At 40.2% G+C, this 72,089-nt stretch overlaps 1 pseudogene; it reads left to right on the top strand.

Moving 5' to 3' along the window:
* Window positions 1-14,616: 14,616 nt before the first annotated feature.
* Window positions 14,617-51,137, top strand: LOC148011555 (putative glycosyltransferase STELLO1 pseudogene; annotated as a pseudogene).
* The last annotated feature ends 20,952 nt before the right edge of the window (window positions 51,138-72,089 follow it).

Genomic DNA, 72,089 nt, shown 5'->3' with positions numbered 1-72,089 from the left:
TTGTACTTTTCTAAGCTACCATCAGCTTTATACTTTACTTTCTAGACCCACTTAGTGCCAATAACCTTTCTCTTTTTTGGCTGATCCACTAACTCCCAAGTATCATTCTTCATTATGCTATCATACTCAGCTTGCATAGCTGCTCTCCATGATGGATTGGCAAGTGCTTCTTCTATGTCAAATGGCTCCTTTACTTCTCTCATAATCTTAGCCATCAAGGCCATATTGACTATGTGAGCAAGCCTTTCTTTGCTCATCTATTTTCAGTGACCTCCTTGGTCCATTTGCATTTTCCTTAGTTGTGGAAGGCATAGGATTGTTGTGATCATAGAGTTGCTTCACCCATTCTGGCAATGGCTTTTCTAATGGCATGATTGCAGGTTGGTGAATTTTTTTCTCATCATCCAAAGATGATGCTTCCTCCTCCTTGAGAGTAGAGATAGCTAGACTTGGGATAGGTTCATAGTGGACTACTTTTTCACTTGATGATAAGTGGAAGATCTTCTATTCTCCACCTCCATTGTATGTGACTACTCCTTGAACACCACATCATAGCTCAGTATGATCTTCTTTGCCTCTTGGTAATATAATTTGTAAGCCTTTTTCTCATCATTATAACCCAAGAAGATATATTTTGTGCTTTTTGGATTTAACTTGTTTCTATTATCCTTTGGAACATGTACATAACATTCACATCCAAAATTTCTAAAATGTGAGACAAATGGTTTCTTACTAGAATAGGCCTCATGAGGAGTTTTTCCATTAAGAGCCTCTGTATAACTCCAATTTAGAATGTAGACTATAGTATTAATAGCTTTTTTCCAAAATTGATTATGCAATCCCTTCCTCTTAAGCATGCACCTTGCCATTTCCACAATGGTGGGATTTTGGCATTCAACAATGCCATTTTGTTGAGGTGTATGAGGCATTGTCAATTGATGCTTAATTCCTTTGCTCTTGCAAAAGTCTACAAACTCCTTTGAGTTGAACTCACCACCACCATCTGTTCTAAACTTCTTCATACTTTGCCCTGTTTCATTCTCAACAAGTTTTAGCCATTATTTAAACTTACCAAAAACTTGAGACTTATCGCAAATGAAGTACATCCACATCTTCCTATTGTAGTTGTTGACGATCAACATAAAATAAGTAGATACTTCAAAGGCTTTTGTAGGCATTTTACCGCACAAGTTAGAATGCATCAACTATAAAGGAGCCTTCACTCTATTCTTTCTTTCTTGTGGAAATTCCTTTCTTTGTTGCTTGCCCATCATATAATCTTCACATGGTTCCTTCATTTCAGCTACCCCAGGTAGGTGAGCAACCATACCTTGCTTATGCATCTCCCTTAACACTACAAAACCAATGTGACAAAATCTTTCATACCAAAGTTTACTTGTGCCCACATGAGTGATGGGTGTAAGAGCACTTACCTCACATAGGTTGTTCTTGTTTTCTCTTTGTCGACAACTTTGCCAGCATTGTCGATAATTTTTGTACCTATCTTAGTGAACCTCACCTCATGGCCTAGATCAGTTATAGAAGCAACGGATAGCAGATTTCTCTTAATCTCTGAAACATACATCACATTTGAAAGATTTTTAAGTTCACCATTTGTAATACTAGAGGAAATAGTACATGTGTGCTTAGCAGGGCATTTTGCATCATTCCCAACCGTCACGGAGATTCTTGCAGACGCTTCATAGAACTATATAGACATTTCTTGTTGGTCATGTGACGGTGGGAGGCACTAATACCCATGAGCTAGTGTTAGATATTTCTTGCATTGAGGAACATACTTCCTCGATGGTTGCCATGAATAAATCCAACTTTGCTTTAGCCATATATTAGTTATTTCCTTCCCTTTAGTCTTCATAGTTCCATTATTTTCATCTACCTTCTTAACACGATAATCTGCAATTGCATATCCTTTCTTCTTGCAGTAGAAGCACTCTCATTGAAACTTTTTCTTACCATGAGAGCACATTTTAAAGTCAGGATTTAAGTGCAAAAAGACCTCAAGAGGTATAAAAGAAGCATTTTTGGTGCAAAATGAAATGGTTGCAGATCAAGGAGCTGGAGTTTTCTTAGGTGCATTTCGATGCTAGAAATCCAATGCAAGTATTCGTTTGTCAACAACTGGAATCCATTCGACCCCCCATTTAATGGCTATAAGGTTTGGCATAATGAGGCAACTATACTCGATTCAAAAGCTGAAAAGCATGTGATGGAGGCCAGGGTGATAGATTTTGATGCCAGAAAGTTTCCCTTTTAGTAGGATTGCAATTCCCAGATCGTTTGCCCCTCAATCGGGTCGAAACCACTTCAAGTCAAGTGTAAAAAGGCCAAAATGAGCTAGATAAGTTGTAGCTTTGTGTTAACCTTGATTAAGAAGAGGCTAAAAGCCAAAAAATGAAATGACATGGGGAGGGGCACATTTTTTTAAATGCCTCCTCCATCCCCCCAAAAATGGAAATATTCAGCCTGCCATTGTTCTCTTTCTACTCTCCTAGGCCTTGAATGCTTCAATTTTTCGCTATCAATCACTCTGATCTATGCAAAAAATGATAGTATTTAGCAATATAAAAAATCAATATTTCTCTCTCCTCCTTATTCCTTGTTCATATGGCTATTTATGAGAGGGAGGGAGGGTTGATTTGATGCATTGATGATGGATGATGGTTTGGAAGCATAATGGGATATAGATCAAGTGATTTGGAAGCATCATTGGATTGGATAATTGCATCAACGGCTCCAATTCCTTGAATTATGAGACATTAAGTAAGTGATTGTTATCTAATTTTAATGATGAATCATTTGTGCATATGATGAGAAAATGGTTATGAATGATTAAAACATGTTTGCTAATGTCTGCAATGTTAGAAAATCATTCATTTTCCTTTCTATATATTGAAAAACAATAAAGTCACAAAATCCAAAACACGAGATTTAATGAAAAATTGGATTGCTATTGGGTTTTGGGGATTAAATTATGTTTATATGGCATGGAATTGAACATGCTGATAGATCATACTTCTCTTAAGATATAAAAATAAAAGAACTCAAAAAGAGAAAAATGGAAAATTAAAAAAAAAGTCAAAAGAAGGGAGAAATTTAGTTCTATGAAAAATTAGGATAATATTTATGAATGTATAATGAAGGTGAAGCATGAGTTTTACCTTAGTTTGCCTTAGATTATGTGTTAAAGTGTGTGTTTTAGAGCTCCTTTCTATGAAAAATTATCACGAAATTTCCCTACATTTACGCAATCAATCTAAATGTGAACGATTAGGGGATGTCAGACTGAAATGGAAAGATGTTTAATTAAGTTGTTGATTTCTTACATATCTTAACATGTAAGCCATGATTCGTATAAGTTTTAAGAGGTTTAGTATTACAGGTTAGCTTGCTGGTGTTCTTAGCAACGCCACATGACTTATAGTAGAAAGAAATCATCAAAAAATTGTTTTTTGTGTACTTCACCTTAGCTGGTTTTTAGTTAAGTCATTTGAGCATGAAAAACCATACACTTTGCATGTGCAATTTAAACATGATATTAGAAGATAAATTCATGGATGTATTGCAATTGTATGTTTACCTTGAGAGTGTAAGATTTCCCTTTGTTGTAGGTTAGTTCGATATCTTGGGAGAAATCAATCAAGCGAGGAATATATATGGTCTCATGGATCATTACATTTATATTATGAGAGGACTCTATTATATTTGTGTTTTATGTGTAAGACGATGCATCCTAGGGCCAATCCCTAGGGTGTAGGAGAGCCGTAGGGGCCACATCATTCTGTTGGGGGGGAGCTCTTTATGTGTGTCAGTTGAGGTGCTAGCCACTTGTATGTTTGGATACTCAAAACCATTGGATTGCAATCAATACAATGTGTTATTTATTTAGAAGTGTCAGGCACGTTTTAGGTCCCGATAGGTGGTGCATTTTTGGGAGTTGTTAATAAGTGGTGGTTTTCAAATCTTAATTAGGGACCAGTCAGTTAGTGTATGCCAAAGAGCATTGAGATAGATACATTATTTCCTCTTAAGCGTAGCAGTCCAATATTGCTAAGAAAGAGAGGTCTTGTTGATCATTCCAATCATTTCATTAAGAGGAGAAGGAAGCTCTAATGTTCCTCTTGCCCCGAAAAGTCCATCTACCTTGAGTGGGAGTGTAACCCCATTGATACAAACCCCTAGAGCAAAGAAAATTGTCATGATGGCACAACCGCAATACCTATAGGAACGTTGGATTTTCTAGCCTTACGTTTCCCTCTACCCATCTTTAATGGGTTAGCAGAGGAAGATGTAGAACTACACATCAATGAGTTCCACAAATTAATGTTTAATTGCTAAATTCAAGACGATGAATTCAGGACGAAGGACATCTCATGATGTTTTTCAATATGACTCTAAAAGGAAAGATGCAATGTGGTATCATGGCTTGGAAGCCAGAACCATAACCATGATTGATTTATTCTTTGCAGCCTTTCAATTAGAGTTTTCCCTTGAGAGAGTGATCAGTATTGGCTACGTGTTTTGAATGTGACACGTCAAGAGCCCCATGAGAATGCTCGATAAGAAACTAAAAGAGGTGTTTCGCAAATTGCAAACCTCTATTCCTATTCCACATGCTGCCCAATTGTAGTACATTTTACACAGATTAGATTTTAATATCCAAGTGCAGTTGAATAGTGTTGCTCTTTGCTGATATAGATACTACTATTACATGAGCATAGTTGGTAGAGTCTGCTTACAAGGGGCCTATGCATCTAGGCCTTGAGTCTAGGTCTTGGAAATAATTTGGCATTGACCAATGGAAGTCAAGGTTCAACTAGTGCACCTACTATGACCAGTCTGAAATGGAAGAGAAGCATAATGCAAAATGTGCCTATGCTTCTAGCTCCTCTTAATGTTGCTATGCCAATGGGTAGCCAAATGGTTCCACTAAATAATGGAAGCCAAATGATGAAACCTAATGTCATGTCCATTAACCTTCTTGGCAAAGTCACGAAGCATTATACTAATATGATAACATAACAATATAGACAAATAGTCGTAGATGTTAATTTCTTAAAGAAGCAACAAAAGTTGATAGAAAGTTGACATCTTGAAGAGGATGGTCAAGATTTAGTTGTAAGTGGTGTGGTGGTCAATACTTTTCGAGAAACTACCCTAATGTCAAATGTGACATGTGGGAAGTTTGGCCATCTAGCTAGTACTTGTTGGAGTAAGATTACTTCTCTTTAGTAAGGGAGTAAGAAGAAGCTAGGTCCAATTAATCATTGAGCACAAGGGAATAACCTTCAACAAGATGAGGGACCAAAGAAAATACTGTAGAGAGGGAAAGCTATGGTAGAAGAGCTCCCCATTGGTAGTGGTGTTAACCTCATCAAAGTTATGCATGCCAACACCAATGAGGCCTCCAATTTAGAGCCATTACAAGAGGGTAGAAGGTTAAGGAAGGCATTAGAGATAACATAAAACTTGTTGAGGAAAACCCTAAACAAGATGATAAGGGGATGCAAGTCCTTAATCCTAATGTGGAAGCCGGTCCTCTAAAAGCTACTGGTGGCAAAGTTGAGTCTAACAAGGAGCTACCAAAGAAGAAGGCAAAAGCCAAGAAAGAGACATCTAAGCCTATTCAGTGACCTAGAGAAAGAATCGTCTGTCAAGAGAAGAGAACCATCGCTAATTATCATGAATTTGATTTAGCCAATTCTCTTTGCGAGGTAAAGCTTAATGTGAACCTCTTGTAGTGCTAATCAAGTTATCTCTAAGAGTGCATAAAGATTTTAAGAAGATCCTTTGCATTGGGTATATCATCACCCTTGGGAATAGTCTGAGCGGGAGATGACTAGTTTGATCATGCTAAAAAGCATTGTCTAAGGATGACAACATATGTTGATGGCATATTAGTGGATCATGCCATTGTAGATATGAGCTCCTTTGTCAACATTATGAGTTTAAAATTGATGGAAAGACTAGGACTGGAAATCCAAAAGGATGTCTCCACAATTCTTTGAATGGCCGATGACAGTTTTAAGGCAACTGAAAGGTTGCATTATCAAAGTCTACGTGACTATTGCTAATGTGGAATGCATTTTGGACTTTAACATTATTAGGTTTGCAGGGCAGCCAAGTTATCAAGTACTACTAGGAAGACCATGGATCTTGTTATTCGATTGTCAAGTTGATATACCTGCTAGTTGTTTGATTTTTGGTAGAGTTGCCAAATGTGTAATAATGGATGCATACCCTGAATCTCCTCAAAGCGAGAGAGTGCCTTTATCATTGACAGAATTTGAGGCATTAGAGAATCCTTCTAATAGTGAGACTTCATCTAAGCAATGAATCAAGAGAGGGGTTCACTACAAAATATGTCTACCAGGTAACTCTGAATGAGCTAATAGAAGCTCAATATAGAATCTGATACATGGATGTGATTGAATTGGATCTCAGCATGTTGGATGAGCCACAACCAATTAAATTAGGATCTATGCTTAGTCTAGAAAAGAGGAAGGACTACATGTCCTTGATCTAAGAATTTCATGATATTTTTGCCTAAAGCTATGATAAATTGAGGCATATTCTCCGTAGTTTGGATGTATATACTATTCCTATGAAGAATGGTAGCCATTTGGTTTGGTAGAAAGTGAGGCATATGCCTTTTGAGCAGAGGGACGGACTATTTGAGAAGCTACAAAAATTACATAAGGTTGGCTTGATATTTCCTCTACAACACAAAGTGATGTTTGCCGGTAGTTATCATGGAAAAGAAGAATATTCAAACTTGGCGATGCGTAGATTTTAGAGAGTTCAATAAGCAAATGGTTAAAGATTACTATATGTTGCCATTCATTGATCAGATTTTAGATCAGTTACAAGTAGGGATATCTATTTGTTTACGGATTGCTTTGTCAATTATAATCAAATGGCTATCGCTAAGGACAATTTGAAAACAAAATTTATCACTATATTTGGTACCTTTGCATATCATGTTATGGCTTTTGGCCTATACAATGCACCAAGGTCTTGGTAACATATGGCTGATACAACTTTTAGTGATATTTTTCTAGAGGAGCTAAAGGTCTTTATTGATGACCTGGGGGCAACCACTACAAGGGAGAGACAACTAATTATATTATGTAAATGTTTTGAGCGGTGTAGGGAGTTTTGCATTGCTCTCAACCAAAGGAAATGAGTCTTTGGAGTGCCCTATGGATTGATATTGGGCCATGTGGTCAGCTTGACTGGTATGGTAACTGATCCTAAAAAGATAAAGGTCATCGTCTTATGAGTCTATCATATACTCCTAACGATATGCATAGCTTTCTGTTTGTCAGTTAGTTATTATCAACTATTTATTAATGCACTGGCTGAGAGGACATTGCTATTGACAAATCTATTATTTGGAGTGATCCATGTCAAGTATCATTCGAGGATATGAAGCAGGAATTGGCAAAAGTGCCAGTCCTAAAAGCACCTAAAAGGGGTGAGATATTTTATATATTTTCAGCCACTACGATGTATAGTATGAGCTGTTGTTTGGCCAAGATTTAGGAAGAGAAGTGGTACCATCCAATCATGTTTACTAGTCACAAATTGGGGTTATCCAAGATTAATTATACTTGCATGGAGAAACTATGCCTTGGGATGGTCTTTACAACTAAGAAATTCAAGCACTACATCTTGTATGAAAGTGTAGTATTCCATATGAAGGTAGAGGGACCAAGGCTATTATTGAATAACATACAATCTCCTAACCACGTAGCAAACTGGTTGATCACTTTGCAAGAGTTTGATTATGAAATCAAGAGTAAGCCGTTGAAGTTGTAGAGCATTGTTGAATGTCTTATGGAATTTGGGGAGCCAAAGGAGTCTTGGCTAAAGATAGTGACCTTGAGGGTCAGTTCAAAATCGATACGGCCTCCATTCCATCCTAGTATGCCGCTATAACACATTATCTATCCACAAGAGAGGCTGCAATTGCTTTGTAATCGAAGGCTAAAAAGAGGAAAATAAGCCAGCAAGCCTTGAAATTTGCCTTGATTGGAGGAACACTAGAGTCAACAATTCGATGATGTTTATCACCAATGTGTTATGCTTGATAAGGTTCCATTTATCTTGGAAGAGTGTCATGACTGTGCTTGTGGAGGGTACTTTGTTGAACGGTTGATCGCACAAAAAGCTTTGAGAGCTAGATATTGGTGGCTACCCATTTTCCAAGTTGCATTTGTGTATGTCAAGAGATGTGATACATATCAAAGACATGACAATAGGGAGAATAGGAAGTATCCACTGACTCCTATTATGGATATACTATCATTTGAGAAGTGGGACATTGATTTTATTGGACTTATACATCCTTCGTCAACTGCACAAAAGCATTATATCATTGTGACAACAGACTATTTCATGGAGTGGGTCTGAAGCCTATGCTACAATAAAGGATAATGCCAAGGAAATGACTAGTTTTATTTTGGAGCTGATTATTTGCTATTTTGGTCCACCTAAGGAGCTTGTGTCTGATCATCAAATTTTTTTTTTGAATAAAGTGATTGAGAGTTTGATGGAAGCACTGAAGATTAAACATAATAAGACCATGCCTTATTACCCCCAAGCTAGTGGGAAAATAGAGAGTACCAATAAGTAGCTTGTTGGGATTTTATCAAAGACTGTATCTGAAAGTAAGCGTGATTGGGATAAGAAGTTGTATGTGGTTGTTTGGGCTTATAACATGACATTCAAGAGATCTACATGCCACACCCCTTTTAATTAGCATATGTGGAAGAGTGTGTTTTACCTCTCGAGATTGAGTTGCCTACAATAAGGTTTGCTCTAAATCATTGCTTGGGAGAAGATGAGACATTACACAAAAGGTTCATTTTTCTTTCACATCTTGACAAGATTAGATTACAAGCCTTATTACATCACAAAGTTGGGAAGAAGCAGATAAAAATGCTTCATGATCTTTGGGCTAAGAAGTATAAGTTTGCTAAGGGTCAACTAGTTTTATATTATGATGTCCATCGTGAGCTATTTCTAGGCAAGTTGGAATTCAAACGGGATGGTCCTTATAAAATTATTTGTATATGAAAGTATGGCTCTACAAGCCTTTTAGCGGATTTTCAAGGGGTAGAGTTAAAAACTAAAGTAAATTTCAATAAATTAAAGCCTTATTATGTATAGAGATTGACGTCAGACTTGGTGGCTTTCTAGAGATTCAACTTAAACTTGTAGGGGATACCAAGACTATTGGATGGGAAAAGTATTCCTTATCTTGAGCATCCATATTTAGAGTAGTGTTACCACCAAGGCAGAGTGATTTGGTAGAGTAAGGGTTATCACATTACTGAGTGGCAAGATGGATCTTTTACATGGGATATTAAGGTCTATTGTCACCACTATCATAGGGTTCTTACTAGCATCCCTATTGAGTTTAGCAAGGAAGGAGAGATTGTACATATCTTACATACTCTTTCTCAATTAGACTTTGATTATCATAAGTACGAGTAGGTTGATTGCCATGGCATGTTATGTCAATGAAACATGGGTTTACACATTATATTTTGATGGAGCTTCTTGAGGACTTGATAAGCATGAGAGTATTGGGGTTGTTATTAAAGATCCCCGTTATCTAGTAGTTTAAAATTGTAAGTATATTTAGGCATTGTTTTTACGAATAACATGGTGAAATATAATGCCTTGATTATGGGGTTAAATCTAGCTGGATGTGGTGGTATTCGTCAGTTTGGTGAAAGGTGACTCGTAGTTAGTGATCAACCAAATGAATGGGACCTATAGTGTGAGAGATTCCATTCTAAGAATGTACCATTATGCAACCTTGGATGTCCTAGAGATATTTGAGGTAGTGACTTGCCAACTAATTCCCTAACAGTGGAATTGCTTTGCAGATTCCTTGGCTAAGTATGCCTTTGTTGAAGACATCTTTCTTAACTGTGGCCATGGGGGGCTTTTATAATTAAAGGCTACTATGGGGATTGCTTGCTAACATGTCCTATTTCGGTCACTGATGGTTAGTATGGGTTATGAGCTAGGTAGCAATTGACTATCTTCCTATTCTATCATGGATTCATCAAATCGTTCAACGACATATTGATTGGACATCCCTTGCTATTTATATAGGGGTTAGCTAATAATTTGATGCTTTTAGTTCAGGATGTGAGCAGCCTATCCCTTGGTCTAGTTTTGTGCTTCAATATCATTTTTGTGGGGCCAAGGGTTTATTTTCAGCATGAAGATATTGAATAGTGTGCTTTATTGGTTTGTAACGTGTCCACATATCCACTTGTAGGACACGTCTTAGCAGCCTATCGAGAAGAGAGTCCAGAAAGCGCTGCCCGACACTCCCACGGAATATCACGGGGTTTACGATCTAGGTCTTCCCAAGTCTGCCACGAAGCGGAAGCATTCCGGCCGTTCCCACTTAGGATCAACCTGAATCAGGGTTTCCCTAATGGTCAAGTTCCTCAGAGGTAACTAGCGTCGAGCCCCAGATGAACTACTTTACACAGAAACATCAGGGACGAAGCGGATTCATGCTGCACTTGGTTCAAGGAGAATGGGAAACGAGAGGGATGCGAAGCTCAACCTCTCTGCCTGTAAGGCATAGTCCCATTCCATTCCCCTAAAACAGCATAAATCGGGACTCTAGCTTCTATTGATTCTGAGTCATTGTTGCCTCGCTGTCAAATCCTTTGAGAAAAGTTCCCGGCCAGCCGGGACCACCCTTCCGTAGGACGAACCAATGGTCACACCCATCGCACTTTCCTCAGGTTGCTTTAGTTATCTAATTACCTCTACCACATTTAGTTTGACAAGCAAAAACAATTTCTTAATTAGCCAATTATTCACCGGTTCCTTCACATAACTTAAGCACTGACATAGAAAAACAATGTCAAACAAGTTCCTTTTTAACATTTGATCTTTATTTATCAGTCTTTGGAATACATAATATAATCCAGCCTGAAGGCTATTCCATAATCCACCCGAAGGCTAATCCACAATCCAGCCCGAAGGGCATTCCATAATCTGCCCGAAGGCAATTCCAACAATCCTCAGGGATTGCTATTCCAAGTTTCCACCCGTAGACTAGTATGCGGGTCTCGAGATCCAATCTCGAGTCACTTCCGCCTCTTATGCAGGGTCCAGAATCAAGGGATTTATGGCCAGAGCCCCCCTAGCACCCAAGCGTCCTCCTGCTCCAAGTAGCACCCATGGAGAGACCTCTCGTGGCGGGTTTGGTCCACGTACCCGGCGCAAATAACAACCCCCTTGGATAGGGTTAGGCAGACAGTCGGGGGTAACTGATGCTGCCTCTCCCTCCAGGCCTTCAACCTGAAGCATTAATTATTTTTCGAGCATTAGTTCCTTGAGCAAAGAAGTACAAATAGTGCTCCTAACTGTACAAACACAATCAATCCGGTGGTCATTTGTTCGGCCAACTGCTAAGGTGTGAATCCTTCTCTCCGAATACATCCAGCATTCAATCTGGGGTCAGTTGTGACTTGGCAAGATCCCAAGGGTTTCATAAGCTGTGTTGCTTGTTTACCCTTTATCCTTGGGTTAGGGTTTATACCATGTTGACCCACATTGTTTTCACCTTAGGTTTCCTTAAATTATAAATAATAAATCATGGACAACCCCGTTTTCCTCACTTGATTTGGTCAATTTCTGCTAGGTAATTCATAGTTTTCCCTAACTTGGCAAATCAGCCTCAAAGAAGGGTGATGTAGCAGGATGTCTACTCATCCTCTAGAAATTTAGACTTGTACTTAGAACTCACCAACCTTGTCCTAAGGAGTGGCAATACTATTTTGTGAAATAGACACAAAACCATGCGACGTTGCAACTTGTTGCACGAGACAAGTGTCGCGTCTAACTTGTGGGATTATTTCTCCCATCACACGGTATTCCCAGGTCAAGAATACTTTGGTCAAGATGTAGGGTTTGGGAATCCTCTTGACCCAACCCAACCCTTAACCCTGCTAGGCCGATAACGCTTTGGCCCTAGGGTTCCTAATTTTCCTTGCGGAAGTCTAGTATTTGGCCAATTGATCCTTAGGGTACGAAACCCTAGATCATCTTGCATAGGCGTTTAGCTAGCCCTAACATTAAGTGGGTTTCCTGAGTGCAATACTAGGCAGAATTTTATCATGGCTTAGCTCTACTTAGTGCATTGAGGTGATCATCATTTGAGTTACACCATTACAAGCGATTTACCTAATTGATCCAATTGCCTTGCGACAAGAGGTGATCTTTCCTTAGAGATGCGAATACTTTTCCTAGAAGATGTAAATAATCGCAAGACATAACATTCCATGCAAATATGCGATTCATAGACTTTTTCCTTCTATGCAGCTATAAGTCTTACAATTATCGTTACTTTTCCTTGCCTAAACTATATTAATTGATAATTCAGAGCTAACTCATATAAACCCTACGTTGATTAACATCAAGAACTATGCCTATAAACCCTTCGTTTAATGCATTGAATTCAAGGTTTAATATGAAAATGCATCCTTTCCTAAATGCAAACTTCAATAAAAGAACTCCGTGCATGAGCGAATGCCACGAGACCATTAATGTAATTATCATCGCATGCAATTTGCATGGTACATAAATCCCTTTCATGCATTGCAACTACTCGGACAACATTTAATGGATGTCAACGATTATCTCCTACGAATCACAACTAGGAAATTATTACCTAAGTGCATTACGCGCTGTTCTTTTTCGCAAGGAAATCAAGGATGCATTTTGAGAAATCCACCTTTTAACTTATGCAATATGCGTTCAGGATTGCAACTTGGAAGTGCAAGCAATTTCAAATGTATGACATGCAACTAAATCTTGTAAATCGGGCAAGCAATTAAAATTTCCAAATGTAATTAAAATTGCCTATGAGAATTGGACATGCCTAGTGCATTCTTTTCATGCAGAATCAATTTTTAAGAACCTGGGCATTGAGGTTCGGGGTGTTGTCCACACGTGAACTCGGAGTGGAAGCTCCCGCTGTCAAAGAGTTTTCTGTTCATGATATAAATAATAGAGTTCTTATGTTTGTAGAAGAACTTCATTAGGATTCACATGAGAAACTTTCATACATAATTCAGTCATTGTTACCCAACATCCGACTTATATATCACTTAATTTCATAAGTTCTTTTGTAACTGTCATGCGATTTTCAATTGTACCATGTATATTGACAAAAATTAAGTCTATGGGAACCCACAACTTGATCAACTGGAGGTAATTGATATTCTGCAGGCTAAGTCACATTGGTTCAAGAGGAATATTTGCCTGGAAATCAAGAGAAGTGCCAAAAGTCCACTAGGTTTGTATGGGACCTGGAATAATGGACTTATATGACTTATAAGTGACCTAAATGATCAAACTGTAGTGTAGGAGTTGAAGGGAGTGTAGCCTGCATTTTTCAGTGCAAATTTTGGGCCTGTATACTTGTGGCAGATGGAGGGTGAGCTGAAGGCTATGGTGCATGCTCCAAAGCATGTAAACTCAAGGCAAATTGAAGCTAAAGAAGGAGATACAAACAAAGAAGGTTAGAGCTCTTCCGACCCGTCCATTTGGTATGACGAAAATGAGTGGTATGACAGTCCATAAAAGGGGAAAACTGAGAAAAAATATTCAGCCTGCTCTTATGTACGTCTTTTTCCATTCTCTTACCATATTCATGATCCAATGAAGCCCGTCTTGTACCCAAGTACTTGAGTGACTTTGGGGCAAGCAAAGGGGAGGATTTTGGAGGTGTATGGGCTGATTTGGACTGAAAAAACCAATCATAAACAGGGCAGCCCATTGTTTTTGTCCATTTTGAAGAGAAATCAAGTGATCTATGTGGTTGTAAGAGAAGAAATTGACCTCTTAACATCAGGACTTCATTTGAGAATGATTAGAGAGGCTTATTCTTGAGATTATGTGCATTTTTGGAGCTTGTTTATGGGCTGGAAATTACTATTTTAAAACAGGGCTGAAGTAAATTTTATGCTTTGGCAATGCATTTCATGAGATTTTGATCTATGTCTTGGATGTAGTAGAGTCACCAAAATACTTGTATCTTGGAGTTGTTGTCCATTAATATTCATGAAATAGAAACCATTTGAGCTTGCATTTGAAGTATGCATTTGGATTAAATCTGAGATAATCCCTAAATGTATTGGCTTATTATCCGCATATGCATTTGTTGTAATCAAGACAAAGTCTTTCATTCCATTCATGTATGCTAAGTAAAAGAAAAAGCTTGAGGTCTTCTTCTTCAACTGAGTCATCTCTAAAACCCAAGTCTTCATAAACCCCAATCTTTTCTCCCTCTCCTAACCTTGAATCCCACACTCCTCTTCTACTCTAAACCCCGGTGGAAGACCTTCAACCCCCAACACGATGACACTGCGTGTGCGCCTTGTTTCTTTTGCTTAGGAGCCATTATGCAGTGAATTTCATCGCAGCAACTCCCCCTTGGATTACTGGCATGTTCCAAAGTCTCCCAGTCCACGATCTCCCTCTCTCGCGCAGGACACGACCTTGCGGTTGCGGGTTTAAAGCACCTTGGGAAGGCACAGGTGAATAGCGGCTATGGGAAGCTTTTATAGAAGCTTCCAAGCTCCTGTCACAGGAAATGTGACGTGGAGAGAGAAAGTGGATGATGGAGAGGGTGATCGGGAGGATGATGACGATGATGATGAGGATGGTGATGAGGTGGCAGCAAGCCAGTGTGGTGACGTGGAGGCGGATGGCGGTAGCTTGGTTCCATAGGCGGGCAGCACGGCGACTTTTCTCCCTTTCCCTCCCCTCAAGCTTGGGGAGGGGGTGGTCTTATAGGACTAAGGTGTCAAGATTGTGGGAGAGAAGGAAGGAGTCTCGCTTGAAGCTTTCTTGCTTGCACAATGGGGGAAGACACACAAGGGTGGAGGCTGAAAACAGTTTTCCTCTTCTTAGCAAGGTACTTGACGAAGGAAATTCTGTATGACAGCCTCTATACTATGCCAAACTCCCTTCTTGTGAAAAAGTGAATGAGGTAAGGGCACCACCTAGTCATGAAAGGGCGGACTAGGATGCTATGTAAGATGGAGAGGAGCTTGTGAGGGAGAAGAGAGGAAATTTGAGAGAGAGAGAGAGAGAGAGAGAGAGAGAGAGAGAGAGAGAGAGAGAGAGAGAGAGAGAGAGAGAGAGAGAGAGAGAAAGAACTATAAAAAATAGATGAATCAATAAAACTTAAGAGGGCACAAGAGATGGAGAACCCTCAAGACATAACAAATATACACAATATGGACACCAATAGCATGGGCTTATTACACTGTAGAGCGTGCATAAGCTATAGTAAGGGAATGAACTGCATAAGCTCATGAGAGAGAATGGGGAAGGCTCAATAGGACTGAAGAAGGCCTCTTGGCTCTCTCTTGCAAATTACAAAGGATAAGGCCTCTTTATATAGGCCTTGAGGGTGTTTAGGGAGGAGGTTAAGATAGAAAAGGAATTAAAACCACCAAAGCTACATTAAGGGGGTTCCACCAATGTGGAAGCTCCATCTAGATGTTTTGTTGACCAATTTTGTACTTAATCAAGTTCCATCATAGGTGAGTTGTCTGCATTCTCCTGCCCATAGCTTGAGTCTAAGAGCACTCCTATAAAAAAATATAGAGAATCTTCATAAAATAAGATCATATCTAGCAATAATGGAGAGAGAGTAGTGAGAATTCATACATTACTACTACAATTAAGGATGATTTGAGGGTGATTTAGGAGGGGAATTCTAATGGTTTATTAGCTTGAGAGAGAGGAGAAGAGAGGGCAAAGGGTTAGGAGGCTAATGAATGATGTTTTATAGAAGTGTTGAGTGTGGGGAAGAAAGTGTGGGTGTGTATAAAATTGGGAGGTGGTCTCCACTCCAGTTGGAAAAAGTTTGCGTCCACCATTTAAGCCATATCTCCCGACTCGTAGCTCTAAAAAATTATAAAAAAATACCAGCTAAAACTTCACATCACGCACTACAACTTTCATGTTGAAAAGTTTTTTTGATCAGAGTAGAAGGATTTTGAAAAAATCTTACAAAATCATGTGCTTGATTTTTCTTATACTAATGCTTCTAAGAAGGGTCCCATTTGTTTGAATTATCATAAGGCTCCAAAGCCATGACATTATGAGCCTCACATGCCCTTTGGATGGCTCCAAATCCATTTCATATATTTTCTTTTCACATTACACATTTTACCTTCACCTTCCTCCATTGATCTTTACTCTTCACTCCCCCTTGGTAAACCGGTCCATGAAATATTTCCATCTATTGATTTCTTGGATTTCCCAAGAGGTTGTTTCCTTCTTTATTTCAAACCTCCAAATATACAAAAAATCAATTAAGTGTTAGACAAATATTTTTTTTGTGATTTTCTCCGATCATATAGCCCCCCCCCAACCTGGCTAGAGGTATTTATACCTCTAGACACACTTTCTATCTTGAGCTGACCCCACCCTGATGTGATAGGGTTTTAAGCGCCATCCATTTACCCTAGTCTTGTGCGCTTTTCCCTCAATGTCTTGAAGTTTGTAGGAGCCATTGTTGAATTTTTTTGTGACCCAAAACGGTCCCTCCCACCGATAGAGAAACTTGCCATCCTTTCTTTTATCAAAGCGTTTGTCATATCGAAGCACTAAATATCCCTCCTTGATGTTTTTATCTGTTAGCTTCTTGTTGAACTTTTCTCTACGCTTCTCAGCTTCCTGGGAGTAGTGGTTGATGGCTTCGTGATGATCCAATTGTAGCCTCTCTAGGTCCAGTAATCTTTGATGTAACTTTTCCTTTTGAGAGCCTACTATGCCACCTAATACCCGAAGGCTAGCTAATTTGACCTCAATAAGCAAAAGAGCCTATTGTCCATAAACTAGATGAAAATGTGTGAACCCTAACATGGTTTTGAAGGAGGTTCTGTAAGCCCATATAGCTCCACTAAGGTGCTTGTCCCGATCCCAGGGCCTTGAATGTACCTGTTTGCTGATGATTTTACAAATCATTCCATTTACCTTCTCCACCAATCCATTGCATTGAGGGTAGTAAGAGTCGTCATTGAATAATTAGCTTTTGCATGAGTTCACCCACCACATTAGCTCTAAACCTTGGTCCTCTATCTGATAGTATTTCAAGAGGGATACCAAACCTACAACAAATGTGGTCAAAGATGAATTTACTCACTTCCTTAGCAGTGATTCTTCTAGTTGGTATAACCTCGGCCCATTTAGTCATTTAATCTACCCCCATGATAATATACTCTTTTCCTCATGGAGTGCATGGTAGAGGCCCTATGGCATCAATTCCCCACTTCTCAAAGGGTCCATAGACCTTGATTGGGGTTTGAGGGTTCTGCTATGAGCCGTCGTGGTCTTGATTTTTTACATTCTTCACATGTTTGACACCAATATTTTACATCTCGGTGTAGACTGGGGGCCAAGTAAAGTCGGCTTATAGAACCTTTCTACTTGTGATGTCATGTGCAAAGTGGACTCCACACACATCATCATGGCAAGCTTTTAAGATTTCTTCAATTTCCCATTTTGAAGGCACTTTCCTAAGCACACCATCCTTACCAAGACAATACAAACTTTCATTTACCATGCAATATCTTGTAGCCTTACAAGCTAGCCACTGTCTTTCTCCCTTAGTCAAGTGTTTGGGAGCTTCTCCTTGCTCTAAGAGGTGTAGAATATCTTCTAAGTCTTCCTTGCCTTGCTGAAGTGGGGGTTTGATAGCCACTGCTCCCACCATTGACTCATTCAACCTTGATGATGCTAGATGGTCGGCATTCTTGTTTTGGTCTCTTGGCACATGATGTACTTATGTCTCCCTAAATCTTCTCATAAGAGATTTGGCTTCTCTCATTTTACTAGAGAGATTTGTATTTTTGCATGCCCATGTACCTTGCATCTGCCTTACCAATAGCATGGAGTCTCCAAAAGCATTCAACCTCTCGATTGAATTACTAAGACACCAACAAAGACCATGAATTAAAGCTTGATATTCTGCCCCATTGTTAGAGTGGACACCTTCCAAGATGATTCCTTCACCATAGACTTTCTCTCCTAAAGGAGAGAAAACAACAATGCCTGCGGCTGCCTTATCCTTAGTTCTCTTGTATGCACCATCAAAGTAGAGGCTATAAGCATCTACAAGAGTCTTTATGGATGGGGGTGGTGGAAGGTCCTTTCTTTTCACCCTGAGATTTTTCTCATAGCACCTATTTGTCAAAATATCAACCAGGTATGCTCGAGTTGTTTTCTCAACCTGCACTGTATAATCAAACTCTTGAAGTCGGACCATCCACATTGCTATTTTGTCAGAGATTTCCATATGTTGTAGTGCATAGGGAAACATATCCTCCACAGTGATGATCACAAATCTTTTTGGAAGCAAATATGGCCGAAATTTGGTTACTGCAAACATGAGGGCCAACACTAGTTGTTCCATGGAGGTGTAAGCCTTCTCTGAGGCTTTCATGAGGCGGCTGGCAAAATACACATGCCTCATGAAGGATGTTTTTGGATCTTTTTGTAGGAGAGCAGCACCAATGGCCTCTTCTCCCAAGCTAGGGTTTACAAAGAATGTTTCTTCCCAACAAGGCTGGAGGATTATAGGAAGTGACACCAACATTTTATTTATCTTCTTAAAATGTCCTTCAGTTTGTTCACTCCATACAAGTGTTTCTTGGCGTGTCAGCTGCTGCAGGGGATATATGGCCTGAGAGAGCAAGTGTATAAATCTACCCAAATATCTTAGCTTTTGGAAGAAGGAGACTAATTGTTTGATGGAGGTTGGGGAAGGTAGAGCTAGCAATGTTTCTACCTTTTTTGGATCTACCTCAATTCCTTCAATGGACACTACATACCCTAGTAGTGTAACCTTGCTTTCCCCAATGTGACATTTATCCTTATTTAGTTTTCCACCCAATCTAGCTAAGCGAGTAAATCCTTCATTAGCTTTGCGTAAATGTATGTTCCTCGAGCTGTAAATACAGAAGTCATCTATGAAAACCCTAATGGGCTTACCAAAGTAAGGTTGGAAGACCATATTCATTAAATGTTGAAAGATTGCTGGGACATTTCTGAGACCAGAGGGCATGACTTGAAAGGCAAAATAGCGCCATGGTGTGATGAAAGTGGTCTTCTTTTGACCTCCTGTGCAATGGAAATCTGGAAAAAGTAGCCAGAGTAGCCATCACACACTGTATACCGCTCATGTCCCGCTACTTCATTCAAGATTTCATCCTGAAATGGGAGAGGGAAGTGGTCCCTCTTTGTTGCAGCATTGAGTGGCTTGTAATCCATGCATACTCACCACCTACCATTTTTCTTCGGCCTCACTACTACTAGGGGGACCCATTCTGAATCTCCCACTAGGTATAGGAATCCTACATTCAAGAGTCTCTTCACCTTTGTCAACAGTGCATCCTGTCTCACAACTCCCAGTCTTCTCAATCTTTGTACTATAGGTTTGCTTCCTTCTTTGAGTTGGATGTGATGCTTCACTGTAGTGACACCTGTAATGTGAGTATAATCAGAAATAAACAATGATGCATGCTTCTTGAGAACATTCACATAACCCTCCCTTTGTTCATCCTTTATATCCTTGGATATCATCTTCTCTAGGCTAGCATCCCACACATATTCTCCTTGGATTATTGGGTTGTCTTCTGACGAGGTAGGTTCCTTTAAGGTGATGCCCATAACTTCGAGATTGCTATCACTCTCTCCACTTGAACTCTCTTCCTCTTCTAATGATGAGGAACATTCACTTGAGCTCCACTCATCGGCAGACGTTTCTAGTTCAAGGTTCTCTTGACACCCACTCTTCAAGTTGTAAACCACCTTTTGATCGTGGCCACCCACCTTATGTGGCCTCAACTCTAGATCCCATGTTGCCCAATCTTGCCTAGCTTCGATGCCCATAAGCCAAGGTCTCCCTAGGATGAGGGGATATCCTTCTCCCTTTACTGGCACCACATAAACATCCACTGCTGCAGTGATTCCAAAAATAGAAACTCTCAAAGCTTTCACTACACCCACACATGTGACTGCATCATTGTTGGACATCTTTGCCCTAAAGGTTGAGAATTCCATTACTTCTAAGCCTAATTGATGCATAAGCTTTTCTGTCATGACACAAACCTCTGCTCCACTATCAATGTATGTTTTTTTGAATCCGTTGACCTTTGATTTGAGCCTCCACTAAAGGCACTATATCTTTGAGGCCATATGCTTGATTGCACTAACCATTTTACCTTGCCTTGCCCTTGTGCTTACCATTTTTTACCATTGTCATCGTAGCTTTGGAGAGGCATGATGCAGTTGTGACCAAGTAATTTTTGGCCGTTGAGAGCTCACATTTACTATCAGATTATAAGGTTGTGTCCGAGAACCCAAAGGGAAGTCTGAGATATCAATTTTAGACCTAGTTCGAGTCTTTCTCTTCTTCCTTTCATCTCTAGGTGCCCGTGATGTACTTGCCTCATTGATTACTTCCTTGCTTGCCTCAGTTTGGACACATACCCGCTTGATAGGCATGGTCTCTACTACATCTACCTTCATCTTACCTCTCGCTATTTCTTCTTGGAGCCTTCTATCCCTGACCACCTCCTCTATTTTTATGACATTAACATTTGATTGAACAATAGGGGTTTCAGCTTGAACATAAGGTGGTTGTAAAATTGCAGGTCCTGACTGCTCTTGCTCTTGAGTCCTAGTATAAGGAGAGCTTACTTATTGCCGAGCACCTCTGGCAAGGCGATCATATCTTCTAGGGTGAGGACAATTGTACATGCCGTATCCATTTTCTCCACAATTGTAACACGACATCTCCCTTGCTTGTCGCCGCATTTGTGGTCGATTCCCACCATTCTCCTTGATAGGTCTTCTTGCACCTTGCACAAGATTCACTCTCAAACCCTCTAGTTGATTAGTAAGATTGTTTATCTGTTGGATCATGTCTTCTTGACCTCTAACAAGGCTTGGTGCATTAGATACATTTGGGAGAACTTGAGAGGCCTCCATAGTTGTGATGTTGGTTCCCAAAACTGCTTGGCTAGCTTGGGCTTGGTAGAGAATCTTTCGATTCTTTTCCCTAGTGATTCTCAAAGCATCTTCAAAAGTGTTTGGAAATTTCACATTTACCTTCTCCCTGAGCAAGGGGTACAAACCTGAAATAAATCGATCATTTTGAAGGCAGTTTGGAGCTCTCTCACCAAGATTCAGTGAGTCTGACCACTGCCCTCAAAGCTTCAAAAACCCTTCCTCATAAGTTGCATAACCATATGGATCACTTTGATGGAGGGCCAAAAGCCGTTGCCATAACTCTTCAGTTGAGTTAATTTGTTGAAATCTCTGCAAGAAAGCTACCTCCAATCCCTCCCATTCAGTTCTTTGGACTGGATTTAGAGTTTGGAACCACATTCTAGCTTCTTCCTTGAGTACCAAAGGAAAAGCCCTCAACTTTAATGCTTCATCATCCCTCCCGACAAGGAAGGCCATCTCAAGGTTGTCTGAAAAATCCACTGCATTTTTTCCATTGCAGCCAAAGAAGCTTGGAAATGCCATGTTGCCTTAGTAGAGTACAAAGATGAACACATATAGACTTAACTTGTATTTTATGAGGGGAAGGATAAATGCATTCACAGATGCATTGATTTCAGTAAGATATCTAGGCCCCAATATGCTTCTAATAATGCCTTGGAATCTAAGCTTTGTGCTGGCTACAATATGCACAGTTTGCATAGCAAGAGGTTGGATTGATCCATACAACTCGCGGTGATTTATGAGAAACTATTATAATAAAATAAAGACATGTACATTGAAGGATGCATTGTAGTCTAGCATTGGGAAGATTATAGGTTTTGGTGATACAAGAATCTCCCTTAATCTTTCAACCCCAAAGTACATAACAAGACGCTGTTGGAAGAAAATCTTCCTACGATGCATACATTAACTCGGATGTTTTGTACAGAGTAGAAGGTGTAGAAATTCGGGCCATTATTATTATTCATAAGTGGAGACTACTTAAGGGAGTAGAGGGAATGCATTTTATTGAATTATAAAGGATTTTCCCCAGAGTGTTTCTTTCTGGAACCCACCAACTTTGCTATATAGAGAATTTGCTCACCAGTGATTGTTCTTGCCTTAGTGTGTCCATCCTCGGTGACATATATTTCATAAGGTGTGATGGCCACCTTTTCGACCACACCCAATATTTGAGCTAGCAACAGTTAAAGGTAGTCTACATACTTTGCAGCTCTATAAAACTCCACACCATTCATGCATAGTTGTCATCCTTTGATGTGGATAAGGCCAGAGAGAGAGAGGGATTTGATGATTTGGAGACAAGGACCTCTCGAAAGGGCCTTCACTTTGTTTGCACAATACTCACCACAATTATGAGAATCTAGTCATTGATGGCAACATGATTTTCTTTGTTGTGAGAGAATGGAATTTCTAAGGTAAACACCTTTTACCCGCATATATGCTGACATCCGATAGACATACTTTCTTTCTTGGGCTTCCTTGCAAGACCATTGTGGGAGTCATGGACTTCGACCAGCTTCAAAAAGAGTTGGTGAAGGTGTTGGAGAAGAGCCACTTGGAGCACTTGTTATAGAAGATGCACCACTATGTGTCGTATTGTCCCGCATAAGGAGGTAGGGAATTGTGGATGAGAATGTCCTCAGTGGGGGCACCAATTTATGACGAAGGAAATTCGGTATTGCAGCCTCTATACTATGCCAAACTCCCTTTTGCCACAAAGTGAATGAGGTAAGGGCACCATCTAGTCATGGAAGAGCGGACTAGGATGCTATGCAAGAGGGAAAGGAGCTTGTGAGGGAGAAGAGAGGAAAATTAAGAGAGAGAGAGAGAGAGAGAGAGAGAGAGAGAGAGAGAGAGAGAGAGAGAGAGAGAGAGAGAACTACAAAAAATAGATGAATCAATAGAACTTAAGAGGGCACAAGAGATGGAGAACCCTCAAGACACAACCAATATACACAAATGGACACCAATAGCATGGGCTTATTACACTGTAGAGCAAGCATAAGCTATAGTAAGGGAATGAATTGCATAAGCTCATGGGAGAAAATGGGGAAGGCTCAATAAGGCTGAAGAATGACTCTTGGCTCTCTCTTGCAAATTACAAAGGAGAATGCCTCTTTATATAGGCCTTGAGGGTGTTTAGGGAGGAGGTTAAGATAGAATAGGAATTAACACTACCAAAGCTGCATTAAGGCAGTTCCACCAATGTGAAAGCTCCATCTAGATGTTTTATTGACCAATTTTGTACTTAATAAAGTTCCATCATCATAGGTGAGTTGTCTCCATTTACTCCCCCATAGCTTGAGTCCAAGAGCTCTCCTATAAAAAATATATAGAGAATCTTCATAAAATAAGATTATATCTAGCAATAATGGAGAGAGAGTAATGAGAATTCATAGATTACTACTACAATTAAGGATGATTTGAGGGTGATTTAGGAGGGAAATTCTAATGGTTTATTAGCTTGAGAGAGAGGAGAAGAGAGGGGAAAGGGTTGGGAGTCTAATGAATGATGTTTTATGAAAGTGTTAAGTGTGGGGAAGAAAGTGTGGGTGTGTATAAAATTGGGAGGTGGTCTCCACTGCATTTGGAAAAAGTTGGCATCCACCACTTTGGCCATATCTCTTGACTCGTAGCTCAAAAAAATTATTGAAAAATATCAACCAAAACTTCAGCTCATGGATATAACTTTTATGTTGAAAATTGTTTTTGGATCAGAGTGGAAGGATTTTTAAAAAATCTTACAAGATCATGTGCATGATTTTTCTTCCACTAATACTTCTAAGAAGGGTCCCATTTGTTTGAATTATCATAAGGCTCCAAAGCCATGACATTATGAGCCTCACAAGCCCTTTGGATGGCTCCAAATCCATTTCATGTCTTTTCTTTTCACATTACACATTTTCCCTTCACCTTCCTCCATTGATCTTTACTCTTCACCCCCCTTGGTAAACCGGTCCATGAAATATTTTCATCCAGTGATTTCTTGGATTTTCTAAGAGGTTGTTCCCACCCTCTTCTTTATTTCAAACCTCCAAATGTACAAAAAATCAAGAAAGTGTTAGAAAAAGTTTTTTTTTGTGATTTTCTTGGATCATAGAGCCCCCCCCAACCTGGTTAGAGGTATTTATGCCTCTAGACACTCTTTGGTATCTTGAGCTGACCCCACCCTAATGTGATAGGGTTTTAAGCGCCATCCATTTACCCTAGTCTTGTGCACTTTTCCCTCAATGTCTTGAAGTTTGTAGGAGCCATTGTTGAATTTTTTTTGTGACCCAAAATGGTCCCTCCCACCGGTAGAGAAACTTGCAATCCTTTCTTTTATCAAAGAGATTTTCATATCAAAGCACTAAAGATCCCTCCTTGATGTTTTTATATGTTAGCTTCTTGTTGAACTTTTCTCTACGCTTCTCAGCTTCCTGGGAGTAGTGGTTGATGGCTTCTTGACAATCAAATTGTAGCCTCTCTAGGTCCAACAATCTTTGATGTAACTTCTCCTTTTGAGAGCCTACTATGCCACCTAATACCCGAAGGCTAGCTAATTTCACCTCAATAGGCAAAGAGCCTATTGTCCATAAACTAGATGAAAAGGTGTGAACCCTAACATGGTTTTGAAGGAGGTTCCGTAAGCCCATAGAGCTCCACTAAGGTGCTTGTCCCAATCTCGGGGCCTTGAATGTACCTGTTTGCTGATGATTTTACAAATCATACCATTTACCTTCTCCACCAATCCATTGCATTGAGGGTAGTAAGGGGTAGAGTGTCATGGTTGAATATTTAGCTTTTACATGAGTTCACCCACCACATTAGCTCCAAACCTTGGTCCTCTATCTGATAGTATTTCAAGAAAGGTACCAAACATACAACAAATGTGGTCAAAGATGAATTTACTCACTTCCTTAGAAATGATTCTTCTAGTTGGCATAGCCTCGGTCCATCTAGTCATGTAATCTACCCCCATGATAATATACTCTTTTCCTCATGGAGTGCGTGGTAGAGGCCCTATGGCATCAATTCTCCACTTCTCAAAGGGTCCATAGACCTTGATTGGGGTTTGGGGTTTGCTATGAGCCGTCGTGGTCCTAATTTTTGACATTCTTCACATGTTTGACACCAATATTTGGCATATCGGTGTAGACTGGGCCAAGTAAAGCCAGCTTGTAGAACCTTTCTACTTGTGATGTCGTATGCAAAGCGGCCTCCACACACATCATCATAACAATATTTTAAGATTTCTTCAATTTCCCATTTTGAAGGCACTTTCCTAAGCACACCATCCTTACCAAGACAATACAAACTATCATTTACCATGCAATATCTTGTAGCCTTACGAGCTAGCTACTGTCTTTTATCCCTTAGTCATGTGTTTGGGAGCTTCTCCTTGCTCTAAGAGGTGTAGAATATCTTCTAAGTCTTCCTTGCCTTGCTGAAGTGGGGGTTTGATAGCCACTGCTCCCACCATTGACTCATTCAACCTTGATGATGCTAGATGGTCGGCATCCTTGTTTTGGTCTCTTGGCACATGATGTACTTATGCCTCCCTAAATCTTCTCATAAGAGATTTGGCTTCTCTTATTTTACTAGAGAGGTTTGTATTTTTGCATGCCCATGTACCTTGCATCTGCCTGACCAATAGCATGGAGTCTCCAAAAGCATTCAACCTCTCGATTGAATTACTAAGACACCAACAAAGACCATGAATTAAAGCTTGATATTCTGCCTCATTGTTAGAGTGGACACCTTCCAAGATGATTTCTTCACCATAGATTTTCTCTCCTAAAGGAGAGAAAACAACAATGCCTGCGGCTGCCTTATCCTTAGTTCTCTTGTATGCACCATCAAAGTAGAGGCTATAAGCATCTACAAGAGTCTTTATGGATGGGGGTGTTGGAAAGTCCTTTCTTTTCACCCTGAGATTTTTCTCATAGCACCTATTTGTCAAAATATCAACCAGGTATGCTCGAGTTGTTTTCTCAACCTGCACTGTATAATCAAACGCTTGAAGTCGGACCATCCACATTGCTATTTTGTCAGAGATTTCCATATGTTGTAGTGCATAGGGAAACATATCCTCCACAGTGATGATCACAAACCTTTTTGGAAGCAAATATGGCCGAAATTTGGTTACTGCAAACATGAGGGCCAACACTAGTTGTTCCATGGAGGTGTAAGCCTTCTCTGAGGCTTTCATGAGGCGGCTGGAAAAATACACATGCCTCATGAAGGATGTTTTCGGATCTTTTTGTAGGAGAGCAGCACCAATGGTCTCTTCTCCCAAGCTAGGGTTTACAAAGAATGTTTCTTCCCAACAAGGCTGGAGGATTATAGGAAGTGACCCAACATTATCTTTATCTCCTTAAAATGTCCTTCACTTTGTTCACTCCATACAAGTGTTTCTTGGCATGTCAGTTGCTGCAGGGGATTTATGGCCTGAGAGATTAAGTGTATAAATCTACCTAAATATCTTAGCTTTTGTAAGAAGGAGACTAATTGTTTGATGGAGGTTGGGGAAGTAGAGCTAGTAATGTTTCTAACTTTTTTGGATCTACCTCAATTCCTTCAATGGACACTATATACCCTAGTTGTGTAACCTTGCTTTCCCCAATGTGACATTTATCCTTATTTAGTTGTCCACCCAACCTAGCTAAGCGAGTAAATCCTTCATCAACCTTGCATAGATGTATGTTCCTTGAGTTGTAAATACAAATGTCATCTATGAAAACCCTTATGGACATACCAAAGTAAGGTTGGAAGACCATATTCACGAATCGTTGAAAGGTTTGCTGGGGCATTTGCAAGACCAAAGGGCATGACTCGAAAGAAAAAACAACCCCATGGTGTGATGAAAGTGGTCTTCTTTTGATCCTCCTCTACAATGAGAATCTAGAAGTAGCCAGAGTAGCCATCACACACCCACTCATGTCCCGCTACTTCATTCAAGATTTCATCCTGAAATGGGAGAGGGAAGTGGTCCCTCTTTGTTGCAACATTTAGTGGCTTGTAATCTATGCATGCTCGCCACTTACCATTTTTTTGGCCTCACTACTACTAAGGGGACCCATTCTGAATCTCGCACTGGGTATATGAATCCTACATTCAAGAGTCTCTTCACCTCTGTCTCAACAGTGCATCCTATCGCACAACTCCCGGTCTTCTCAATCTTTGTACTACAGGTTTGCTTCCTTCTTTGAGTTGGATGTGATGCTTCACTGTAGTGACACCTGTAATGTGAGTATAATCAGAAATAAACAATGATGCATGCTTCTTGAGAACATTCACATAACCCTCCCTTTGTTCATCCTTTATATACTTGGATATCATCTTCTCTAGGCTAGCATCCCACACATCTTCTCCTTGGATTCTTGGGTTGTCTTCTAACGAGGTAGGTTCCTTTAAGGTGACGCCAATAACTTCGAGCGTGCTATCACTCTCTCCACTTGAACTCTCTTCCTCTTCTACCGATAAGGAACATCCACTTGAGCTCCACTCATCGGCAGACATTTCTAGTTCCAGGTTCTCTTGACGGCCACTCTTCAAGTTGTAAACCACCTTTTGATCGTGGCCACCCACCTTATGTGGCCTCAACTCCAGATCCCTTGTTACCCAATCTTGCTTAGCTCTAATGCCCATAAGCCAAGGTCTCCCTAGGATGAGGGGATATCCTTCTCCCTTTACTGGCATCACATAAACATCCACTGCTGCAGTGATTCCAAAAACAAAAACTCTCAAAGCTTTCACTACACCCACACATGTGACCGCATCATTGTTGGACATCTTTGCCCTAAAGGTTGAGGATTCCATTACTTCTAATCCTCATTGATGCATAAGCTTTTCTGTCATGACACAAACCTCTGCTCCACTATCAATGTATGTTTTTTTGAATCCATTGACCTTTGATTTGAGCCTCCACTAAAGGCACTATGTCTTTGAGGCCATATGTCTTGATTGCACTAACCATTTTACCTTGCCTTGCCCTTGTGCTTACCATTTTTGACCATTGTCATCGTAGCTTTGGAGAGGCATTATGCAGTTGTGACCAAGTAATTTTTGGCCGTTGAGAGCTCACATCTACTATCAGATTATAAGGTTGTGTCCGAGAACCCAAAGGAGATATCAATTTTAGACCTAGTTCGAGTCTTTCTCTTCTTCCCTTCATCTCTAGTTGGCCGTGATGTACTTGCCTCATTGATTGCTTCCTTGCTTGCCTCAGTTTGGACACGTACCCGCTTGATAGGCATGGTCTCTACTACATCTACCTTCATCTTACCTCTCGCTATTTCTTCTTGGAGCCTTCTATCCCTGACCACCTCCTCTATTTTTATGACATTAACATTTGGTTTAACAACAGGGGTTTCAGCTTGAACATAAGGTGGTTGTAAAATTGCAGGTCGTGAATGCTCTTGCTCTTGAGTCCTAGCAAGAGGAGGGCTTAGTTGTTGTCGAGGATCTCTAGCAGGGTGATCATATCTTCTAGGGTGAGGACAATTGTATATGCTGTGTCCATTTTCTCCATAGTTGTAACACAACATCTCCCTTGCTTGCCACCATATTTGTGGTCGATTCCCACCATTCCTCTCAATAGGTCTTCTTGCACCTTGCACAAGATTCACTCTCAAACCCTCGAGTTGATTAGTAAGATTGTTTATTTGTTGGATCATGTCTTTTTGTACTCTAACAAGGCCTGGTGCATTAAATACATTTGGGAGAACTTGAGAGGCCTTCTTAGTTGTGATGTTGTTTCCCAAAACTGCTTGGCTAGCTTGGGCTTGGTAGAGAATCTTTCGATTCTTTTCCCTAGTGATTCTCAAAGCATCTTCAAAAGTGTTTGGAAATTTCACCTTTACCTTCTCCCTGAGCAAGGGGTACAAACCTGAAATAAATCGATCCTTTTGAAGGTAGTTTGGAGGTCTCTTACCAGGATTCAGTGAGTATGTCACTGCCTCCAAAGCTTCAAAAACCCTTCCTCATAAGTTGCATAACCATAAGGATCACTTTGATGGGGGCCAAAAGTCATTGCCATAACTCTTCAGCTGAGTTAGTTTGTTGAAATCTCTGCAAGAAAGATGCTTTCAATCCCTTCCATTCAATTCTTTGGGCCGGATTTAGAGTTTGGAACCACATTCTAGCTTCTTCCTTGAGCACCAAAGGAAAAGCCCTCAACTTTAATGCTTCATCATCCCTCCCAGAGACAATGAAGGCCATCTCAAGGTTGTCCAAAAAACCCACTGCATTTTTCCCATTGCGGCCAAAGAAGCTTGGAAATGCCATGTTGCCTTAATAGAGTACAAATATGAACACGTCTAGAATTAAGTTGTATTTTATGAGGGAAAGGATGAATGCGTTCATAGATGCATTGATTTCAAGAAGATGTCTAGGCCCTAGTATGCTTCTAATAATACCTTGGAATCTAAGCTTTGTGCTAGCTACAATATGCACAGTTTGCATAGCAAGAGGTTGGATTGGTCCATACAACTCGCGATGATTCATGAGAAACTATTATAATAAAATAAAGACATGTACATTGAAGGATACATTGTAGTCTAGCATTGGGAAGATTATAGGTTCTGGTGATACAAGAATCTCCCTTAATCTTTCAGCCCCAAAGTACATGACAAGATGCTGCTGGAAGAAAATCTTCCTACTAATGCATATCTTAACTCGGATGTTTTGTACAGAGTGGAAGGTGTAGAAATTCGGGCCATTATTATTATTCATAAGTGGAGACTACTTAAGGGAGTAGAGGGAATGCACTTTATTGAATTATAAAGGATTTTCCCCAGAGTGTTTCTTTCTGGAACCCACCAACTTTGCTATATAGAGAATTTGCTCACTAGTGATTGTTCTTGCCTTAGTGTGTCCATCCTCAGCGACATATATTTCATAAGGTGTGATGGCCACCTTTTCGACCACACCCAACCTTCGAGCTAGCAACAATTGAAGGTAGTCTCCGTACTTTGCACCTCTATAAAACTCCACACCGTTCATGCATAGTTGTTCTCCTTTGATGTGGATTAGGCCAAAGAGAGAGAGGGATTTGATGATTTGGAGAAGAGGACCTCTCAAAAGGGCCTTCACTTTGTTTGCAAAACAATCACCACAATTATGAGAATCTAGCAATTGATGGAAACATGATTTTTTCCATTGTGAGAGAATGGAATTTCTAAGGTGAATACCTTTTACCCGCATGCGTGCCGTCATCCAATAGGCATACTTCCTTTCTTGGGATTCCTTGGGAGACCATTGTGGGAGGCGTGGACTTCGACCAGCTTCAAAAAGAGTTGGTGAAGGTGCTAGAGAAGAGTCACTTGGAGCACTTATTATAGAGGATGCACCACTATGTGTCGTATCGTCCTGCATAAGGAAGTAGAGAACTGTGGATGAGAATGTCCTCAGTGGGGACACCAATTTATGATGAAGGAAATTTAGTATAGCAGCCTCTATACTATGTCAGACTCCCTTCTGCCACAAAGTGAATGAGGTAAGGGTACCAGCTAGTCATGGAAGAGCGGACTAGGATACTAGGGAGAAGAGAGAAAAATTGAGAGAGAGAGAGAGAGAGAGAGAGAGAGAGAGAGAGAGAGAGAGATAACTACAAAAAATAGACGAATCAATAAAACTTAAGAAGGCACAAGAAATGGAGAACCCTCAAGACATAACCAATATACAGAATATGGACACCAATAGCATGGGCTTATTACACTATAGAGCATGCATAAGCTATAGTAAGGAAATGAACTGCATAAGCTCATGAGAGAGGATGGGGAAGGCTAAATAGGGCTGAAGAAGGCCTCTTGGCTCTCTCTTGCAAATTGCAAAGGAGAAGGCCTCTTTATATAGGACTTGAGGGTGTTTAGGGAGGATGTTAAGATAGAATAGGAATTAACACCACCAAAGTTGCATTAAGGCGGATCCACCAATGTGGAAGCTCCATCTAGATGTTTTGTTGACTAATTTTGTACTTAATCAAGTTCCATCATCGATGAGTTGTCTCCATTCACCCCCCCATAGCTTGAGTCCAAGAGCTCGCTTATTAAAAAAATATAGAGAATCTTGATAAAATAAGATCATATCTAGCAATAATGGAGAGAGAGTAGTGAGAATTCATACATTACTACTACAATTAAGGATGATTTGAGGGTGATTTAGGAGGGAAATTCTAATGGTTTATTAGCTTGAGAGAGAGAAGAAGAGAGGGGAAATGGTTGGGAGTCTAATGAATGATGTTTTATAGAAGTGTTAAGAGTGGGGAAGAAAGTTTGGGTGTGTATAAAATTGGGAGGTGGCCTCCACTGCAGTTGGAAAAAGTTTACGCCCACCATTTTGGCCATATCTCCCGACTCGTAGCTCCAAGAAGTTATAAAAAAATACCAGCCAAAACTTCAACTCACTCGCTACAACTTTTATGTTGAAATTTTTTTTTGGATCGGAGTGAAAGTATTTTGAAAAAATCTTACAAAATCATGTGCTTGATTTTTCTTCCACTAATGCTTCCAAGAAGGGTCCCATTTGTTTGAATTATCATAAGGCTCCAAAGCCATGACATTATGAGCCTCACATGGCCTTTGGATGGCTCCAAATCCATTTCATGTCTTTTCTTTTCACATTACACATTTTCCCTTCACCTTCCTCCATTGATCTTTACTCTTCACCTCCCCTTGGTAAATCGGTCCATGAAATATTTCCATCCAGTGATTTCTTGGATTTCCCAAGAGGTTGTTCCCACCCTCTTCTTTATTTCAAACCTCCAAATGTACAATAAACCAACAAAGTGTTAGACAAATATTTTTTTGTGATTTTCTCAGATCAGTACTCTAATTAATAATCCCAAACTTTCCTTTAAATGATTTAATAATTTATTATGCCCAATCCTTGCATTATTATATCGACGAGCACTATTTATCTTTGTTTCTACCTTTCCCTAGGTCACAAAAATTCTCTATAGCGTGACCAACTTAGATACTACGAGCAATATGAGTTGCTACTTTACAAGGCAATTCTATGCACACTCTTTACACTTCAACTTTTTGAACACTCTTCAACTCTATGAATATCAAGAGGTCGATACTAAAATATATGATGTATGAGATTAGACTAGGACCATATGATGATCCTAATTCTCAACTTAGTTTTATAAACAAAAGCAAGCAATATAGGGGGGCACCTAAAGTATTTTGCATGTTGAGGACTTGATGTGCTCTGGTATGTGTAGGAATAGTAGGATCTCAAGGGACCACCCTCCAGCTTGGTATCACCCAATTTAGTTGTGATGCTTCTTATAAAAGTCTAGTAGTTGGTCCAAGTAATGCACAAGGATTGATGGAAGAACCGGAAATGGTGAAACTTGCTATTGAACCCTCGATCATAAGGTCTCTCCTCCTCTTATTCTTTCTGTATTTTCCTTCTCTTATTTTCTTTTTCTCTCCTTGACTCTATCTCGCACTTTCTCTTCCTCCTCTTCTCTTATCCTTTCTCTCCCCCTCTATCTCTACTCCTTCCCCTCCTTATCTTCCCTTCTCTTGCTCTCCTTCTACCTTCTTCTCCTCTTCTTTCCCTCTTCTCCTTCTCTTCTCCTCCTCCTCCTCTTTTCTTCTTCTCTCCTTCTTCTCTTTCCTTCCTTCTACTCATTTTCTCTCTTCTTCTTCTCTATCCTTCTTCTACTTCTCTTTGTCTCTTCCTTTTCTACGTGTGTGTGTGTGTGTGTGTGTGTGTGTGTGTGTGTGTGTGTGTGTGTGTGTGTGTGTGTGTGTGTGTGTGTGTGTGTGTTAGCAGCCAACTGGCATGCTAACAGAATGAAACAAGTAACTATGGCCTATGGTTGTCATGTTGGTCTCATTCTTCTAAACAACCTCAACGTGTGGTGCATGGAAACTTTGATGCTATCGAGAAGAGTAGGTGTGACTCTCTTTTTATACTTGGATTCATAGATTTAGAACCCCAGACGCGAGCCTCTGGCCAAGGCTGCTCTAGGGGCCTGATCCCAACAAAAATTTACCCCAAGGGTCCCGATGCCCTAGAGGCCCTATAGGTGAATTTGCGTGCAAATCCAAGTATATATCTTTAGCTCACTCCATGCATAATGAGTCTGACACAGTGAGTTTGACATTGAACTTGTCTGATGTAGAACATTGTCTATATAAACGAGTTTTCATCTAGGCAACGTGGTTGATCTGGTAGCCAAGGAAAAGGGTGCATGACTTGGCATTGAAGAAGTACATCGGCTAGCTTGTAAGTGACATTATTGTATTTCATAAGACAAGCTCTCTGTCTTTTGCTGAGGACTTCCTGAAATTGAGAGCACTAACAAGGGCTGGGCTCTTCAAGACCATCCCAATGAACTCCAGTTTGGAGAAAATAGTGTTGCTTCGATGTTTGAAGCTTCTCTACTTATTCTCTAGTACTAGGTCTAGGCCACTTTTTTCCATGGTGGCCCATGGCATGGTTGTTGGTGTTCAAGACCCCAATGTCATTAGGTAGAAACTACTAGGGTGAAATGTGTTGCTACCTATGATCAAGAATAGCTCTGACCATGGGGAGTGTAGCTCGAAGAAGCCTAAGAGAGAGTAGATGTACTTACTGCCAAATGATATCTCATCACCAATGTAATGCACTTTATAATCTTCTCTTAAAGTAATAAAAACTAATGTTTGTTGAATTTACGTGTAATGTAGTTTGTCATACGTGTCACTTATTATTGTTTTTTACTTGAATGTTACGTTTATTTATTGGATTTATATGCAACATGATTCGTACCCTAAATTTAATACCCAGTGCTTTATCGAGTTTGTTTGAAATATGTATTCATTCAAACTCATGTAATGATAACTCAAAGACATAAATTAAAAAAATAACAAGCGAATAAACAAAAATAAGACACGCCAAAAAATTTGTATTCATATTGATAACATTTTACATGGGATCCATTACAACCAGGGTTTTACAAAATCTCTTTGGAAGCTACATTCCTTATATTTTTTAGTAGTACACCCCTATTGTTATTGGTCTCTACGAGGACTATCCTTCCATCACCGAAGAACCTCACTATGTGTATATCCCTGTCGGTGATGGTGACTCTCCTTGTATACACTACTGCATAGACCAAGTCTCTGAACAAGTCGATGAGGTAAGATTTGGCAGCTTCTTGTAGCAGTGCAAGAGGGCCTGGGCAGTCTAGTGATCAGGTTGTTGCAAGTATGATCCATCTGGGAAGTGGCTCCTGCTATTCTTAATCAATATGCCATCCATAATCTCCAGCACTAACTTCTGGAATGCAGCCTTTGGTATTAGGAGGTGAGTGGTCTTCTGGTAATGATGGATCTTGTGATGAGCTAATGTGCTTGGTCTCCATCGATGCTTGCGATGCTGGCGTGGTGGTGGTGGTGGTGGTGGAGGAGTTGGGGGAGGTGTCTTGTGCATGGGATTTCTAGGGGGTGTCTCTAGGCTGTTTGCTTGGTGCGCACCATGTCTTCTAGGAGAGAAAACTCAAAACTCAAAAGTGAAATGTGTAAAATGAGGTGAAACTTTAAACTTATAGGCAAACTTTTTAAAAACCCTTAAACTTGAATTAATGTATCCAAGCTTTGGAAAAATATGACTAGTGATTCAATTGACGTGAAACTTTACACGTGGAATCCTTTAGGACACATCAACTACCCAAAAAAAAAAGGTCCCATTAGAAGCCTCTAGGACACCCGTCTAGCGAATCACATCTGAGGCTCTGAATCCCCATTTTGATGGAGCCAATGTTTTAATATCCATGAGTTTTTATGATGCCCAACATGTGGGTGAAGTTTCACCAGATTTTGATTCATAAAATTGACGATTTAATTATTTTTTGAAAATGAATTAATTGGATTATACTTCACTGATAATAGAAAAACTCACCACCGAGTGTGCACAACTGTATATTAAATGTGTTGTCAACCAAACTATGTGAAACATTGGAAACTTAAAAATTCACAAAAAATAAGTCATGGGTCAAATAGAATATCTCATATTGGATATAGTGTTGCCAAACTACTAAATACAATAAAGATATAGTGCATCAGCCCATGTACAACTAATCACTAACATGTGCATGATTGCACATTGAATTTATCCTCAATGAAACTACTTTTAAAATTGGAAACTTGAAAATACGCACAATGCAAATCATGGTCAAAATAGAATATCACATATCAGATTTGGCATTACGAAACCATGAAATACACGGTAGATAGTGGATTGCACCAAGTACAACTAGAGCTATGCCAAATTTAGCTCCATTTTGCAAGCCACTGTTATCAAATACCTGAAGGTCTATTGGAAAGATAACCCAAAACTAAGCTCCTTTACAATCTACAACCAAACTTGAGCTAAAAAAATAAATCCAATTACAATGTAGCTTCTCAAAGCATATTGTTGACATTAAGATTAAATGCATCCTTTTTATTGTGGATCCTATAAACAAGAATCATATCTATGGGTTTAATAGTGATATGTTGGACATGAATGACTAAAAATTGACAATCCCTCATTAGATCAATCAAGTAACTTTCAGCTACTTCTTGGAGGAGCAAGCAAGGCTTGGCTTGACCATCGCCCCACATTCCTTGCCTAGTTCCTTGAAATGAACTTGTGATGATGCCCTAACTACAGATCTTGCAGTATTTCTCGCACCAACCTAGAGAATGGTGCCTTAGGAATAATTAAGTTGGTACTATTTTTGAATTTCCTTATCTCACATAGCGTAGTTGTGCATGGTCTCCATCTTTGCTTCTTATGTGTTGGAGGATGCGTATTACCAGCTAGAGCAGTAGTGGGAGGTGAAGCAACTGGAGCATGTGGACCACGGTTTCTGGACAATTGTGAACCATCATTATTGACCACACTAGGGCCACCATTGTTAGCCACAGTAGTGCCACCATTATTAGTTATAGTAGGGCCACTATTGTTGGTCACCAGGGTACCTTTGTCACTCACAATACACTCACTGATTCAGAAGAGTGTTGAGTTCTTGCTCTTGCAAGTGCCTTCTTGATAGGAAGCTTGGAACGTGCCATGGTTGTGATGATGAAGGATAGAAAGGTGGAGGGTAGAGTGAATAGTAATGGGAAAAAATGAAAGGACAGACTTGACTTAAATATAAAATTTTTAAACTTAATGGGGTGTAAATGAAAATGAAAATTATCATTTCATTTCATTTCTCCAACCCACCCCTACATCTCTCTATCTCCTACCACCCCCCTTATGCCCCTCTCCTAGGCTAGTGAATGTTCCAAGGTTTGGAATTTTCATATCTTTGTCTTTGGATTTTGAAATCAAATTTTCATAATTAAAAAACATAGTTCAAAATAGACTTTGAAAAACATAGTGAAAATCCTTCAAAATTTTAAACAAAACTTGCAAGACATCTCATGTTAAAGATAGGAGTATTGATGTGTCAAATCCTTAGTACATGCGCTCTCTTGTGGACTCTAAATGCATCAAAATTATTATCTTTATCTAGGTATCCATTTCTTGCCATCTCTCTCTTGGGTTGCCAACCATTCTGCGTGGTGTTGTCTAGCTATACTATTTTCATATCTTACTTTTCTCACTTCATATATTGCCCTACTTATAAATTCTACTTGAGAGGTTTTGGACTTCTTTTCTTTTTCCTTGTATCGTATCTCTAATCTCCTATACCACCATTGTAATAATTGCCTCATAGAATCGGAATCATTGATGCCACCTCCATGATTAGTTGCCTTTTGAAAAGCACAACGAGCTTGCAAATGAGATTGTTCCATGCCTTGAGTTGACCATACTGCCAAACTTCCTTGATTTGCAAAGTATGGACCATGTGCTTCAAGTATATGATGTACAAGAAGAGAGATTAGAAACACAAACTAATTCAAAATGATGATATTTTTTTGTAGTGGTGACAATACTGACCATGTAGTGTGTTATGTTGTTTGTAGTCCATGCGTCCACCATGGACTTATGAAATTTAGCAACTGTCTTTAAATGTATTGGCATCACCATCCCTAAACCTCAACTTTTTTAAGAGAGATGCTAATCTATCTAGGTGTATCCACACTTCTACCTTCGCAATCCCCATTCGTCCCCAATTACTCTAATCCAGAGTAGTAAGGTTCAACTTTTTCCATGCTTCATACTTCTCTAGTTGTTTTACAAGTATATTTCCTTCCTCATCTCGAGGTGGAGATATAAAACTTTCTAGCCCTAGGTCTGCCAAAGCATGGTTTACAAGGGATATTTCCACTCTTGCCCTATTTGTTCTCATCCTTTTTTATTTCTACTTGGCCCCTGTGCAATCCAACTTTAGAGAGGACTTGTTCTACCTTCTTGCATGTAGTATCAACTTCTAACACGGGCTACATCTTGTATGCAAAGCATATACATTCATATACTAGCTTCTCAATTATTCTAACCAAACAATGCAATGTGCAAAAGTGAACCCTTGTTAGTGGTATTTCCAAAATAGGGCACTATTTTGGATCCACTGGAACTAGCATTCCATTTCTCATGACTTTTTTGATCACGTGTTGGAGCACCTTATTCTCTTGGCTTGGCAAGCCACGAAAAGATTTTCTTCCTAGTTTTCATACACGAAAATTTTGCATTCACTGCATTTGATAAACCAAACATGCACTTCAATGTTTTTAAATCACTTGCAAGATGCCATTCAACTTAATAGTCCCCAAACCCCTCGATGTGTAAAATTGCTCCATTATTTTGATGTTGAATAACACTGGGTATATTAGTGAGGTTAAAAAAACTTTAAGTACTTCATGGTCCTCCTTTGGTACTTCAAATACTACAAGCCACCATATTTTATACATTGATTGTACACTAAAGTATAAAGGATGGTTTTCATTGATGTTGGGATATCCAATGCTTGATTCATAAGTGTTATACTCACATGCTCAAGTTTTTGCCCCTTAATAATCTCACTCTCATCAAGTTTGAGGACCTCTACATTCTTCCATAGACATATTGTAGAAATTGACCATTCCAATCTGAACCCTACATTTATCCAATACAAAGTTGTTGGATGCATTAAATACAAATGCAACTTCTTTGGAACCATACTTCAATATGTGTGTGTTTTCCAGATGCGTTGGCTCACCAATTGGTTCTAAAACTTTCTCATTTATTAGTTGTTTTCGATCCTTCTTCATGTGAAATGGTTTTGGCAAAGGCATTACTTGCTTAGTTTTGAAGACTTGCTTGAAACTTGTATTCAATTGTTGATGGAGCATATTGTATGACTCAGAACTCATTCCCACCTTATCACATAATCCCTGAGCATCTGTAGCAATAAACAAGTTACTCACATCCCTAAGATGTTCACTCGCGACACCATCTACAATGTCCCTAAATTTACGATTTTCCAATACATTTTTGACCATATCCTTGCTTAGGACTTTGGCAATAGTATCATTCTCTGCATGAAGGAACACATTTCTCATTGTAGCAGATTGAGCATGTATCCATCCATGATATTATCCACTTCCTTTGGTTAATTGGTGAATTGGTTTAACTAATTGGATGCGTCGATGTGCTTCTTTGGCTTTTAAAGTGGACCTAATCTCCAAAGTTCTTGTGACCTTCCTCTTTATGTTTCGATTCTCCTTCTCCAAGTCCATAACTTTAGATTGTAACTCCATATTCTACAAGTATGTAGCATGCATAACATCTTCAATTATAGATATTACTTGTTGTAGGCTTTGGTTCTCCCTATCTTTCTCAGCCAATAATCTATCCTTTTCTATCAAAGATTGTATATTCCCTTGTAATCTTGTATGCATATTTGCAAAGGCTTGATGAACCCCTTCTAATCCTTGTTATTATGGGGTTAAATCTAGCTCGATGTGGTGGTATTCACCAGTTTGGTGAAAGGTGACTCGTTGTTAGTGATCAACCAAATGAATGGGACATATAGTGTTAGAGATTCCATTCTAAGAATGTACCATCGTGCAACCTTGGATATCTTAGTGATATTTGAGGTAGTGACTTACGAATTGAGTCCATGACAGTGGAATTGCTTTGTAGATTCCTTGGCTAAGTAGGCCTTTGTTGAAGACATCTTTCTTAACTGTGGCCATGGGGGGATTTTATAATTGTCTTATGATGTTAATCCAAGGCTACTATGGGGATTGCTTGCTGACATGTCCTATTTTGGCCGTTGATGGTTAGTATGGGTTATGAGCTAGGTTGCGATTGACTATCTTCCTATTCTATCATGGATGCATCAGATCATTGAATGGCATATTCGTAGGACATCCCTTGCTATTTATACAGGGGATTTAGCTAATAATTTGATGCTTTTAGTTCAAGATGTGAGCAGCTATCCCTTTGATCTAGTTTTGTGCTTCAATATCACTTCTATGGGGCCCACGCTTTATTTTCAACATAAAGATACTGAATAGTGTGCTTTATTGGTTAATTTTGTTAGGCCAAGAGGGCCATTTATTTTGCAATAAAATGGTTTATTCCATTAGGTCAAGAGGGCCATTTGTTTGTTTGGTGCATGTACGATTAATGGATTTTTGTTTTAATGCTACACTAAATAGATTCGACAAAATACCTGGAGAGAGACACTTGTGATGTGCAAAAGCTTCTTGTGTATATGTATACGGAAAATTTTTCTTTTGTGGGGGACTAGCATTCAAGGCATGAAGTCCTAGGGTTAGATTATATGTGTTTGGGAAGGTTTGAGCAGTTGTCTGCCTCCTGTAAAAGACATTGTCTGGCACTCAAAGAGCTATTTTTGAGAGTAGTCCTAGTGATCCTATTTTGATACCTTGCTAGGTACTTGTTTCTAAGAATCCTTGTTAGTTGTGAGGTAGCTAGAGAAGCTCGCCAAATAAAAGAAAGAAAGCAAATAATGAACATTTCTGAAAAACCTATATACAAGATACATAGGTGTGTAAAAAGGGGTACTAACCCCCTGAACTAAGAAAATAAAAAAAATTTCCAAGAGTGGATAATCATTGCCTTGCGACGGGCTAGTAGGTTCATGGGGACAAGTTAGACCGAGGACTGTAGACCCTGGACCAATGCCTTGTCTTCCTAGGGGTGATATTTAGTCGAAAAAATAAATAAGGATGCTTGGAGTAAAAATAAAAGAGAGCAAAAGAAGAAAAGGATTTAGTCTTCCCTTTTTGTGAGAGCTTGGTAGGTTCTTGGGTATTGAGATAGGACCTAAGGCCAATACCCTATTCTCCTTGGGTCACAACATACTTAGCTCCCTTCATAAAATGTGGCCCCAAATTGAAAAATATATAGACCAAGCTATAGGATTCCTCGCCTAATAAGAGTTCCTAGTCTAGTTGTCTTAGGTTAGGTTGATAGGTCCACTGCTTAGGATGACTCCTTTGATAGTTCTCTTTAGCAAGTTTGTGTTGGAATAGTTGGTTAGGGACTAGCTCTGGATCTTTGTCAGATTAGGCTTAGCCTATCTCTTGTGGACTTCATGCTTTGATTTTGTCAAGGGGGTAGGGTGAGAGCTATGTTTGTGTTTTGTTGTGTATTTTGTTTGTAGCAATTTGATGCTCTTTATAGTTTCCATTTGTGTAGAACAATTCATGGATTCGATGGGTTGAGTCTCCCTATCCCATGGTCACCCATGAGAGCGGATTTTAAAGCCAAGATTTAAGTGCAAAAAGACCCGAGAGATATAAAATACGAAATTTTGGTGCAAAATGAAATGGTTCCAAATCAAGGAGCTAAAGTTTTTCTAGATGCATTTCGATACCAGGAATCCAAAGCAAGTATCCATTTGTCAATTGGAGTCTATTTGACCCCCATTTAATGGCCGCAATGTTTGGTGTTTATGAAGCAGCTACTAAATTTGAAAGCTAAAAATAATGTGGCAAAGGCTAGGGAGATAGGTTTTGACACCAGAAAGATGCAATCTAGTCAGATCGTAATTCTAAGATCGTTTGCCCCCCCTTATCTTGCCTCTCTCCCTCTATCTCTACTCCTTCCCCTCTGTAGAGATGAGCACAAGCTCAACCGCCAAGACCCATGGACCGCTTATTATTCAAGCGTTCCAAGCCAAGCACTAATGTCTACCTCTCATATAATCGACGTGCTATCTCTCTTTATCAGTTTAGTGAGCTTATCTCTATGCTTGATCGAGTTTCCTCCTCTCCCTAGCACTCCAGTAGCTCCACGATCCAAGTGCAAGCTTCAAGTGAGCTCGATCCTCAAGCTCCATGCTTCAGAATCCATTGTCGCGAGCAAGAGAAGAGAAGAGAAGAGAAGAAGATGAGAGAAGATGGAGAGCTTCTCCACCATGGTCCCTCATCCTCACACGCTCACTCCCTCACACTCTCACACTCCCTCTCTGTAATATTTCCATGTAATAAAAGTTAGTTGGCTAGTTCAAAAGTTAGTTAGTTAGTTAATAAGTTAGTAAGATCACTAGCTAAAGATTAACTAAGGTAAAAACTAACTAACGTTAAAAGCTACTAATTTTTATTTAATTAAAAATATATTTTTTAAAAACTGAGAGTTGTAAATCTGATATTTTTCTCGAATTGACAAGGACTATATGGAAGATACAATGTGAACAAGACTTTTGAGCTATATTAATCACTAGTATTAATGTGTATAGTTTGGATGGCCAAAAAAATATTAGATTTTGGAAAAAACTAGCATATTCTAGATACTTCAAATAATATCCTAAAAAGATAGAATTGAAAGTCATTTAAAAGAAAAGACAAGTGATGTTTTAGTTAGTTTTGGAGATTTCACAAAAATAACAATAAAAAAAAGTGATTGGAAAAATCGCGCGCACCGTGATTGCAATCTACAGGCAATAGATAGCACTTCGAACAGAGAAAAGGAGTGAACTGAGAGCTTTCTAACTAAGTGTCTTGGATTTTTACCCCTTGTTTGGAGCTAATGCAACCGTCAAATTTATGATCTGAGCATCAGATCACCGAGTCTTCCAAGAGCCCCTCCACTCTTGTTCTCAGCCTTATCCCCTCCTCTCTAATTCATTATAAATATGAGGCATGGGGAGGCACAGGAGAGCATAAGAAGACCTCGAAAGGCTGCGAGAGAGAGGTAGAGAGGAGGATACCCCCTCCAAGAGATTGAGATTGAGAGAGAGAGAGAGAGAGAGAGAGAGAGAGAGAGAGAGAGAGAGAGAGAGAGAGAGAGAGAGAGAGAGAGAGAGAGAGAGAGAGAGGAGTTACCCTGAGAGGCTGCACAAATTCCCTCTATTTCGATCCTCGACTTAACCATCTTCTCTTACCCTCTCCCATCTCGAATCTATTCTGCCTTCTTAATCTCTTAAGTATACTTGCGAATGATGGACTCCAAGCGAAGAATGTCGTGTACGGATGACAATCCTACAACCAGTAATGAAGCTTCAGGCAAAGGCATCACTATCAATCCAACTGCGATTCATATCATAAGTAATGTATTTTTAAATTGATAGATGCTTGTTTTGATGCTTGCATGAGATACCTTAGGTGCCATGCTATGACATACGAAAATAGGTCATGGGAAGGGATAAACCTCTTCTCACATATTCGGAAGAGGGAGTTTGCAAAGTGCATGTATCAAGGGAAGTTAATTGCACCTAGTTGCATATGGCTTTTTTATTGATAGAGCAATTATAAGGAGGAATCGGTCAAGGGTTATGAATGGCATAATCATGACATTAGTTTTGTGGGTTGATTGAACAACACCCTAAATGTTTTTCTTTCAATCAATTGATTGTTGCATTGTGATTTGGATAAATATTCCAAGGCTTGTGTTGATGGAAAATGGATGTCAGGGGTTTGTAATGACAAGTTGCCATGGGAATAATGGAATGTTTTCCTAGAAGATGATATTAGGATGATTGCCTTGATTGTGCTTGATTCCTAAATGGATTAATTAAGGAATGATATTTTGCGCGGGTGGATCATCTCCAAGATCGCACCACGGATTACCCCAAGAGGGCATTGCTCGATTCACGGGCCGAAGGTTGAGTGGTGAAAAGGCCAACCACTAAAGTTGTGTCTCATTCCTAGGTCGCTTGGGGTTAGTGGAGCTCTGGACACCCCTTGCCGGGTCCAAAACGGAGTTGTAGACTACTGTGAGCCCAACGTTTAGAGGCATTGGAAGATCCTATTCTAGATAAAGGATGGAAACTTTGGTGCCATGTGATTTGGACCGGGTACTTCTGTTGGACAGAAGGGACACATAATTCTCATGTATGGGTAGGAGACAAAGATTAACTTGAAGATAACTTAAGGAACTTGTTTGTCAAAGGACTGCTTTTTTCGTTTTCGTGTATGTGATATAAATTACGCGAACGAACCATGTTTTCTAAAAAGCTTAATTAATGAAGCTGATTTTAAATGTCGCACATAAATATGGTAGGACCTAATTAGAAAACTAAAGCTATCAAGGGGAGCAGTTGGATAGAATCCCCGACGGGTCCGTCCTACAGTTGGGTGGTCCCAGAGAACTGGGAGGCTTCTCACAAGGTTTTATCGATGATGACTTTAGGTATTGTTAAGTTAGAACCTAATTCATGCCGTTTTAGGGGACCAAATGGGACTATGCCCTACTGGCAGAGAGGTTGAGTGGCGCATCCCTCTCGTTTTCCATTCTCTTTGAACCAAGTGCCGTATGGATCTGCTTCAGATTGGGTATCTCTACGTAAAGTAGGATGTCCAAAACCTGACGCTAGAATACTGTTAGGAGACCTTGACAACTAGGAACCCAGATTTCACATCGATCCTAGTGGGTTTGGCCATGAATGTTTCGTTGCGAGGTGGACTCGGGAAACCCTAGACAAAAAACCCCAGAACATTCCATGGGAGTACCGGGCGGTGACGCTTAGATTCGTTTCTCGATGGACCACTAAAATGTGCTTAGATAGCCAATAGGTGGGCAGGTTACACTCTCTCAAGCACAAGCTCAAGCAAGCAATAACAAGAAGAAGAGGAAGAAGAAGAAGAGAGCTACTTTTGGCCACACACAAGAATCTCAAGGGGGTCACCTTATAGAACATGTAATATACCATGTGAGTTCAAAAGAAAGGGTATTTTTATTATGTTGACTTACAGTTTTCCAAAAAATAGAAGGGTTTTATAAATACACATCATGGAAAATTTACATTAGGGGTCTTTTTATTCAAAAATTACCAGAAGCACACTTTTTTAGGGAGGCAGGGGGTGGAACGGGGATGGGTGGGGAGAAGATGCAGGGAGGGGAATCAATACTTAAAGGCATATATGTTCTCATGAGATAAATATTTACAACTAGCATGGTGGGGGGGGGGGGGGTGGATTCTATCATAGCTTTTCATCAATATGAATTTTGAGCATTATAGGCAACACAAGTGCTTTTTTCGGGTGAGGCAAAGCATCCATAGTTGTTCCCTCTCCTTGAAATTTTATTAGCATTGCCCTTTAGGGAATATGCTAGTAAAATGGTGCATGGCAAGCCAGTGCATACTTGCATTCACTCTATGTAAAGCTAAAACCCCATACAAAAGATGAGATTACTATATTAATCAGTCATTTATTCTCTAATATTTCCCATTCACTCTATGCAAGGCTAAAGACTCATTGTACAATTATTTGTGTATTTATTAAAAGGGGAAAAAAAGACAAAAGAAAATAAAAATGCACCCATAGACACTGCACCACACTTAGGGGGCCCCAAGGTAGGTATGCTCGGTGACCTCAATCGATTAGCTTTGTCTCTAACCCCTTAGTCCTTGTCCCATATTTTCTTAGGTCCCATCAAGCCATGCCTCAACTCCCCTATCTCATTGAGTTACTTGCACTTCTCTCTCTCTACTTCTTATTCACCTCAATGCCATTACATCAACAATGAAAGCAAGGCGGAAAGGTAGTCTTGAAAGAAACCAAAATCTCTAATTGCCACATGCTATTGCAACCCTTGGAGACCCTATCCTTTAAAATCACTCAGCTTGGGGCTTTGTCTCTAATCCCCTATCCCTTGTCCCACATTTGGTCAGGGTCCATTGAGTGCAAGACTCAACTCACAGACATGTATCCTTGAGTCACTTACACTTTTCTATCTCTACTTCTTATTCACCTCATTACCATCATAGCAACAATGGAATCAAGGTAGAAAGGCACTTGATAAAGAAACCAAAATCTCCTGTTGCCATATGGTATTGCAACCAGAGGAGACCCTGTCCTTCAAAATCACTCAGCTTGGATATAATGCTTTCTCCAACCTACTACTGGAGTCTCCATAATCTTCCCCAAGCATCCTTTTCCTCAAGCACTAATAATTGTTCCCATCTTCGACAATAAAGTCCTCTTGCTTTATCAACTATGTCACCATGAAGAGCTGGTGAAGCTATCTTCTAGCTATGTAACTACATACATACGCACGTGCACTCACATAAACAACCTATGTATGGTATCGGTCCTTGCAAGTGGGACATCACTCTAGGCTTGCTTGGAGTTCTAACCCATCTCCCAAATCATGTTATGTGCACTAAAAAGAAGACTAGCACTTCCACTAGGAAGAGAATGCAATCAAGGTTTTCCATTGCAAGACAAAAGATGTAGAGAATCCTGAACCGTCATGTATCCCTTAATGATGTTTTCACATCCTCTATGACCTACAAACCAACCCTAGTGTAACTAGTCAAGTTTATACAACAAGAGAATCACCCATTAAGTGTAAAAAATCAACAATGATAAGATCTTCACCAAGCACCACTTCAATATTAGTAGCATTGTCATTGACCACCACTTCAACCACTGATCACTAAGTACCATGCAACATTCTTTATCAAAAAATACTACAATACCTCTAAGAATAAGACCTTGATCTCCCAAGCATTCCACGTTTTTCATGATGATGAGTGCCATGGGATTGTCACTCATTTGGGAGGGGGTAATGTTAATCTCAAATAGTGAAGAAGGATGCAAAGTTGAGAAAAGGCATAATGGGCCAAATTTGTTTTGGAATGAATTATTTTTTTGGATTGCATTAGATTAATTAGGGCACCAATATTTGCAAGATGCAACATTAATGTATTCCAAATATCCTAAGGTTGCAATTTTATTTTGTAAATATTATTGAGAGTTGGGATCACTCTCTTGCAAATTGTAAAATGTCATTGTGTTCAATAGGAAAAGCCATAAGTAGATGAGGTTGTGGGTGTTAGCCTTCTATTCACTTTTGATGGGATTGGTTCAATTAACCTAATATGTATACATAAATCAAAAGAGGACCAATTAAAGGTCAAAAAGATGGCTAGGGTGCCCAACTTATGGGGGAATCTTAAACTCAAAACCCTATGCATACAAACTAGAGGAGCTCATTCATATGTGTGAATATTTATGTGTCCTAGTTCCTTACCTCTCTTTTTGTTGCTTATGAGAGTGTGAAGCAGAGGGAGCGAGTGAGAGTGAGAGGGACTTGAGAGGTAAAGCTCTATCTATTCTTCTATATTCTTATCAATCCCCTCTAACTTGGTGAAAGGTAAAGTAAAGGGTGAGCATGAGGTTGAGTGAGAGGGAGTGAGTGAGGGAGGAGTGTGAAGCTCTTCTTGCCCATCTTCTCCCCTTCTTGTCCATATTCTCTTCTCTGCATTATAGTGGCAAGTATGTAAATGACTCACGAAGCTATGTGTGGATCATGGAGCATACAATAAGCCTTGAAGAGCTACACAACAACAAAGAGGTAAGTCCTTTCTCAGTACATCTCAATATTGATTTACATTTATCATTTCTTGGATAGCAAAGGTAGGTGTAATTGGTTTTAGTAGAGCATGAGTTGAGGTTATATGTGAGAGGTAGTCACAAATGTATGTGGTTTGAAGCTCTTAAAGGAATAAGAGTTTGTCCTTAAGTCTATGTGTGAAGCACATCATGTACTCTCCTAGAATGTGACATGTTGGAGCACTGATAGATTGTAGCATCTTATAAATTATTATTGGGAGAAAGGAAAAGTTAGGATGCACTTTGTAGGCAAAATGGTTTATTGATGTATTACTACATGCAATCGATCAATCATTCTTGCAATGCTTTGCATGTCATAGTTGCCACAAAGATTCATCATGGAGAGCTATCATGGCTTTTGACCACTATCCAATCAATGTAGTCTTCAAAATCACCTCCACTTCAACTCAAGGTATCCTTCCTAAAGAAACATAAATTCATTGAGTAAACCAGACAAGCTTTGTCATAGGTTGGTTGAAGGCAAGTTCTTCAACCCGGTCTCAGATTAGAAGGCTACATGATGATATTCTCATGTGGCCCCTAGTAGAACATATTGAAGATTTTCTTATAGTTCAAGAGATAAATAAGATTGAAGGTTTGAATATCCAATTAAAGGGAAGATGGTTGATAGAGGGAGATACCCCCATCCCTCTCTTTTTTGAATACTCTTAAGATCAAGTATAGAAAAGAGATGACAATCATGATGGAAGAGGAGAATGGATGATCTCGTTTGGATGGCCTCCTCATGTTTTGTAGACCTCTGATGATGCTCTCCACAACTTGCTTAATCATAAGGGAAGGTTGGTTGTTAAGATAAAGAAGGGGATGGGTTTTGAGAGGAATGACAAAGCAATATTCTTGAAGTCAAAATACAACTAGAAGAACTTATATACCCACAAACCTCTTAAAGAAGAAAAAGCAGGCTCTTAGATGTCTAGCAAGTTACCCCTCTACTAAATTGAATGTGTTCATCTAGAAGATATTGGCTAGAAAGCTACTGATGAAAGATGCACTTGCCAAATTTAGAAAGTTTCTGTACTATGCCTTGTTTGTTTTAGGGAGACATAAAACTATCCTACACTTGTTTTGGCAATGCCCAATGGAAAAGACATTGTAGACTGAACCAAAAAATCGGGTCTCCCAAGCATGTATTAATGCTTCTACTAGCATGTGTCTATCACTTTTTCAAGGACAAAGGTGCCTTGGATGGCAAAACCCTCAAGCTTTGGAACATTGTAAGAGCTGTGATTTTGAAGCACACATGGTTTCGTAGAAACATGATTCATATGTAGCAAAATAGAGCCCCATAGGTGCAACTTTTGTTTAGACCATGTGTATTTCAAAACCTTAGCCTTATTGAAAACCTTAGGCAGTGCCCCATGCACACCCATCCCCCTCCCCTCCCCCCCCCCCCCCCCCCCCCCCTCCCCGCCCCCCACCTACTGCAGTGAATTGTGTACCAAGTTAATAATGCAGATGGCTAAGATTTGTAACATAAAATGAATGTTGTGATTTTACCTTCAAGGCCGAAATACACATCTCATGGAGCCCAATCAATAACATATTGTCCACCTAAATAATGAGAATCAACAAAACATTTGCATTTATGTGGACATAGAGAGTGCTCTTAGTGTGAGTGACTAAAACCAAGAGCAATCAAATGAGTGTGCATCTTGCCATAGGTGCTTGTTTCAAACCATACGAGGCCTTATGCAAACAACACCTTGCTCCTAGTGTTTGAGATATCATTCAAGCTACTCTCCAAGAGCTAGGGTGATGGTTTTGGGGTAAAACCATTGGATATTTCTTGATGATGTAAATCTCTATTAATACAAATCATATTTTTTCGAAAAAAAAAGCACTTAAAGGAATTGCAATTTTCAAATGCAAAGCTCATTGCATTTCCATTCCCTCGCACAAGAGAAAATTTAAGCAAAAAGGTCATAAACCTTGAGATGGAGCACCCTTGTGATCAAAGATATCGAGATAGATTGAGGGGATGGGTGTTTGTATTTCATAAACATATAGAGCGCCCTTGTGATCAAAGGTACTAAGATTGAGGGAATGGGTATGTTAGTATTTCATGTTGGTTTGGGTAACAAGGAAGCGAAGGGCCAACATAATCAAAGTTTCTTGTGATGAAACGCTGCTGATGTTGACGTCGAGGGGGAGAGAGAAGAGTGGTACCTACAAAGGATAACGACGTGCCACTGAGAGCAGTCCTGGTCTCATCATCAATGCGTCCTGATCGGGATGGAGCCTGCGGGTGACAGGAGAACAAGCAAAACACACACGCATTGGCAGAGTTTTTGATGTCTCAGATCTTTGTTGGTTTCTGATGTACAAGTGTGGCCGTGTATATACTTAGTGATTGCACAAGATCATGTGCATCTCTATTGAGAAAGAGAGAGAGAGAGAGTGTGTGTGTGGGGCATCATGAGCCAGCACTGTGCCCCCTGCATCTGATCCTCACTCTCACAATGCTCGTCCAGCAGGAGCGAACCAAGCTCCAGCATTCAGCCACTACCCACAAGCAGGGTGCAGACCCCCACCCCACAACAAAGATGAGGACGACAAGAATGCCTCCGCGGTGAAGATCATTGACTTCAAAGCTTCTTACCTCAGATCTCAGCTCCGAATGGACCCTGGCCGCCTCAGCTAGAAGCGCACCCCCTCTCCGAGTTCATTTCAGACAACCTACCCACGCTTGTCATCTTGGGTCTTGTGCTTCTTAGTGTCCTCATCCTCATTGTCATTCGCAACCGTGGTAACTCCTCGGCCCTCCTCTGAGTCCACTCAGGCCTAAAGAGTGCCCAGAAGAATCCATACCGTGAAGTAGACTTCAAGAAGGTGCATAAAGTGGTGGACACTGGGAGATTCCATTTTGTCAAGGCAGACAAATGGATTGTGGTAACAGCCTCTGACTCTTTCAGGGAGCAAGTTCAGGCTATGGTGAAAATGCAGGGATGGCAAGTTTTTGGCACTGGAGATACAGACACACCAAGTGATTGGGAAGTGAGAGGAGCCATTTTCTTGTTAGTTGAGCAGTAAGCAACTCTTGGGTATAGGATCCTTGCCCACCTTCCATATGTTTCATATGTGAGGAAGATTGTTGGATATTTATCTGCAATCCAGCATGGTGCAAAGGTGATCTATGATGTAGATGAGAATGCATTCGTAAGAGGGGGGATCTGAGCAACCAGTTTGACTTGGAGCTATCTAATAATAGGAGCAATAATATATTGCAGTATTTGTCGATTCATAACAGAACAATTGTCAACCCTTACATTCACTTTGGCCAGAGATCTGTGTGGCCTAGAGGCTTCCCTCTGGAATCTGTAAGCAACATAAATGCAAGGATTCGTTATTGACATGTGCCAAGTGGAAAACAGTTTATTCAGAAAGGATTAGCCAATGGGTTCCTTGACATTGACGCTGTTTTTTATAATACTCAAAATTCAGAATCTGAGTTGTTTGATATCAAGTTTCATACACGTGCCCTTCTTGTTGTACTTCGACAGGTACGATGGCTCCCACTAATCATTTCAATACTTTGTTCCATTCTCACACTTTTTTGGGCACTCATGCTTCCTATATCAGTAAACCCTCGAGTTTTAGACATAATGAGGGGATATTGGGCGCAAAGACTCTTATGGGAGATTGGGGGTTATGTGACTCTATATCCACCATCGATTGACCAGCGAGATACCTTGAAGCCACATTTATGTGAAGATGAGAAGGAATTACATGACAGCGTTGACACACTGGTTGACTTTTTGGTCTCTTGGATATCAAAGAAGGAAACCTTCTTTAAATGAGTTGTTGATCTAAGCTATTCTATGGCTCAAGTAGGTTTTTGGACAACTCAAGATGTGGATTATACTGTGGCTTGGCTTCAAGATCTTGTTTCACTGGGGTATACCCAACCAAGAATATTCACACTTGAAATTGATAGGGGGAAAGCTCTGACAAATTAAGCAATACATTGGGACTTTTTGCCTCTGGCACTCCCCTCCACACACCTTGGTGTGGTTGAAGCTTCAACAGTAGGCTTTGAAGTTGGAAATTTGCTCAAATGGAGAAAGTTTTACGGGGATGTTGTCTTAATCATGTTTTGTGATTGGCCAGTTAATAAAACAACACTTGGATGGAGAATGCTTTATGGCACAATTTTCAAAATTATGGTTATACTTTCCAAACAAAGTGATCCAGCTTTTGGAGTTGAAGCAATTGAAGAATGGCAAGCATACAAGTGAGTGAAAGAAATACTCTTTTACCTCAATGCGGATATACATGGTGAAAGTTATCAGGACATTCAAATAGCTTGTGATCGCAATTCATATAATTTGTTTGTGAATGTCTAATCCATAAACAAAATCTTGATGTTTTGGGAGGATTTATAGTTCACGGGTTTATGAATGACATAATTATTGAGAAATGAAGCTATTGTCCCAAGGGGCACCTTCTCTTTGGACTTCTTTAGTCCATCTTGTATTGGTAGAGTTTTTCACAACTAAAGCTTTGAAAGTAGTAGGTTCTATTATGTTGAAATGCTAATGTATTTGAAACATACTAGGATGCCTTCAAAGACATGCTATGTGTCAGCAACAACTGAAAGCAACTGAAACTCAAAATAGGAATGGATGTCTAAAGCGGGCTAGTTTTTTGACACTAGCTTCATTATAGGAATTGCCAAAGAGTGGAGTGATAGAAACTTGCTTTGATGATGTTGAATATAGGACAATTAGAGGAGAATGACTTTATTACCAGAGAGTTGTTGACCAATGAGCCATGCAAGCATGCTTGGATGATGTTATAGATGAGGAAAAAAACCCATTAGCCATACTCTTGCCATTGTTACAATGTGCCAATACATCTTCAAGTCTTGTGGAAATGATGAGACTTGGAGGCAAAAGTTCTTCAAGCACTACCAAATAGGCCCTTCTTTAAACTTTTACCTGTGTTGTGATTGACAAATTTTGTAGAACCAATTATTAGCATTCAACTCTTTGGTCACCAAGGGATTAATATAAATCAAAATACATGATCTATATATCCCAAACATTCCCTCTAGATGTTGTTGTCACAAAACCAATATCAAGTAGCTAGCTAGATGGATGATTCTACTTTCTTATGCACATTGGAGTTTTGTTTGCTAACCATCACTTTTTCTTTTGCAGTTGACTTTCTCAGATCTTTGAGTGTGATGTAATTCAAAATAACATTGCGTCCTCTTTAATATAACATTTTGAGCTACTTGTCCTACTAAAATGTCTTGTGTGATGTTTAAAACACAAAATTACTTTTTGGGTTTGATTTAAGAACCACGGTACTTTGAAAGGAAATTTAAGGTAGCCTAACACCTCCTCTCATGCTCAAAAGGGTGATCAAAGAGAGTGAAAGGAAGGCTCTAGTCTTGACCGAGAGAGTCGCACCCAAATGAGATTAAGGCATTGTGCCAAGGGTGTCACTCTGGACTACCCAAGGACCTAGGAGGATCACAGAGGTGATGGATATTTTCTTTGAGTTGCCCAAGAGGTCACCCCAATGAAATCAAGACATCAGACCAAGGATGTTGCAATGGATTGCTCACATAGTCTGCAATGATCCTAAAGGCAATGTTTTTTTTTAATGGATGTTTGTTTGTTTGACTTGACCCAATAGTTCATCCAAAAGTGAGACTCAAAGTACAAAACCACAATCAAGGGTATGGATGTAAAGAGTAGATGAAGGTAACTGCCTGACTAGCGTGGTAGTTGCTTGGGATCTCGTATGAGCAATGAATGCTCATAATGTTCCACTTGACGAGGTAAAAGGAAACATGCTACCCAATGCATGGGTTTCCATTTGGAGGGATGCATAGAATCATAGGTTTTGAGGTGTTCCAAATGCTCGATATCTAAGTACAATGCTAATGCAAGGGGTGATCCTATGGAGTCATGCTCTGGTAGCAAGGTGGCACTTGGATAATGCCTCATAGGAGAATTTCTTACTTGCCCAAACACCCTTTTACAATGGAAAATTGATGTAATGCAATTCAAGAGTAGATACAACAGAGAAGGGATATCAATGTCGAAGACAAAGAAGATAGGCTAAAACTTGAATGTACCAAGTGGGGAGAGCAACCCCATGGATGCTGATGTCAAAGGAGGAGGAGGAGCTGAAGTTGGCTATGCTGCCAAGAACTAGATAAAGAGTTGACGTAGTAGAAGCGCCTTAGTTGGAAGAGCTGAGTTAGAGAAGTAGTCACCATGGTATTATCAAGAGATGCTAGAAGCTCAGCCTTGAGAGAGGAAGCCTCCATGTCGGTTGAAGAAGCATGACTCGACCAAGAGAGAATAGGGAACCACAAAAAATGGCCAACAAATAACGTCTTTAGACTAGTTAGTACTGGTGGATACTTGCAATGCTGGTCCTTAACCAACATATAAGCCAATTATGTAAGTACTATAATAGACCAAAACTTGCATACCTATATCTCATATTGAGATGCTTTGGTGCTAACTTCTAAGCGAAAAGAATGCAAACCAAGTTAAAATGGAGAATGTGTGCAATGGAAGATAGAGGAGAAAAGGTGAAGTCCTAAAGGTACTTAGCTTAAGGATAAAGTAGCTTACGGGCCCAACTTAAGTAGCCTATGGAGCTATTGCTAGTTTAGTTACTAGTATGTATTATGGGCTTTTGGGTGGCTCATTTGGGTTTCTTCAGGCATCTCATGTGACATGTCTCGTCTTGAGGCTTCTATATATGCTCCAATCTTCTCACTCTTGTATTGCATCATCTTTCATCCTTAGAGAGAGGGAGTCTAAAAGCATTGTTGTTAGTCATCATTGTGCTAATGCCTTGTTGGTATGGTTGTACATCTTGTGCTTCATCTTATGAATTCCATTGCCCATTCATTTTGAGTTTCTTGATTTGTGCATCCTAATATGGTACCAGAGGACTAGTGTTGAAGGTTTGCTAGTTTTGTGTTTTCATTGACTCCCAAGTTTGCAACTTTGTGTCTTTTGTGTTGACGTATTCTTGGGCTGCATTTTAGCTTCCTATGTCATAGGGTTATGAACTGAAAACAATGTACTTGATAGAATGAAAGTACAACTTAGGTCTAAGTTAGACCTAACCACTAACTCAATTGGAGCAAACTAACTCTAGTACTACCTCTAAGAGCAGTGACACAACTTATTACTTTAGTTGTGGTCACACTACAAACTAAACAACTAAAACATTTGGGCACTGCCCATAGAATTGGTAAATTCTAACACCCCCTTGTAGTGTCAAGCAGCCAATGTGATGAAAGTATAGGAAGATCAATCACTAGAGGGTAGCAAGTTCAAGGACTTTTGAAAAGCCTCAAACTTCTCACAAGGTAGTGCTTTGGTGAAAATGTTGGCAACCTTTTCGTGTGTAGGAACATACATCAAGCTGATGTATCCTGCGTATCATCTCTCTTTATTATATGGTAATGTACCTCAATGTGTTTCATGTGGGCATGAAACATAGGATTCCATGCCACCGCAATAGCACTTTGAGTGTCAGAATGAATGGGCTTGGAACTCTCCAATGAAATCTATAGATCAGCTAACAATCTATGTAGCCATAAACATTCCACTAATGTTGTGAAGACTACCATGTACTTAGCCTCACAAGATGAGGTAACCATTGTAGATTGTTTCTTACTTAGCCATGAAATGCATGAGTGGCCTAGAAAGAAAGGATCCACTGGTAGATTGTCTAGAGTTAGAATCATTAGCCCAATCTAAATCATTGTGAGCTTGTAGATGCAAGCTTACCCCCCTTGGGAAATAACAATGCATAAGATTGAGTACCTTGCAAATATCTGAAGATCTACTTAACAGCTTGCCAATGTACTTACTGTCCATGGGTTGCACAAAAACGTGCTCACCTGGGATATTGCAAACTGTACGTCAAGACGTGTGATTATGTTGTTGAGAAACCACTTCTTCAGTTTCACACACTTTGTTTTAGAGTTTCACACTGACAACCCCAAAAAGGGTTGGTGTCCACATTTTGGCCACTTTTTTAGTAGGCGTCCACATAGTGATACGCCACCCTAGACAACTTATGCCTATAAATGGGTAGTCACTTCATTCATTCTTCACTTTTAACACTCTTATCACTCTTCAATCATTCTTTACCCCTCTTGCTTTGTCATCGAACACCCTTCCCTTTGTAAAAAATGCGGGATCTAGAGTATAGCAGATACACAAGCTATGGAGGTTGGAAGAGAAAGAGTGAGTTTATGAAGACACTGACATGACTGATTGTTACACAAGTGAATTAGGTTCCAAAATGGAAGATTGGACTCATAAAAACAATCTTGTGTATCAAGGATTGACAATGACACAAAGACTTTACTGAAGGACAAAAGTACTATGACATTGCATTAGAAAAGAGAGCAAGTACAATGCTTTATAGGAAACTGGATGGTAGCACTTCTCCTATTGTGCATATGGAATTCTAGTCCTGAGCCCTCATTGCTCCTTCCAAAGAGACTGAAGTAGGTGGGATTGCAAACATATCAACACCCCTCCTCAATCACAACCAGAAGTACAAAGCATATAGAGGCTTTAGTGAAAGCAACACTTGCAAAGTGTAGGCATACCATAGACATGGCAAAACACCAAAGGTTGGTGCAGAATAGACTAAGTGTGGGTACCACAAATATGGTGGACATCGAGAGGTTATAACAGGGGCCTCACAAAGTGTAAAGAGGCTTTAGTACAAGGCTATATGAGGTGTTTACAAGTTTATGTCCGAAGCATTAGGGCTAGGCAATACAAGGCTAAAAGAGTCTATTCGAATAGGACTAATGAGGTTTGTCCTTCTCCTAGTAGTCTTCTTCTTCTTCTTTTTCTTTTTCTCCATGTTTTTCTTCTTCTTTAACAACAACTAGATAGACCTTTTGGGACCTCTTTTTGGCGTGGTAGAACTTCTCGGTGTGTTCGGTTCTTTTGTAGAAGTCACAGAAAAGCTGATCCTTCTTGCCTTTGTACCTATGGCCAACATATAATGCTTGTTCATCTCTAGAGGTGCTTGGTTCTTCCTTAGTTTTTAGCTTCTTTTCCTCCTCTAATAGTGATGCCTAGATATCAACAAGCTCAGGGTTTGGCATATTGATTAGAGTTGTTGATACACTATTATATTTAGGAGGCAAACTTTTAAGTAGAACACCAATGCAAACATCTTCTTCCATTTTAATGTTGATTCCTGCAAGTTGGGTTAGAAGTCCTTCCATGTAATTTGGATGTGTGGCAAGTGATGTGCTAGACTTCATTTCAAGCTTGAAAAATTCAATCAAGAGACCATACTTTGATGACTTAGACTGTGCAACAAATAGAGTGTCAAGTCTCTTCCAAGTATCATGTGAAGTATCACAGTTATCCACATGGTGGATATAACTATCATCTAGCTTCAGTTTGATAATGGTATGAGCCTTATCATCATTCTTTTGCCAAGTGACTACAAGGTCCACATCATGAGGCTTATTCTCTTTGCCACTAGTGATGGCCCAAAGACCCTTCTTCATTAGGATGAGCTTGATGTGGGTCTGCTAGCTGTGAAACCCGACCCCTTTGAAGCGAGCAGTTGGAGAGTCTTTTCCCATGTTGGATTTGTAGGGATAGTAGCAAATTAGCTCCAAAATTCTCAGCAAAAGAAATGATATTGAGTGTTCTAACAAGCACAAGTGCCCAAAAAAACACTAAGTGACTAGTATCAAGAGATACTTGTGGAGCAAGATGCTTGACAGATCTTCAAATCTTCATTGAGCCTTCAAGTGATCTTCAAATCATCTTCAAATCTTCAAATCTTGTATACCCCTCCATGATTTGATGCTGGAGTAATCCAAAAAATCTCAGACTTGATGTGAGGTAAAGCAAGAATATTGAGCTATGGGAAATATAGCCTGTAGAAGGAGATCAAGAAGCTCCAAGATAGGTGGGTGTAGGTTGGCTATGGCTACCGGGTAGAGAGAGTGTGATTCAAGTGAGGAGATGAAGTTAGATACTCAACCTGAGCCTGGACTGAGCTGGAGAGGGATGGAGAGAGCAAAGAAGGAATGTGCCATGCCCAACTAGGTTCTGATACCATGTAAAATATGTGGGATCTAGAGGATGGTAGATGTAGAAGCTATGGAGGTTGGAAGAGAAAGAGTGAGTTCATGAAGACACTGACATGACTGATTGTTACACAAGTGAATTAGGTTCCAAGATGGAAGCTTGGACTCATAAATACAATCTTGTGTATCGACTAACAATGATACAGAGACTTTATTGAAGGACAAAATAACTATGACATTGCATTAGAAAAGAGAGAAAATACAATGCTTTATAGAAAACTGGATGGTATCACTTCTCCTACTGTGAATATGGGATTCTTGTCTTGAGTCCTCATTGGTCCTTCCAAAGAGACTGAAGTAGGTGGGATTGCAAACATCTCAACACCCTTCACCAGCCCCTTCCACTACCCTCACTCCCCTTTAGAAGGACATTGAGGTTCATGGCTCGTGGCTACCTTCACCCTTCCTCTTCTGCTTTAGGCGCCATGTTCCAACATTAGGCCTTGCATTTGGAGCATCTTCTACTTGGCATCACCATCATCTACTTAGCATAAACACCCTTCTCCTTTAGGCTTCACCTTCACCTGCGTTTTTCAGTGTGGAGACCTTATTCTTGTGTGACATCATCCTTTCTAGCTTGGTTTCAGCATCCTTTCTAGCTTGGTGTCAGCATCCTAGCCTTTGGAAATAGTCTACGTTATTGAGCATCAGTGATTTCATCACTTGTCCATCATAGCGGTTGCTGGGACCTACGTTTTTGTAGCTTGGCTCCTCCTTCATCACTTGGTCTCATTCGTCTATCACACGGGGGCAACCATCCTTCTATGCCTAGAGCCTCCTCTATTCATGTTTACATATTGGTATTGATTTGGGTCTCCATAGTACCTTATAACTAGTTTCTACATAATAGAAGAAGCACTCGAGATGGGTTTTTATGAACTTGCCATTGGGCCTAGTTGTGATGAACACATTGGGTCGCCAATTGTCTCGAAAGTGGTTTGTTCTCCCTAGTTAAGAGGTGGCCATCCTAACTAGCCAGATGCCACAATTGATATGCACCTTCCTCTCGTGTGCTTGTGGGTAGGTTGATGGTAGCTCATGCCAAAGTAGATGGAAGAATATGTTGAGTATAGTTGGGCTACCTTCTGTGCATTATTCTATGAACCCTATGTCTCTCCAACATCTCTCCAACATCTAGTGGTGGGGGGGGGGGGGGCAGAATGCATCTTGTTGAAGCTCCCATTACATAAGATGTTGACAATCATAATGGTTTGCTATCTCAATATTTTAATTTTCAAGAAAAAACTATTTGTTTGCTAATAAAATGTGCTGCAAGGCTGTGCTTTGATGTTGACAATCTATCGACGATGACAATGACCTGCAATAGGGCTGCGTGTGACAATGACAACATGCTGATGATAACGATTTGCAATTTGATGACATCAGCTCTGTTCTATTGAAGACAACTATTGCAATATCTTTGTGTTGATGTCATTATTAAGTTTAAAAGGTTGCATTACACATTAAACCTTGATTAGCTAATTTAACCAACCCCAAAAGAGAGTGTATGTCCCATACACTAACTCCCATGGCTTAGTTGGTTCCTTATCTATAAAGATTTGGTGTGCATAGTAACTTGGCATCCCTTATCATTCTATCATCAATCTTTAGTTCATACCCATTTTCCATTGATGTTTACACCCTTATCGGAGGATACATTGGTTCTTGGAGTGTTTCTTAAACTGTTCCAGCCTTCCATCATCCATGCAACTTGTCCAGACACCTCCTATAGTCTAAGCTTGCTTATCATGGGGTCAGCTACCACCTTCTCTGGAGGAGTATCCAGAAGCTATTGCCTTAGCCAAAGATTGTGCATTTTGTAGCTACATGCTGCCCAATAATTGGTGTCTCATCTCTAGCAGTTGCCATCAGATTGCACCTTGTGTTTTTCTACCAGCACTTCATCAACATTGCTATCTGTACATTGCATTTTCTAGCCAAGCATACCACCCTGCTCCTGCCTAGTCATCCTTTGTTGTATTGATTGGCTGATGTCATCATTGGACCAGCTATACTTGTGTTTTCAGCAATTTGGGCTGACATGCTGCTCCCACCTCCTAACATCATCAGAGATTGTCTCTATGTTTCATTATCTATTTGAGGTACACATTCTCAGAGCTGTTAGGGTGTCTTATGTCTTTGACTCCTCTTCTAGCTCATCTCATCCCGTATCCACTAAGACACACGGAGGTTTGAGGCTTATTGTATCATATCAGCATAGTTGAATTTATTGATTCATTCTCTTTTCATTTTGAGTTGTCTTCACTTTGAGTTACAATGCTATTGTAAACGTTTCATAATATTAATTCATTCTCTTTTCATTTTGAGTTGTCTTCACTTTGAGTTACAGTGCTATTGTAAAAGTTTCATAATATTAACATCATGTCGGGATATCCATCTTGGATCATTGTGAGAATTCCATGGCTAAAATACTATAGTATCGTGTTTTAATTTGAATTGTATAGAAGGGGCCATGAAAATGCACATTTGATTCGAATTTTAGATTTACAGAGGGGATATAACTATTGCCTTCAAAATTCACAAAAGGGGTATAAAAAATGGTGATTTTTTAATTAAAAAAAGGGGTTTTTAAAGTATCCTTTGAATGCACGTTATATAGAGGGCTTCTATAAGCCCCCTCCCCCCAGACAAAACCCTAAATCCATTTTGGGCGGTCATCCCCTTATCCCCTTTTTTACATGGCTGGATGTGGCCTAGGCCCTTTTTCCCATTGTCCTCGTATCTTCCTAGCTTCCTTCCTACCACCCATTTACCTTTACAATTTGCACGGGTGAGAGCCCATCGCTCTTAAAATAAATCATGGTGCACCTTGCGCTCTTTTACAAAAGTATTGACTTGCACTTTTTCTTATGCGCCTTTCTCCTTGATTTAGGACATTTCTACACTTCTTGTATTTCCAGATTCTTCTTGGCACACCTTCATCTTCCGTTTCACTTTTACCTTGGCCTTGTCTTTTGCTTTAGATTTTTCGGATTTTTCACCGTGTTCATCTGAGGGTTAACATTACCCTTCTCCTAGACAAGTGCCAGTCCCATGGTACTCTCCATTGTAGGTAAAAGGCTTTGACATGCACCGGAGACATGGTTGAAAGGGACTGTTGGGATTGCAACTTTGGAGTTTTGGTGGTGGTGCGGATGAAGGTGATTGGTGGCACTTTGTTGGCCTGATTGGTTGGTGATAGGGTTGTTGAAGTTGGTGATTGGGCCGGTTTTTGTTGGGAGTTGCACTCATGGGTTGGCACAGGTGTTGATGTTTTGGGGATGTTGGGGCGTGTGACAATTCTTTGGTGGGCTTGTAGGATGAAAAAGGATAAGAATTCGGAGTTGAGTGTTAATGAAGAGTTGATGATACTTTCATTGGAGTCTATAATACCTACAATTGAAAACCTTTATATGTGGTCTCTCCCTAGGGGTAGTGCTAGTCTTCTTATTTGGGAGACAGGTTGAAAACTCTAAGCAAGCTGAGAGTATTATCCTATACTTAAGGACCCAAACTGTGTATATATTGTGGTGCATAAATTATGTGAGTGCACGTGCATACTTAGATATTATGTAGTTAGAAGACCGCTAGTCTGGTTCCTCGTAGCAATGGCTGGATGATGCAAGGGTTTGATGGGGTGGGAAAAATTGTCGATGCTGAGGAGAAGTACACTTGAAGGCTTCTTGAGACATCATTTGCAATTTTGACAACACGACGTAGCATAATTGAGCTCATTGATGCCTTAGATTTGGTAGTTGGTGGCTACTTGTAGTGGTTGAAGAGTACAATGTACTTTTCATGGTCTTCCATGCCTTGCTTACCACTGTTGATTGCAATGGCACTGAGATGGAGTGCGAAAAAGAATTGTGCAAATGGTTCAGGGTGATAGGTCTAACCATAGACGAGATGAGCTCCCTAGATATGTCATACCCTTGATGTGCCTTGAACAATTGTGGGGATGTGTAAAAGGGCTAGGGGATTAGGGATGGAGCCATCCGACCAAGGTCATTAGATGTATCTAATTTGAGAACCCTTAGGTGCTGTGCTATGAGTGCTTTTTTCTTTTCTCTTTTTTTTGGTTCTCCTGTTTCATTTAAAAAAATAAAAAATAAAATGAATACAACCAATGCAATACATTGAGTCAATCAGCCTTTCATCTGGACAGAGAAATGTTGAGATCCAAAGGCTGTGAAAAATGGATATTACAAGGATGATTGTGTTGCTAGCCTCATTGTTAGAGGAATAGTCATTGAGATGGAGAGATACACTTGAGATTTTGCAAACCTCTTTGTAACAACATGTGAGACATCAGCACAATTGAGGTGGCAACTACAATGAGCCAGGTGTAGAGTTTGGCCAAGAAAGAGAGAGTAGTCAATGATTGTGCTTTGGGCCATGCTTAAATGCAATGTGTACTTTATTTGCAGGGGTGATTTTCTCTTTCAGCAATGGGGCTTCCGTCATGGCTCTTCGTTCTTGGTATTTTTATTGCTTTTTCTGTAATGGCTCTTGTGGGATTGGTGGTCTTGTGGTGACTTGGACATTGAACGCTTTCGTACAGAGACTTGTGTCAACCTGCATTCACTTGGCAACTCGTGAGAGTACATATAAGTCATATGCTTCAACCACCATAATGAACAGGTGCAGCTCAAAGAGACATCACTTATCTGAATCCATGGTGTTGACTTCGATACACATCACATGCACTTGATTATCATTGCTTGTGTGTGTACTGGCTTTGCTTTTTTGGTTTTATTTATAGACAATCATGAAACTCGTTGTTTATTTATGTACATGTTTATGAATCCATGTCACTTCGTAAGGATAAAAACCAATTGTAGAACTTAGGATTGTACTGGAATGTGGCACACACATCTAGTACTCGTGGCAACCTACTCAATAACAACAGATATTTTGCAACATCGAGTAGCATGGTACCTTGTCCAAGTCTACTAGCAACATGTAGCTCCTCCTCAGTGAGAATTTTATCAATCAGAGAGTTCTCTTGCCTAGCTCTGGCTAAGTCCATATCCCAAACGACAGCTAGTACTTGAAAAGAAGTTGGCACCACATAGGTTGGGTCTCTTTGAGACGGCCATTTGGCTAATCGCTCCTCTAAGACTGTCATAATCTAGGCTCCAAGTTCGGCCATTCTAGCGTGATTTTCAAACCAACATTTTTCAAATTGACTTGGATCCTTTGTTTGGTGCTTTAGTTGCTCTCTCTATGAGATTTGGTTGGCAAAGCACTTCATTGAATGTCACAGTTAGGCGTAGTTTGTCAGCCTCCTCGTCAGAGATGAGTTGCATGTGTTCATGTAGGAGCTTATCATAGTGGTTGTTAAGATATTCATGCTCTTCCTAGGAAAGATGATATGGCAAGTATTCCTCAAGTTTCTCCTTGGGGAATATACCCATGTCTACAAGGACGTAGACACGTGCGAATAATTTGAGTTTAGCATCCAACTCACTTAATTGAGCAAGATTGGTCAATGCTAGGATTGCTTATGTCCTCCGGGTTTTCATGTTTCTCCTAAGGCTTTGCTGCTATTGTGTCATGGTTCTCCTCGAATGTGAGTGGTATACTTTTGTCAACTTGTTGTGTCATGGTTCTCCTCGAATGTGAGTGGTATACTTTTGTCAACTTGTTGTGATAGTGTTGTATCCATCCACTCTTGATTGATCAATGCAAGTTTTGTTGTCAGTGGGTTGAGTGTTGCAAGCAACCGTTGATGGTAATGGTTACTTTGACTTATCAGAACACATGCATGTGTTTGAGGTTTCACCACTGTTAGGAGAGATGGAAATGGGTTTATTCATCGATGGTCTCGATGCCTTATTCCTCAACTCTTCAATACCCTTGGTCTCAATCTTTTTAGCATCTACAACCGCTTGCAACTATCATTGTTTTCATTGTTTTCTCCTCTTTTTCTTGGGCAATTGAGGTGTATCCTTTAAAGACTTAAGACATTGAACTAGGTCAGCCGCGTTGATGTGCTTGGTTGGGCCTCGATATTCTCTTTCTCTAGTGTGTCCTCATGGGACATAATTGCGGCTTGCTGAACATCCTTGCTAGGTTGTGAGGGTGCAACTGGCTTTCTTTTTGGAGATTCTAGCTCTTCATCTAATTTTCCTCCATTTAGCTGTTCATCCAATTGCATTGGTAGTTACTCCCGGTCGGGCATTCCCTCTAGACTCTTGTCCTCCTTACTCATTGGAACATGCATCCATTGCTTCTTATCAGATCGGGTGTTGTGTTTAGAGCTTCTTTTCTCTTACTCAAGAGGTTTGGGTGACTCTAGTGCAGAACCAAGAGACAGCTTAGGATTCCTGTCATGTAAGCTTGGACAAAACCAACTGAAGAAGTCAGGGTTGTATTGATGGGAAGCATAGAGATCTAAGATTGCAAGGCCTTGAGTGAGGCAAAAGACATATGTGCTAGCATCAAGTACCATGCTCCCTACTCCTAGCTTGCTAGCCACATGTGGATTTTCTTCTAGAAGCAACTTATTATACAAGGATGGTTTTTGATAGTGGCAGAAAGATGGACCTCATAGACCATTGCGAACACTCTTAATGAGGTCAGGGAAACGTACTGGGATCATGTATTGATGTCCAAAGGGTTTTCCTTTTCTCAACGAGTGTCATTAGTCAGTGGCTAATTTTGGCTGCCAAACTCTGGTTGGAGTACCATTTCTGCACAAAGTTGCCTAGTCCTTTCCCTTTTCGTTTGATTGCTTCAAGATTTTCCTTGCTTGTCTCACATTGAGTAGTATAGAGTGAGGGTATCAAGCGCAATTCTCTAGCTGTGGTTTTTGGGATGTCCTTTATGACCTCTTCAGTGATAGCTATATAGCAGGAGCAAACATGTTGTTGCTCATCTCAAGTTAGGGGTTCAACTACAAGCTTTGTGTGCTTCGATATTCGCCTTCCCATGTCCACATCGACTTACGCATGTGTGATGGCTGTCAGCTTGTGATCAAGCTTCATCAGGCACTTCATCTTTGGTTCATTGGTCAGATGTGCCATCTCCTTGGCCAAATCTTTGAGATATTTCTCCTCAAGCCTTGGCTTTAGGTGCTTTTAGTAGTGCTAGAGGTGTCAAGGATGTTGGTTGCGACACCTCTTCCATAGGTGAATTGCTAAGTACACATTCAGGTAAGAGGCATCATCATGGCCAAAGGCTATGACCGCTGTGATTCTTGAGTGAAAGTACTACCAGCTAGTTTAGTGGACTAGATACTATTGGTAGATTACGATGTCAATTCCTTAAGCAGATCAGAAGTGACCATGTCTTTTGTTGCCTTTTGCGCATTCACTTTAGATTGAGCATCAATTGAGCTAGTCACAATGGATTGCACATGCATATCCTTAGGCTGAGAGCTAAGGGTGGTGTCATGTCCCGCATCTTGGATATTTGGAAGCTCAAATGGATATAGAGATTGGGATTGAGCAGCTGCACTAGACAACTACTATTGTGCTTCCTGTGTCTGTATAGGAAAAGAGGGTGTAGGAGATTTGAGACTCCTAGGTGGACTTGGCATTGGCCTGAAGATTTGCTTGCGGCTATTAGGTGATTGTGAGGCTTTTAGTGAGCAAATTTGCAGGATTTTCATCAGTGTTGATCTTGACAAGATCAACAGACTTGTCCTCCATGACCCCATGTAGTATGAAGTGATACCTCACCTCAATGTGTTTCGTCCTTGCATGGAAGTCCGGATTCTAGGCTAGCTAAATAACACTCATAGAATCCGAATGCACCGCAAGTATAGTATCAATCCCAAGGTCATGAACCAAGCAGCCCAACCATATGGCCTCCTTGCAAGACTCATTGGTTGCAACATACTCGGCCTCAGTGATAGAGAGAACCGTACACTTCTGAATCCTAGACATTCAAGAAACAACATCTCTGGCATAGGTAAAGACATAGCCGGAAGTGGACTTCGTACTATTTGCATGTCTTGCATAATTGGAGTCTATGTAGCCCACAACTCCTCTATCCAGGCTGCCATAGTAAATGCACATATTTGTTGTGCCCTTCAAGTATCTCATGATACCCTTTAGGGCATCCAATGCTTTTTGCCAGGTGTAGCCATATAGCGTGCCACAACATCAATTGCAAAGGCAATATCTGGAGACGAGTGTCTATCATGGCATACATAAAACTCCCACGGCTAATACATAAGGGATCTTGGCCATCTCGGCCCTCTACTCATCCATCTGTGGACAATCGGCCTGTGAAACCTTCACATAAGAAGGTAATAGACAGCCAATAGGCTTTACATCCTGCATGCAGAAACACTTAAGGACTTTATGAATGTACTCCCTCTGTGAGAGGTAGAGTGGTCCCTGATGCCTGTTGTGCTTAATTCGCATATCAAGAATGTGAGAGGCCTGTCCCAAATCCTTCATCTCAAAGCTCTTCTTTAGCTCAGATTTAAGAGCATCTAGCTCATCATGAGCTTTCCCTGCTATCAGCATATCATCCACATAAAGTACCAAAATAAGCAAGGAGCCATCACGGGCTTTCTTCATATAAAGACACTGATCCATAGCACTCTTGCTATAGCCCTGTGACTGCATAAAAGCATAAAACTTATGATACCACTCCCTAGGTGCATACTTCAAGCCATAAAGACTTTTCTTCAACTTACACACTAGGTGCTCCCGGCCAGGTTCTGCAAAGCCCTTAGGCTACTCCATGTATATATCATCATGCAAATCCCTATACAATAATGCAGTCTTGACATCCATCTGATACATGTCCAAGTCAAGCTGCGTGACTAAGGCCAAAACCAAGCGTAGGGTGGTCATCTTGACCATAGAGAAAAGACTTCATCAAAGTCAACTCCATGCTCCTATTTAAAACCCTTAACGATAAGTTTTTGCCTTATAAGCCGGCTTGGGGTTTCCAGGGGTACTTTTCAGCTTGTACATCCATTTGCATGGCAAAGTCTTCTTATCATGAGGCAAGGCAAACAAATCCCAAGTCATATTCTTGTGCAAGGAGTCTATCTTAGACTACATGGCCCTCTCTCAGGATTGACTGTCACCCATGCACATAGCCTCATCATAGGTGAGAGTCTCTCCTGCATCTGTAACCAAGACATAATGCATTGAGGGCTTAAATCTACCAGGGGGACGTCTATCTCTAGTAGACCATCTCACGGCAGGCTCTGCGTGGCCGACGGTCCAATACCCTGGCCATGTGTACAAACTGCTGCTGCAAGCTATCCAACTGGCTGTGAGCATGTGGATCCTTCTGGAATATAACCATATGTATCTCTACCGCCTTCTCAGGGAGGTTGCCTATGCATCTTGTCTTCATGGAAGACTACATCATGGTTGCGGATGACTTTTCACACTTGCGGATCCCAAAGGCAGTAACCCATCTCACTTGCATCCCCATAGCCAAGAAAAATGTATTTGACACTCTTAGGATCCAACTTAATATGCTTGTCTTTGGGCACATGGCAGAATGCCTCACATCCAAAGACACGTAGATGCACATAAGATGGAGGTTTCCCAGTCCATACCTCCTGTGCAACCTGGAAATCCAAACCACTAGAAGGTGATTTATTTATGACATGCGCAGTTGTACTAACTGCCTCAGCCCAATCAAAATCTCTGTGGTAGTCCTGCATGGCTAAGAATATTGCGTACACGCTCCTTGATGGTTCTATTCATCCACTTAGCCAAACCATTATGGGGTGGGGTACACGGGGCGGTTAATGCACACTTAATACCCCTCTCGTCACATAGTTTCTCAAAAGAATGTGACACATATTCTCCCTCGTTGTTAGTTTTAAGGCATTTCAGCCTATGCCCAATCTAGTTTTCAACAAATGCAAGCCATCTCTGAAATATAGCCAAGACATCAGACTTAAGCTTAATGGGGTAAGCCCAGAATTTACGTGAAAAATCATCAATGAACATCACAAAATAATTTACACCATCCATAGACTGATAGGGCATGGGCCTATAGGTATCCGAATGTACCAATGCCAAAGGCTCACTCATGCATGTCCTACCAGACTTCTTATGTGTATTCCTAGTCTATTTGCCATAAAGACAATGCTCACATGAATCAAAACATGCGTAGTCAAGGGGTGGTAAGTATTGCAAACCAGAAATCATTTTCATTCCCTTCAAGGACATATGGTCCAAAAGGGCATGGGGATGGAACCCATTGGCAAAACATGGTCAATAGAGGACCCATCAACTACAAGAGGATAGAGGCTGCCAGCTTTGGCACCTCTAGCAAGCAAAAGTCTCCCACGGGTGATCTTCCAGGCAGAATTCCCAAATGAAACATGAAGCCCAGCATCATCAAGCTATCTTGCAGACATAAGACTACGTGTAAGTGCATGTATATGACGTTCATCCTGTAACAGAAAAGTACTGCCAGTAGAGAACTGCACCCATACATTCCTAATGCCAACAATAGCAAGTGACCTGTCATCACCCAAGTGAACTGAATCAGAGACAGTGCAGTAGGAGTGGAACCACTCACAACATGGTGTAACATAAAATGAAGCACTAGAATCCAAAAGCCAGCAATGTGCATACATAGAGTGAGCATTGGTCAACGACGTAGCATCACAAGAACTAGCTACAAGTATGTACTCCTCATCGGAGTCATCAGTCTGCATGACATTTATCTCCTCAATTTTCACACTGGATTTCACAATCATAATGCTGCGATCAGAGGACTTTTCCTTTACTTTGTCTTTCCTCTTCTCTTTGTGCTTCTCATTGTGCAACTCATGACACTGTGGGCGTATATGACCCTTTTTGCCACAATGATGACATGTTGCATTAGCATTTCTCCCACAAGACTTGCTGCACAACTTAGACCTAGACTTCTGCGAGTCTCTACCACGGCCATTCCATTGATCATTCTTGCCATTACCATCTCTGCCTCTAACAGTCAAAGAATGCGACACACGAGAGGCATCCAAGTTCTTACGGTTGATCTCTTCCTGCAGAAGAGTACTCTCTACATCAGGCAAGTTCAAAATAGTAGAAGGAGCACATAAGGCAGTGCAAAATACATCCCATGACTCAGAGTCCCAGGCAAAAACAATGCAGTAACCTCATCATTAAAGGTAATACCCTGCGAAGTCAAGTTCTTGAGAATAGCATGGAGCTGGCTCAAATGAGGAGACATTGTCATATTCTCCTTCATGCACAGGTCCATAAGCTGCTTTAGCCAATACATCTAACTTGTTGACTTTTCTTGTCATAGAGATTCTTAATTTTATCCCAAAGCTGCCAAGCACTCTGTGTGCTTCCTCAACCACATTGTAATGCACCTATTCAGTGAGAGATAAGATGAGGGTGGACTTGCATAACTCATCAAGCTCATCCCATTCATCATTACTCATACTTTTACGCTACTCGCCATGTATCCTTAGTGGCTTTATCTACGATTTTTGCACCAATACCTGCCAAAACTTGGCTCTTCCAATAGGCATAATTCGTACAATAAAGCTTAGTGATGTTGAAGATAGCACTGTCAGTGGAAGAAGAACCCATAATGCAGTCCAAAACAATGCAAACAATTCAAAAACAGCTTGTTGTTTTCTACTGTAACAGCCAAAAAATACCACCAAAACCAAGAGAAAATGACCACGAACTGATAGCTAATGATGCTGCCCATCAAGTACCATCAAAAGTACATAAGATCGAGATGATTTAGCATGAAAATTCCACATCAGTCCATACATAGCTACTTGCTGTAATAAATTATAGCCAGGCACAATGAGAGCAAACTGTAGGCAAAATCAATGCACCAAGCTAACCACTGACTATCAAAGCATAACCAACATCAAGCAGGCATAAATCAGCATATGACAGTCATACTGACATCGAGCAAACACCCAAGCATGTCAAATGAATCTGTTAGTAAGCCGGCACACTCCCTGTGTAATAGGGAAAAGTATACACAACACTGGCAAGACCTAACACAAAGAGGTGTATGCTCAGGGAGTACGAAGCCTAAATTAGCCCAAGGACATGTATGCAGACCACGGCATATCAACCATGCAACATCCAAGTGAAGAAGATCCTAGTCTCAGAAGACTCAAAGCTCAATAGCATAAACCACTTGCTCAATGTCTATCAAATATCCAACGATGCTCCCATAAGCACAAAATCCATATGGATCAAGCCAAGAAGCTCAAGAAGGGCATATGAGAGCACCAGTGGATGAAAGATCCAAGACCAGACATCATGAGCATATAGCCTCTGTAGCCTCCAATTAGAGCATCCATAGACATCACTGTATCCCAAATACAACTTTGGCAAGCCAAGAAATATCCCAAGTAAGTTCTCGGAAGCTAGATGAAAGCCAAGACAAGGCACTAGCAACAATCGGCTCCAAACAATGTAAGTAGCATGTAGTAGTAGCATAGGCCAAGCATGTCAAGACTGGTCAGACATAGGTAACATACATGCCATATATACATCCAAGGCGGAGCATCAAATGCATTCCAAAGCCGAACTCAAGCTCAAATGAAGATCCATAACCAAAGACAAGCTCGATGTTGTACCTCGAAGGTCAATACTTCATTGCATATCCTGAAGACATAGCCCAAAACCAATAGACATAACCAAACTGGAGGTAAAATAACCTGTCAACCAAGGTAGCATAAATTCCAACCAACAACAAAGTGTCCGCATCCAAATCAAGGCTCAGTAGCTCTCAAATAGCATATCCGGGCATAAACCATGATGACCAAGCATCAATATATCCAATAGGACACCCGAATGCCAACAAAGAGCATTATGCATAAGCCGTCCCTGATAAAACCTTACTACCCAAACAATGTACAATAGTAAATTCGTGCATAAATTAGGATATGGAAGCTCAAATCAAGTCCTAAAGCATCTCAAAACATTGGGTAAAGATCCCCAAAGTACCTGGGCATCAAATACCAAGCCTTGGAAACATCGCATAAGCTAAAAGTATGACATTTTCTTATTGTAAATCAACTCAGATCTGTTGTAAAAAATAATGTGATCAGAATTTGGTAGATCTGACATCACCATCACGTTTGGAGTGTACCAAAACCCCAAGTTAGACTCTTACCTTGCCTAAATCAGGTTCCGGATGCTCAAGATATGAGAAAAAATGGGATTTTTGAGCCAAATTTTGAAACAAGCGCAAAAGAAACGTGAGCTGACTGTGGGGCCTACTGGTTATGTTGAGGATAAGGGGGAAAATGGGGGACATACAAGGTGCCCAATGAAGCCAAGGAACACTTGGAAAGAGCCTATGAGTGCCGGGGAGAGACGGGAGATAAAATCTTACCTCGGGAGGAAGAAGCTATGGCTGACATTGAAGCTCCAAGCTCTAGGTCTTCAATCTGGGCTGAAGTAATGGCGAGCCAAGCTCCATGATAAAGCTCTAATCCAAAGCTTTGATACCAGTTGAAAGGTGAGAAGGATCAAAGCTTGCTTGGAAGTGAGCTATGGCGAAGAGCAAGAGCAAGAAGAGAGAGAGACATAAATGGAAACTCCAATAGTCACAATGTGTGATGGGGCCTTCCTTTATTCAAACTGTTACTGAAAGAATAAAGAATAAAGTGACAGTGATGGGCGCCCACCACCTAAAGTGTGTAGTGGCGGGTATTGTCAGTGTAATAATACACGGGCGGCTAGGAAGAGGCACCTTTACCCCCAACATTAAATTTTTTGGATTTTCCACCTTATTCGTCTAAGGGTTAACACCCTTCTTATCTCCCATTCTCTTGGTCTCCTTCTTCCTTCCGCTCCTCTTCTTTCCCTCTTCTCCTTCCCTCCTCCTCCTCCTCCTCTTCTTTTCTTCTCCTCTCCTCCTTCTCTTTTCTTCCTTCTTCTACTCATTTCCTCGCTTCTTCTTCTTCTCTCTCCTTCTTCTACTTCTCTCTGTTTCTTCCTTCTCTCTCTCTCTCTCTCTCTCTCTCTCTCTTTTAGCAGCAACTATCATGCTAAAACAATGAAACAACCAACTATGCTTAAGCCTTTTGGTACGGCTTTATAGCCTTAGCTTTGTTATTAATTGTGTAGTTATAGGTGTCATGTTGGACTTATTCTTCTAGACAACCTCAATGTGTGTTCCATGGAAACTTTGATGCTATCGAGAAGAGTAGGTGTTGAGGATTACAATCATCACATAAGTTGAGTAGTTCAGGTTGTGATGAAATCATGCAGGGGGTGAAGATGTTGGAATCGATGGCAGTAGTGCAATTTGATTTGATTTTTTTATTTTTCTTTAACTTTAAAATTAAAGGTTTATTCTATTTCAGAAAACCTTTTTCTCCCTTTTATTAACCCCTTTCACATGCAGGGATTTTGGGGATATCAGATCATCTCCCCCTTAGAGGAATGGAGATATCCTCATCTCAAACTTAGGGAATAAGTTGGATTTTAAAACTTGTGGATTATGACCCATCATGCTTTTGCTATGCTACTCTGACTACATAGGACATTGAAAGCTCAAAGTAATGTAATGATTACAAAGACAAGGTATGATAGCCATTACGAGGTAGTTTTATTACAAATGTAGGGCTTATTACATCTCATGAAGATCTTTCTAGGATTTCTAATAATCTTCAAAGAGTTCAATGGGATCTAGGTCTTCATCATTATCTAACTCTTGAGGGAAGTTGATGTACTTGTGCGACTTTCCTTTGTTTTCGGTTCCTTATCTTCTTGATCCAATTTAGGGTACTTGGCTTGGATATGCCCTAGCTCATTGTAAAGGAAACATCAATGATTGGGTCATTGCTTATGACAAATCACATGGTGGGGGGACTTGCTTGAGTTGTTATGTCAAACATAGAAGAGGAAGCTCACTCAAGAACACAAAAAGAGAGATGGAGGCCAAAACCTTTTCTTGCTATTTTCTTCTTATTCTTTTACACAAAATACAATATATAAAGAGTATAGACAAGATACAACATAGAGGACAGTGGATTATTAAGTCAAACAATGCATAAGTGACAATACTAATTGACTAGCATTATAACTATGCTGGTTATAGATAGGTGTAGCAACCAAATATAATAAGTGATAAGTCAATGGCTATATAAGGATCATAATGACCATTGACATGCCAAATGTAGACGTGTAGACCCATTTAACTAGGTGGTCTATCATCAA

This window comes from Lygodium microphyllum, chromosome 28 (assembly GCF_053477565.2).
Source record: "Lygodium microphyllum isolate KBCC chromosome 28, Lygodium_microphyllum_v1.1.10, whole genome shotgun sequence".
In the NCBI taxonomy this organism is placed as follows: Eukaryota; Viridiplantae; Streptophyta; class Polypodiopsida; order Schizaeales; family Lygodiaceae; genus Lygodium; species Lygodium microphyllum.
Note: the sequence above shows the minus strand (reverse complement) of the source record. Positions and strands in the feature narration are given on the sequence as shown.